The following is a 72,089-nucleotide window of genomic DNA, read 5'->3' as shown; positions in this document are numbered from 1 at the left end:
AAGATTTTGGAAAAATACTTGGGAGTCTCTTTATGAAGCACTAAATTTGCTTCATTGAAACTTTAATAGCCAAAATCAATATATTGTTTCCCTCACAATTTTTTATTTTTTACTTTTTATTTTCTATTTCTAGAACTAAATTTTGAAATAATGAAGAAATACTTATAGAGTGTGCATTTTGGCTTCGCAGTTTGCTGGAGGAAGGGGGCTCCATTTTCACTTTCGAGGGAACCCTCAGAAACAGTCCTCTGAAAACTGTTTTGAGAATTCATAATCCCCAATTTTACTGGAAGGTAATCAATCTATATTTAGGTTTGATATTGGCATCATCTAAGAGAGATCACATATGCTGGAAAAATTATGAATCTAAATCATATGGCGTGCAGTGTGTTACATAAGTTGAATTTAACAATCATATCATCGCAATGCATAGAGGCTGACATATATTGCTGTCAGGTTATGACAGAGGCTGATTTAGGCCTCGCAGATTCCTATATCAACGGTGATTTTTCTTTTGTTGATAAAGATGAAGGTCTTCTAAATTTCTTCCTGGTAAGATGATAGATTTGAATCTAAAACCAAACTGATTATTCAATTTCTACTTTCGGAGATTTTTCTTTGCTGATAAATGTATTTTAGATTGTGATTGCGAACAAAGATTTGAATTCTTCCACATCAAAATTGAAACAGAAGAGGTACTTGTGACTGGTGGAATGAGGGAATATGATATTACTAGTAGTTGTTTAATGAATATCATTTTACGTTAAAATATTCACGTCTGTTGGGTGTAGGGGTTGGTGGTCACCAATGTTCTTCACAGCTAGTATTGCATCTGCAAAATGTTTCTTTCGGCATATTTCAAGGAAAAATACTCTCACACAAGCTCGCAGGAACGTCTCTCGTCATTATGATCTGGTAAATTGATTTTGCCATCGTTTTCTCCAGGCAAGCCTAGAGAAATCTAGCAGAAAGGAAGCAAATTAATAAACATATACCTGCTGTCGGAATATTGTAGTTTTATATGTTAACGAGAATATTCATGTTTTTATAATGCAAGTATAAGTTTATATGCTTATATGAAAGCGAGATTAAATAATTAGATTTGTTTTTCAAGTTTAGAAGCGTCAGGTTCTGATAAATTTGAATAACACTTAAAAATTCAAGTGGACAGGGGCAAATAAAGCTGATAAAATTTTATAACAATTATCTATTCAGCTTCTCAAAACTGTTTTTCCAAATTCTGCATTACTTCTTGCCATATTCTTGCTATTTTGAAGGAAAACAGTGCTGAAATTCATTAATGAAGTTCTAAATTATATAAAATTGGTGTTTATACTTCATGAGACTATAGGGTAGTGTTAACAGGTTATAGGGAGCTAAGGTTGAGGCTGTAGAATTTCCGCTTTATTTTAACTACGTACTCAGATATAACAAAAGGGTCCTTATAACTCCTTTCCAATTCGTGTTGACAGAGCAATGAACATTTTTCTCTGTTCTTGGACAAGTCGATGACATACTCATGTGCGATATTTAAGGTTAAGATCCCATTCTTCACGCTTTTACTTCAAAAGCAGAAGTGATTTTCATTGGTGGCGTACTACAGCTTTAGTGTATTTTATGTTTTCACCTTCAAGGAAAAGTTGAAAATGTGTTGGATATTGATGCTTGCATCCATTTGTTTATAGAGCGAACATGAAGACTTGGAAGTTGGACAAATGAGAAAAATTTCTGTTCTGATTGAGAAAGTGAGTCTATTCAAATTCATTCAGAAATTTCAATGCAAGATGCTTATTCTTTCTTAATTTCTCTAGGCAAGAGTTAGCAAGGGGCAAGAAGTTCTTGATATTGGATGTGGGTGGGGAACCTTAGCCATTGAAATAGTCAAGCAAACTGGATGCAAGTATACAGGCATAACCTTGTCTAAGGAGCAACTGAAATATGCACAAATCAAAGTGAGAGAAGCAGGCCTCCAGGTAACTATTTTGAGGAATGCGATCTAAGTATTGAGATATAAAGAAGAATTAATCACTTGATACACAATACTAGTTAAAATTCATTGCTCAAATGACCACATTATTCATATTCGTAACTTCTTAACCATCTCTGCTATCAGGACCACATCAGATTCTATCTTTGTGATTATCGTCAACTGCCTAAAGCCAATAAATATGACAGAATTATTTCTTGGTAAGTTCTTTTACCACATCAAATTATGCATCTGACTACAATCTACATGCTGACATGACAAGCTTTTCTACGGTCTTTTGTAGCGAGATGATAGAACATGTTGGTCATGATTACATGGAGGAGTTTTTCGATTGCTGCGAGTCTCTCTTGGCTAAACATGGACTTCTTGTTCTACAGGTACTGGTGAAATAGGAGGGACAAATGAAGAAACTACAGCCTGTTGGCCAGTTTGATCAGAGTTTATTTTATTTTTTTGGGACATTTAATAAGTAGCTAGTAGTGAATTGTTGGTTGATTCTTGATCCTTTTCAGTTCACATCAGCACCAGATCAGAGTTACGATGAGTACAGGCTAAGTCCAGGTTTTTTGAATGAATATATTTTCCCTGGTGGATGCGTGCCTTCATTAAGTAGAGTAACAGCAGCCATGACTTCTTCATCCAGATTATGGTATAGTTATAGTTGAGTACAGGCTATAGTTGTCCATTGGTACAGTTTATCATTTGGTCTCATGTTTATGTTTCTACTAAATTATTCCACGAAATTAATTGATCTTCTGTTGAAACAGTGTGGAGCATGTGGAAAATATAGGAATCCATTATTACCAAACACTCAGATGTTGGAGAAAAAATTTCATGGAAAAACAAAGGTCATAAATTAAAATACTATAGTTGTCAGCGTGGTTAATTTGTATTGACTTGTAATATAGTTATTTCTAGCTACTTGAATATAGCGTTACCATTATTCTAAATCTTGATGTTATAAAATTCTTTCTTAGTGAAATTCTTGCTCTGGGATTCAATGAAAAGTTCATTCGGACATGGGAATATTACTTTGATTATTGTGCAGCCAGTTTCAAGTCTCGGATAATCGGAAATTATCAGGTAAGTTCTTGAAAAATTGCGTACAAATGCTTTTAGCTCTAAAGATTGCGTGGAATATTTTATGCTTCATTGGATTTAACCGTATTTGATTGAAAATTCTCGTAGATTGTATTTTCACGTCCCGGCGACGTCGCAGCATTCAGCAATCCATATGAAGGGCTTCCTTCAGCATATCAATATTGATCATGTTCTTTTAATTAATTCTGCTCAATTTATTCCTGCATCGTTTGTTGTAAGAGGACTTCAAATACTTTCTTCGCTGGTTCAGTTGTAATTAGATAATTCTCATAAAACATAATTTCATGCGGAAATTTCATGAAATAGTTAATAAATTTGGTGAAATTTACGTTGACAACCTCAAATCCCTAAAAAATGAAATGTTAATGACTAGAATGGAACCTTATAAACGTGCTGAAACCTCTGAATCTTCGAATTAACAAAATCTTTAATCTTTGTTTTGATCTCTGTTTGTATATCCTCCTTCTACTCTTCAAATTTGCTTGGAAATCTCATGACAGTGCTATTCTCTACAATCCAAATTTCACTTTTTCCTTTGTCCTGGCAGACACGTGAGATGAGTCTTAAATCATGACTGACCAGAACAATCCCTGCAGATGATTTTGTGCGAAAATTGGGAAATTTGGAATCCGTAGTCATAATCTTCTTACTCCAATTGCAAAATTATCTGGAGGCAAAAAGCTAGGGTCGTGTTTACTTCAATCTCCCAATCATCAGTTTCTGGCTCCTTCGCACTTCCCCAAATCACCAGCTAGACGCAGAGTAGATTTTCCAGTACCGTTGGGTCCAACAATCCCAACACGAGTCCCCATATCAATGCCCATACCAACTTTAGACAACCTGAAATCCTGACGATTAGGATAACCGAAGTTGACCTCTATTAGCTGCAGCAGTGGTTGTGTCAGCTCAATAGGTTCGGGGAAGTGGAACTCCACAGTGTAAATCCCACCACTTCTGTGGGGCCGCTGTCAGGGTCTCACCTCATGAAACTTTCCTTTAGCCTTCTTCTTCTTCGATGCTTCCTTGGCTGCCGCAATCTTAGCTCGATCTTTCACCTTCTCCAGCTGCACACTGTTCCCTGACCCCTTTGCAGCTTTGACTTGCTTCTCATGACTCTCGAACTTCTTCTCCATTTCTTTGCGACGGGGACATACCCACTTACAAAATCATCCAAATTCCGCAATAGTAATGGAGCTTCTGATGATGATAGTTTAGATGAATAATATCGGTGCATACAGTGTTGAGAACATACCGATCATGATAAACAACTACCAAAGTTTGCTTCTGCTAGCATCAGTACTTCTCCAGTCTGAGAACAACCCTAAGGTCAAGATTAACCAACAGTGAAAAGTAAATATTTATTACTATTCTGTCACTGTCGGTAATTGAAAAATAATTAGTCAGTTCATCAGCAGTGATTAGTACAAAAAATAACCAGCATGAAACAAGAGAATATGACTATAACACCCATTCCTTATTTGTTATTTCTTTTTGTGTATTAAATTATCTGGTATCCGAAGACCAGATTGGGCCCCGACTAATACAAACTTGAGTCGGGTAAGACCACTAAGGTGGCAAAGCTCTCCCAACAATATACCACATTGGGCCCCGACTAATACAGACTCGAGCCGGGTAAGATCACTAGGGCGGCAAAGCTCTCCCAACAAGTATTTAACGCAACTACATTCTCAAGTCTCGAACCGAGAACCTTGGTTAAACTAGACTAGTCCCATGCCAGCTGATCTACGTGCTTGTTTGTCTTGTTTGTTGTTTATGATTACCTATTTAATTGTTTGTCGTTTGTTTGTGTTAATCAATTTTAATTAGCATTAATTAAGAAAAAGGCATAATTCTCTTCATTTTTCTATTTTTTATTTATTTTTTTTCTAAAATAAAATATAAAGGATTACCATCTTTACCTTATAATATATATTTTTTTTAAAAAAAACAAGTGTTTTAATAAAACTTAAACTCTTCCTTTCTCCCTACGATTAAAATTCTTTAACCTCATCACCATATAAAAGTAAAGAATTCTAGTGTTTTCTTTTATGCACGTTTGAAACAAGTTTTGAGGTAATTATCTTTCTCTAATCTTATGTGTTTGATAATGAATGCATGCATTGTTTTCTTTATCATGAATGACTAGCTAGGCATTATTAGGCAAGAGTGTTGTGATTTTATTACTGTTTTTCTTTTATTTTTGATTCAATTTCTGCACGAGAGTTTCACAAAATTAAACTAGACATCCTAAGGTTTTCAATGATATATTTTGTGCAAAGCGATTACAAGTAATCAATTTGTTGTGAATTTTCGAATTTGGAACAGTGGTGCTGGAAATTTCCGATTTTCAGCAGCATGCATGATTTCGTGATTTTTCTGTCTATCCAAATGATCTCTGAAAATTATGTTGATTTTCCTGTTTAATCTTCATTATATATACTTACTGCATGTTTAATTTCATAATTTTTGGTTGAGTATAAAAATTATTAAAAATCATTATGTTGGGCTGCTGCAGTTCTGGAAACTGCTTTTGAGAATTGTGATTGCTGATGGTAAAATTAGTTTAGACGATTAAAAGACTTTAGAATGACCTATAAAAATTATATTGTATAAACTTGTGAATCTTCTAATGATTTAAAATTTATTTGACTATTTTCATTGAGTATTTGAGTGAGCATTTAGTTATGAATTTTTGAAGTGCTAAACACAAACATGAAAGTTTCTAGAAATTTGATATATTGTTTCTTGATGTTTCTATTGTTGTAAAGTTAAGTTTTTCTAATTTTTACGAGTTTTATTAAATATTTTACAAATTTTCTAATTAAGTGACCTCTGTTTTTATTACCGCTGAACAGTGTGGATATGTGTATGAAAAATTCTTTTTGCAATATGTTTCTGACCTTCATTCATTTTTTTTGAATTTTTATACGAAATGTACACATGTTTATGGATTGTTTTGTAATTGTTACAATTTTCTGACATATGATTATCTTGGTAAAAATTAGCTTATATAGGATAGTCAGGTTTAGACTAGCTTTCATAGTTTAGTACTTATAACTAGGCTTGATTATGTTGGATTTATATCAAGGTCAGAATGAGCAATAATATTGATGAGAATGTGTCTTGATGTTTTAGGACAAGAGTGAGCTTTTGATTGAGGTTATTGTTCTTTTTATTGCTGAGGATTGAGATAAGTAAATTCATGCATAGTACATGTATTTTACTATTAAATTACTTTTAATTCAAGGTATGTATTATGTTGAAAGAAAAGTATATGAAACTTATTTGTTTAGTCTATTACAATATTTTTTTAAGTAAAATTATTTTTTAAATGTTTTATAACAAAATTTTGTTTATTTAAAACTTGTTTCATAAATTGTCTTAAAAATGAAAACTTTTATTTAATTGTTTTAAGTCAAATACTTTGATAATTATTTAAATGTAATTTAAAGAAGCTTACAAATGATTAAAAGGGATGATTTTATATGTTTTGGCTCATTGTCTGTAGTAATGTTATGGAAGGCTAGACAAATTTTGTGCACATATGATGTTCATGTTAATGATTCCAGCGGGGTACAATATCCTGAATGATGTTACATGGTCGGGGCACTGGGTCTATAGGTGATACTATGTGACATGAGCTAGTTACGTTTTATGTGTTTAAAATGTTTTTGTTATGTTTAAAGGATTTAAATGGCTTTATGATGATGTGATTTATTTTTGTTAATGATGATTTACAAGGCAATTTCTCTTATTATTATGTATATCTAAGAAATTTTATAAAATTATATTTTAATAGTTTTTAGTATTGTGCATGAATTTACTTACCGAGTTGATGACTCACCTTTCGTTATCACATTTTTGCAGATAGGGTTAGATTATGTGAGCTCATGGTTTTAGGAGGAAGAATAAGAGCTCAGTTTCTTTTGGGGATTAATGTTACGTTGATAATCTAAGAATAATTTAGTTTCCTTTGTGATGATTTTTATCTGATGATATGTTATTCCAGAATTTATTTTCTTTTGGAGGTTTTGGAACATTTATCATTGGATATTATTTTGGTAGTTTTAGAAATGAGATTTATAAAATGCAATTTCACTTTAATTCCACCGTCGGCCTTGTTAGTGGAATTGGGGTGTTACAATAATAGTAAAGTCAGCTTCCAGTTTGGGAATCCCACACTTTATAAAGTCTAGGACAATTTACAACGTTATAAACTACTCTTTTTGATGATTTACAAAAGGGAGCGCCTAACTTACAATCAATGTATCTTACGGCTTTTGTTTTATTCTTCCTGGCTAATTTCATAAGGGTCCTTTCAATTATTTATAATTTCTATAATTGAGGAAGTATTTGTCTTCTTCCATCCCTTCCACATCTGTTCTTTATTCTTTCTAAAGTTTTATTTATTTCCTTAAATAATAACAAATGATTGTTAAATTCATATAAATCGATAAATTCAAAATAGACTTCTGGTCCTAGATTTATCAGTCCTACTCTTTCTTGTTCAAACAAATCTATTTTTTGGTTTATTAAATTTATATATGTATTTACTATATTTTCCCATCCTAGAATCATGTGATCTATACTGTCTGCTAATTCGTGTATTACATTAAATGCGTGTTGATTATGTTGATTCATAATGCTTTTGTTTTATACCAATATATTAAAAAATTTATTAGTTTATCAATAAATTTCATTTTCTTTTCTATTAAAATTTCACCTCCTGTTGTATCTATAAATCTTTCTCTTAGTTCTTCGGTTAACTCGAGTTCTAAGTTTCTTATATTATTTTTATCGGTTTTAATTGCTTTTATTAAATTTTTATTTCTTCTTTATTATATACTTTTAATGTATATAAGCTATTAACTATTGCCTGTATAGGATCCATTTTGTGGTTATGGCTCTGATACCATTTTTTGCCTGGGGCAATAAAATGATAACAAATAATAACAAAATTACAGAAATAACAAAATTACAGAAATAAATAAAATGATAATTGCATATTTTGGGCCTTTGCTTTATCAAACAGATAAAATAGAAAACAAAAATTACAGATAAAACTTACAAATAATTAAAACTAAAAAATTAAAACTTATCAATTCATATAATCACAAAATTAAATCTATATAAGACTTATGAGATTGATTGGTGTATATTTCAACATGTAAGAAATAAATATTTTTATTAGGAACAGAAAAGTACGTGGCGTTGTTCTACCAGAGTGATGAGATCCTTGGTAAGCCAAGATATTTAAATCTCCTTTGGACCAGTAGTCCGTACACCTTGGTTTCCAGCCTATATACTTTTAAATTTCTTAGATTATATTTCAAATTCTTCGTTATCAGAATTATAAATATATGAAGGTTCTGCTTTGTAAACTTTATGTTGTAAATAAGCTTTGGCTATTTCAATTCCTTCTTCTACTGTTAACATGATTATATTTTGTTTAAGATTATCTATTTCAATATATTTTATGATTTTTCGTTTTATTTCTTGGGGTAGATCTAATGAACATACAGCTAATAAATCTTCTGTTCTTATGAGCTCTTGTTTACTAAATAAATATGAGCTTTGTTTTAATGATCCTAAATTAAAGTCTATTATCATCATATAATCATTATATGTTATTTTAGTCGTTAGATTTATCATATACTCTTTATATTTTCCTAAGTAAAATATGTGATTCATATTATAAAGATTAATTAAAGAGTTGTTTCAGTTCTGGAATTTACTCTTCCTCCATAATCATTTCATCAACAACCATCAACAACCTCCACCAAGAGATAAAAGTTGAGTATTATTACCTAATTCACCTTTTCTTCTTTGCCTTCCGATCTTCTTCCAGTGACTTGCAGCCTGGTTGTCCTGTTCCCTTAACGGCCTCCTGCCTCAGCGGGATCTGTGGACTCATATGGCTTTACTGTATGGATTTTGATCGTTATGTTAAAGAAGTGTTTGATGAATTTAGGTTTCTCTTCTTCTTCTCTGATGGTTTTTGTTTTTTGGTTAATGATGATCTGATTTAGGATTTTGAGTAAGGAAGTATTTAAAGATTCATCGTTAGTTTTTAGAGAGTTCTTCCAAATGAATTTCTCCCAAAAAACCTCTTCTGAGGTCTCCTTCCTCTTTTTTCTTTTTTATATCTGGAAAAGGTTTACATTATTGCCTTGTATTTTGGGCTTTTACATTCTTGGCCTTCTACATTATTGGCCTTTTACATCATTGCTTACATCATTTTACATTATTACAAAATAGGATTTGCTCGTCATGTGTCTTCTTTTTCTTTTTCCATCTTCTTTTTGCTTTTGTCTATCATGAGCTTTTTATCTTGTTGGGCATCTTTTTTTTTTTTCTTGTCTGCCATGATTTTTCTTTTTATCTTCTCTGTCTCCTTTTCAATCTTGTTGTCTGCCACGATCCATTTATTTGTCGGGCGTCTTTATCTCCATCAGCTGATAAGCTTGTTGCCTGGTTTCACTGCTGGTGGGAAATCTCATGGTGCTGATTTCATTGATGAGTTCTAAAAGAATATTTGAAGGTGTATGGCTATCCTCTGAGGTGACAAGGATATAATTTTGGAATCGAATAATGGTTCTATAGTTTCTTTTGTAAAGATCTTTAGCAATACTCCATATCGCCTTTATCCCTCGGGCTCTGCGGGTTCTAATCCAAGCTTTGGTTATTTGAGGAACATTTGTATATTCGGTCCCTACTTCTACTTGGAAATTTTTTGTAAGGTGTCCCACAGAAATCATATAAAATGCTTGGTATTCTACATTTTGATGGTACTCTGGGCTTATGGTGTAAAACTTTAAATAAATAGGCCTTTTTTGGGCAAACCTAGAGACTTATTTAACTAATATTTCATCCAGACTGGCTATTTCTCTTAACTCTGTATTTGGATATACTAAGTCTAGGTACTCATATTTGGCTATTTTCCCATACTTGGAAATTTTTCGTAAGGTGTCCCACAAAAATCATATAAAATTATTGGTATTCTACATTTTGATGGTACTCTGGGCTTATAGTGTAAAACTTTAAATAAATAGGCCTGTTTTGGGCAAACCTAGAGACTTCTTTAACTAATATTTCATCAAGACTGGCTATTTCTCTTAACTCTGTATCTGGATATACTAAGTCTAGGTACCCATATTTGGCTATTTTCCCAACAAGGAGTGGGTCTGCTTCTTTTATGGCTATCATTCTGGGATACATATTTTTTTCTGGAGCTTTGAAAATTGTATTATTGTGGGAACAAGTAGAATATACCCACGTAGAAAACTGTTTATAGTCTTCTTCTTTTGGATTTAATGGAGAAAGTTGTTCTTCTTCTCCTGAGGGGGTATTGTTTATTTTTATGAACTTTTTTGAAGAGCTTGCTTTTGGTGATTCAATTTCTATGGATATGGTTCGGCTGACAATTGGGTCAGAGACTGGTTCCTTTTGTGGGTGTGGTCCACTACTGCTTTCTATATTTATTAGGCTAGTGTTTATTGAAAGCCCTTTTGTTAGGTCGTTTATGTATGACTCTAACAAATGTATTCCCTTCTCATGGGCCTCCATGGCCTCTTTCATGTAATTTATGGCATCGAGCATATCAGACGCCTCGACTTTAAGCCTTTGTATTTCTGTAGTCATTACAGATATAGTTTTATTGACTTCTGTATTCATTCTCTAAATTCTATGTTCCTGCTCAAGAAATCTGCAAGGAAATTGTTAGTTCCTTTTATATGTATAATTTTAAAATTATAATAGGATAGATAAGCTTGCCATCTATGTAATCTCCTATATTGGGGTTCATTTGGCAAATTTCTGCTTATGAGCGAACTTACCTGAGAATTATTTGTTTCTACAATAAATTGTTTTTTGAGTAAAAATAATGAGAATTTCTTTATTCCTTTATATATTCCGAGGAGTTCTTTTTCATGAACAAGGTAATTAACTTGTGCTTGGTTAAATGTTCCACTAGTATATCGATAAACTTCATTTATATCAGTTTTAAGTATTGCACCCCAATATAAATCAGATGCATCAGTTTGTATTACTAATTTATCGGTTTCTTCTGGTAATCTTAATGCTAGGAGATTTTTACATTATTCCTTTAGGCTCTTTACAGCTTCTGTATGTTCTTCATTCCATCCTCTGGTATTATTTTTTCTAAGCAATTTTTGAAGTATGCTTCTCTTTTTTGCTAAATCCTTTATAAATCCTTCTGCATAGTTTAAACATCCTAAAAATTTTTGTATTTGTTGTTTATTTTCTAGTTTGTTAGGGAATTCTACAATCTTTTTTCCTATATGACTTTGAAGTCTTATTCCCTTTTTGTCAAGTATCATTCCTAAAAATTCTATTTTCTTATGTTCTATAACAGCTTTTCTTTTTGATAGCACTATTCCTTCTCTTATACATACATTAACAAACTCTTTTAAATGGTTTCTATGGTCTTCTAATGTTTCTGATGCTATTAATATATCATCAACATAGACCATAATATATTTATAATCTTTGAATATTTTATCCATTTGCTTTGAAAATTTTTTGGGGCATTCTTTAATCCAAAAGGCATTACTAACCATTCGTAATGTCCTTGTAGAGTGCTAAAAGCTGTGTAAGGAATACTGTGTTCTTCCATTTTTATTTTCCAAAATCCTGATTTACAATCAAATTTTGAGTAGTATGTTTTGTTTTTTACAAGATTGATTAATACTTCTTTGTTTGGAAGAAAATATCCATCAAATTTGGTGTATTTATTTAATTCTTTATAATTTATTACCATTCGTGTTTTTTCTCTTACCTGTTCTGATCTTTTTCTAACCATAAAGGCTGGGCTATTATGTGGGCTATTGCTAGTTCTTATTAGTTTTAAATTTAATAATTCTTTTATTTGGATTTTAAATTCTTCTCTATCTTCTTCCGTATACATCATAGGTTTAAGTCTTATTATTCTATTTTCGGTTAATTCTATTTTTGCTCTAGGATGATCCGGTTTCCATAATGCTAATGGGTTTTCCTTATAGACTTGTTCAAGCTGTGATCTTATTATTTCTAGCTGTATACTGTAACTCTATCCTTTTTGTATTAAGTAATATTTTTCATAAATAAGCTTATCACCACGCTGGGCTGGCTGAACTCTGTAAGATTTAAATTCACGAGGAATACGAAGAATATGATTACAAGGGGTTTTTAAGGTTATCATATACGTAGTCTGTTGATAATATTGGAACTATTGTATAAAATCATTTCCTAAGAGTATGTCACAATCCATATTATTATATTGAAATATTTGATTAATACGTACTATCTTACTTCCTAATAAGATTTTAAAATTTATTAAGGATTGATTTACTTGTTGTTTATCTCTTGTTATTCCAATAATTTTTAACTTTCCATTTGATTTCCATTGGTTTGATAAGAATGATTTCATAATTGTTATTTCGCTGCCTGTATCTATTAAGGCACACGTATCTATATCTTGTTCTGTTATATTTATTTGTATATAGACAGACATCGGGTACTTCATATAAGCTTGCTTTAACATGTTTCACATATTATTCTTTGACCTTCTATTTGTAGAGTTATTTTATGTTTCTCTATCTTATAATATTCTAAATCATTTAAAAAACTATTTCCTAATACTATATGTTTTTCTAGGTCTGTAGTCATGAAAGAGTCTATATAACAAGATACTATGATTCTAATTCCTTCTATTATTAAAGAGACTTTGACTTCTTGTTTACAAACATGTTTATTACCATTGAAATCAGTATATTCATATGAAATTTCTCTTTCTTTTACTAAAAGTCCTTTATTTTTAGTATGATTCATATAATTATGACTTGTACCAGTGTCTACTAAGATAGGTATTTTTGTTGTATAGTCTATTCCATTAAAATATTGTCCAGGTATTTTTATTACGTTATTCGTTGGTATAGATTTAACTATTTGTTTATCAGTACTTAATCTCCTGGATGAACTTCCTCTTACTAAAGTCCTTCTTGCAAAACTTATAGGGATAATGGAATTTTCATTATTATTGTCTAAAAATTATTTTTTATCGTCTATGCTTAATTCATAATTTATTGGAATTTGGTAATCTTGGATTACAGGTTCTATAAATGTTGCTATGTCTTCACAATCTTTATTTATTTCTATGTAAGGTTTATTTCCATATATTTCACCATAATTAGAGTTACAAAAACTATATAATGCTGAATAATGTATTGTCATTAACCTATTTTCTTCTTTCATTAAGTTATTTTTTAATAGTTTAAAGTGTAAACTTAGTGTCTTATCTATATTTTTATCTTTTATGTGTACACAATATCTGGGGTGACATGTAAATAATAATTTAGTATAACACAAATTTCCTTCTATTGTTCCTAAATGTCCTATACTAGGGTCAGTAAATCTTTGATCATGTAATGATAAGACTATGAGGCTATCTGTACTTTCTTTAAAAAGAGATTTTATTAAGATTTGAATTTCTGCTAAATATACATACTGAATTTTTTCTTTTGTTGTTTCATTTTTTATTTTCCTTAATGCTAAATCTATGGATCTTTTATTAATTAGACTGAATCTAATATTTCCTTCATCTTGTGTAATTGTTACAGCTTTTCTTGCTCATAATATTCATGTAACACTATTCGTTTTCTTTTGAACATATCTCTAAGTCAATGTATTATTCCATATTCTAGTTTTTCCATATTTAGTTTCAAAAGTTTATTGTATTTTTCTTTATTAAAAGTGGCAACAAGATTATATCCACTTTTATTTTCTTCTTTTCTATCTCTTCAATTTCTTCTATTTTTTCATTTTCCATGAGTTCTTCTTTATTCTGACTCATCTTCTGATTCTATTGCCATATATACTTCTTTTCCTTCATAATCTGATATATCACTTATTTCTTCTAAGTCATTCTTTATATTTTCAAAATCTTCTTTTAGAAGTCTGACTTTCTTTTTGGTACAGTCTGTGCTAATATGTCTCATTTCTCCACAATTCCAACATTTACATTTGGATTTGTCTAATGTTTTTCTTTGGTTCTTATACTTTCTTTTATAATACTTTCTTTCTGGTTTTCTATATTTTCTTTTAAAATGATTGTATTTTTTATATCTTTTTTCTTTCTTATATGATTTTCTTTTTCGTTTATAAGGTGCATAACATCCCCATTGGGTTGGCATTTCTGTTTTATCACAACATATTTTCCCTATGTTTTTACTCTTTTTTATTAAACTTCCTTGAATGCATATTTCACTTAATCTTGTATTTAAAAATCTTATTCTAGATCCTAATGTATCAGGGAGTCTACTATTATTATTAGTGTTGTATTTTTCATATTCATTAATAAAATATCCATTCCAGGGGTATGGTAATTTAGAATAATACAAATTTTTATAAATATTTTGATCTTCATGACTCATAAATTGGGTATAATAATATTTACTAAATTCGCAAGTATATTCTTTCACAAAACACATATTACAAATTGTTAAGTTTATTAATTTCATTCTTGCAATATATTCAATTATTCTTTCAATTCCTAATCCTTTACTTCTGCCTAGTGCTATTTTAGTTGAATCTTTTATTAGATTTTGGGTATCTTCACTTAGTCCTTTCCACCAATTGAATACGTTTCCTGTGAAGCTTACTATTAGAATATCAGCAAATATATTTATATTTTCTTCTTCAGTTTCTACGTTCCAATCATCTCTAGAACCATTAAATATAAAAAATAATTTCATTTGCATTCCCTATTCTACTAAAGCTTTTCGGGGATCTATTTTACAGTCTAAATCTAAAAATGTTCCTGCATTACTTATTGGTGTTAAGTGATCATTATTAGGTTGATATTCTTTTTTCCAAGGAGTATTTTTAATGGGCGGATAGTATTCAAAAAATGGTCTATTTTTCTTTTTACTTGTTTCATATCTATGACTTGGTTCTCCTACATTAGGCTTCATTTCTGGACCTCCAGCAGTATTCATTTTTATGCAATATTCTTTTTCAAATTCTTCCAAATCACTAAGGTTTATGTCACTAAATTTTTCAGTTAATTCTTCTAGTGTATCTTCCATTAATCTGAATCACTGGATGTTGCTTCTTTTATTTCTAAGTTTTCTTTTTCTTTTTCTTTTTATTTTTTAATTATGTTTTTAGTTTTTCTGTTTCTTCTAATATTCTTGGGTATTGAGTTTTTATAAACCAATCATCATAACTTCCTAATTGGGGTTTTTGTATGGGTTTCTTGAAACTTGTTCCAATTATTCCTGATTTTAGTATTTCAAATTTTTCTACTTTTTTATTTTTCTTTTGACTCATCTGTATTACAGATAGTTCTATTTTTATTTTTCCTATTTCTTGCTTGACTTCTTTTATTTCCACTTTAAGATTTAAAAGTATTTCTTTTAATTCGATTAATGTAGTTTCCATTAAGTTTAGGGGTACTAGTAGATATTTTCACTTTTGAATGTATGTTACGTTACACATAACTTAGCGTTAGCCTTTACAAAATTTATAAACTGCCTTCTGTCTTTTCCATATTTCATAAGTTTACAATATTGTAATCAACCTCCTGAACTTTGTAACGTCTTCTCTTAGAGCGTATCATATACCGACTTATTTCTGGCCATAAAATTTCCAAACAAAACATAAAGAGCAAAGCACATAACTGATAATCGATCAAGTAACCAAACTCATGTATATATGATTACCGTCTTTAGTTTCCTTTCTTCTCTCCAATTCCTCCTTTTATATACATATTAATGCTAGCCGCGGCTACTTGCTAAATTCCTTAAAGCCAAGAAATTTTAGAGTATCTCTAAGGTGCCATTTTTGTCTTTCTAAGTAAACTATAATCTATATTTTATACTTTCTGCATAAAAGATTTTTTTTTCCTTAATATTCACTAGTTTTTTCATCGGTAAAAATTAATTTCTTAATATTCATTAAATTTCATGGCTGAAAAAATTTGGTGAAGTTCATTTTTGAATGATGGGCTTTGGATACTTTTAGTTTAGGGTAGCTATAATGAAATGAAACCAATTATTTATAGTTCGTGGGTTAAAGAAAATATATGAAGCAATTGAGAATGAAAAGAGAAAAAATAGTTATTAAGTAATTTTATAATAAAAATAATTTTACTAATAGAATTCTTAATTAAAAAGAGAGTGTAGAGAAGAAATTGATGGGTTCAAAAAACTTAATTGAACAGAGAGTGACAGTTTCGTCCCTCATACATCTAATTATTACCATTTACATGCTTAGTAGATTTTTAATTATTCATTTCATCCCTACAGTTAAAAGTTAACCAAAACAATAGTTTAAACTTGACCTGCTGTTCATCTTCTCTTAGCACAATTTCTTCACATACTCTTGAAATGCTTTGTCACTCATGAAACGCTCTTTCATAGCCTAAATTGGACCCAAAAATCACACACTTATTTCATAACTATTAACCATCCATACATTCTGCGGTTGGAGATTTTTGTTCGGTGTTCAGCACAACATTTTGATTGATCGAAATCGGTTTAGAGGCAATGGACATGCCTCTAAATTCTTCAAGGTTATTTTTCTTTGATTTATCGATATTTTCTATTTAAAATTTTATGGGTTTTGTATTTTTTGGACAAACGTTGGAGAAGGAATTAAATCTGAAAGTTAAAACTATTGGAGAATTAATAAATAAAACACAAAAAAACACACTATTTTATTTCTTCAACAACACTCTTCACTAATTACAACTCTTATTTTTCACTCTCTACACCTTAGAGATTTTGTTACTTCACTTGATGCTTAAACCAAAGGGGAGAAGGGGTATTTATACATGAAACAAATTAATCACAACCATTCATTTATTCAACTAATACATAAATCCTCATTATCCATTAAAATCTACCACTCACCTACTTCACCAACCACACCTACCACACCTAACACAAATAATTCAAACCTTACCAACCATGCCTACTCATGGAACCTTCCATGAGTTGGGCTTGAATTTATTTATCTTGGATCAAGTTTATGATCCAACACCCCCCCTTAAACTTGATCCTGTGACATCAAGCAAACTTCTGAATTTTACGAAGTCTTCTTGCTTGAGTGGCTTAATGAAGATATCAGCTGCTTGATCTTGTGATTTTACATACTTGATTTGCACTTCTTTTCTTGCAATACACTCTCTTATGAAATGATAGTGAGTGTCTACGTGTTTGTTTCGATCATGAAAGACTGGATTCTTGGATACGGCAATTGCTGATTTGTTATCAACACAAATCTCGGTTAGCTCTTCTTGTGGAAAACTCTACTCCTTCAGTAAATTTCTGAGCCAAATTGCATGACAAACACTTGATGTGGCAGCTACATACTCAGCTTCACAAGTGGATAGCGTGACAATTGGTTGCTTCTTTGACATCCATGTGAAAACAGTATCTCCCATGAAGAACACAAATCATGTGGTGCTCTTTCGATCATTTACATCTCCACCCCAATCGCTATCGCTATATCCAACAAGCTTGTAGTCATTAGAAAATGAGTATAACAAGCCAAAATTAATTGTACCTTTGATGTAGCGAAGGATTCTTTTTGCAGCTTTAAAATGGGTGGTCTTTGGATTCTCCATGTATCGACTCACAAGTCCAACAGCATAAAGGATATCTAGTCTCGTGCATGTCAAATAACGTAGGCTTCCGACTAAACTTTTAAAAAATGTTGAATCTATATCTTCACCTTCAGCATGTTTGGATAACTTGACTCCGCATTCCACTGGCGTGCTTATAGGCTTACAATTATTCATCTTGAACTTCTTGAGAATCTCTTTTGCATAGTTTTCTTGGGAGATAAATATGTTTTCTTCCTTTTGTTTGACTTCAATGCCAAGATAATATGCCATCAGTCTGATGTCAGTCATCTCGAACTCTTTGATCATCACTCTCTTGAACTCTTCAAACAAGCTTGAATTACTTCCAGTGAAGATGAGATCATCCACATACAGGCACACAATCAAAATATCTCCATCTTTTTCTTTGACGTAGAGAGCATGTTTATATGGGCATTTGGTGAAGCCTTTCTCTTGAAAATACTTGTCAATTCTGCTATTTCATGCCCTTGGTGCTTGCTTTAACTCGTAAAGAGCTTTTTTCAATCTCAAAACTTTGTCTTCATGTCCTTTCACTACATAGCCCAATGGTTGTTCGATGTAAACTTCTTCTTCAAGGAATCCATTCAAGAAAGCAGACTTGACATCCATTTGAAAAATCTTTCATTTGTTCTGAGCAGCCAAAGAAATAATAGTTTCAAGTCGAGCTACAGGAGCAAATACCTCGTCGTAGTCTATGCCAGCCTTTTGACTATAGCCTTTTGCAATTAGCCTCGTCTTGTGCCTTTCAATTTCTCCCTTTGCATTTCTTTTTATTTTGTACACCCATTTGACACCGATTGCCTTATGCCCTTTGGGAAGAGTAGTAAGCTCCCAAGTATCATTCTTCACAATGGCTTTGATTTATTCATCCATTGTAATTCTCCACTTCTTATCTAGTGCAGCTTCTTGGAAGTTAACTGGCTCACAATTAGCAAAGAGGCAAAAGAGAGTGAGATTATCATGTCTCTCAGTTACCTCATAGAGATCTTGAAGACTCCTTGTACGTTCTTCGATTCTTTCATTTAAGAAAAATGGCGATGAATCTCCACATGTGGTTTATGTTGGTGAGATAGGTGGAGTAGCTAGCTCTTATTGTTCTTCTACTTGTTTTATCTGTGTATGATCATCTTCTTCAATGGGAAAGAAGTTGAAGTCATCCACACCAGAGCCAAAATCTCAATCTCCTTCTTCATAAAAAACTACATCTTGACTGATCACGATCTTTTCGTTGTTTGGATTGTAAAGCTTGTATCTTTTGGAGTTGTTGTCATAGCCGATGAAGATGAACTTCTTACTTTTGTCATCCAACTTGGCTCTGCTTTTGTCTGGTACATGTACATGGGCAATACTTTCAAAAATTCTTAGATAGGTGATGTCGGGCTTTCTTCCACTCCAAGCTTCTTGTGGTGTCTTGCCCTACACACTTCTTGTTGGAGATCGATTGGATAAGTAGACTACACATGCAACAGTTTCAACCCAAAATTCTTTACGTAGCCTCGTACTCTTGAGCATGCTTCTTGCCATGTCGATGATGGTTTTGTTCTTTCTTTCTGCAACACCATTTTATTGGGAAGATCTTGGAACTGTCAAAGGTCGTCGAATTCCATTTGTTTCACAAAACTCTACGAACTCTTTGGAAATGAACTCTCTACCTCGATAAGATCTCATGGCTTTAATATGGTATCCACTTTCTTTTTCCACTGCAGCTTTAAACTTTTTGAAAGCTTTAAAGACTTTCTGATTTTTGCTTCAAAAAATACACCCAAGTTTTTCTTAAAAAAATCATCTATGAAGAGAATGAAATAGTTACTTTTATCAAGAGAGCTTGGCTTGAATGGACCGCACACATCAGTGTGAATGAGCTTGAGTGGCTTCTGAGCTCTTGAGTTTGACTCCTTTGGAAAGCTCTTTTTGAACTGCTTGCCAAGTAAACATCTTTTACAAAGTTGATCAGGGTGATTGATGTATGGAAAGCCTTTCACCATGTTCTTCTTGAATAGTAGCTCCAATCCTCCAAAGTTAAGATGCCCATATCGAAGATGCCAAGTCCATGATGGATTTTTGTGACAAGCTTTGAGATATTTTGCAACATCAATTTGAATATTTAAAGGAAACATTCTATTCTTTGACATTTTCACCTTTGTTATTAGATTTTCTTTGTCATCTCTTAGGAAAAGACTACAATCTTTTAAGTGAATATCATATCCTTTTTCTAAAAATTGACTCAAACTAAGGATGTTGCTTTTTATATTGGGCACATAGTAAACATTCGAAATTATTTAGTGGCTACCATCTTTTGTACGAAAAAGAATGTTACCTCTACCCTTCACTGGTACTTCTGAATCATCTCCAAAAGCGACACTGCCATTCACAGATTCACTTAGTTGCACGAACATGCTTTTGTTTACACTCATATGATTGCTAGCACCTGTGTCAAGATACCATGTATTTTCTTGACCTCCACTTGTGTCATTGCGTGCTAGTAAAAGTGTGTCATCTTCACTATTTTTCTCTTCAGTATAATTCACTATTTCCTCAATTTTGGTGCTTGGAGCTCTGCATTCTGAAGCATAATGCCCAAACTTTTGACAATTATAGCACTGTACTTGGGATTTGTCATACCTCGATCTTGGATTGCCTCTGCCTCGTCCTCTGTTTGAGCTTTCTCCTTTGGCATAATTGGAGTTGTTGTTGTTGAAATTTCAACCTCGTCCATGACCACGACCTCTACTTCGTCATCGTCCTCTACCTCAGATATAGTGCCTTCTCTTGTTGTCGGAGCTTTCTTCTTTTTTCTTTGGATTGACCTCCATATTGAGAAGTTGTTCTTCGATTCCTTACTTCTTTTTTAGTTTTTCTTCATAGGCTTGCAACATTCCTTGAAGTTGCTCGATCGTCATATCCTCTAGATCTCTTGTTTCTTCAATTGTCACAACAATAAAGTCAAACTTCGAGTCTACTAATTGAAGTATCTTTTCAATGATCCTTACCTCTTTTAACTCCTCACAATTTCTTTTTAATTCATTAAAAACGGTCACAACCTAAGTAAAGTAGTCAGAAATTGACTCTGACGCCTTCATGTGTAAGGACTCAAATTATCCTCGTAATGTTTAGAGACGAACCTTCTTAACTTGCTCCGCTCCTTTGTAAGAGGTCTCTAGTTTCTCCCATGCTTCTTTTGAGAAGGTTGTACCAGCAATCTTTTCAAAAGCATCTTCATCTAATGATTGAAAGATGAGATACTTTGCTTTATTCTCCTTCTTCTTCAAGTCTTTTAAATTCTCCTTCTGTGCCGCAGTTAAAGTGGCTTCATTTTCTGGCACAATAAAGTTTTTTCCACGACATCCTATACGTCATGTGCACCCAATAGAGCCTTTATTTTAATACTCCAATTGTCAAACTTACTTCCCTTTAATTGTGGAATTTGAAATGACATCATACCACCATTTGCCATAACTCACAAATTAAGTGAGAATTTGGAGATTCTGAAAGCACAGATGGATCCGGCACGTCGAAAAACCTTGGGAAGGACTTGAGTCAACTTTCGGTCAACGGTCAATGCCGGTCAACGGTCAGCGTTGGCTTAGTAGTCTTGGTTCGGCTCGAGTTGGCTCAGTTCAACTTGATTCGGTTCAGCTCGGCTCGGCTTGGTTCGGTTCGTCTCAGCTTGATTCAACTCGGTGAGTCGACTCAGCTTCAGGACAGAAAGCTTCCGGCGGCAAGTGTGGCCGTGTTCGGTCTCGGATCGGGATGTTTTTGCCACGTCACATTCCTCTCTTCGAGATCTTCGATTTGATATGCTATAGCATTAAGCACTAGCTCTGATACCACTTTGTTGGAGAATTAACAAATAAAACACACAAAAAACACACTATTTTATTTCTTCAACAACACTCCTTACCAATTATAACTCTTATTTTTCACTCTCTACACCTTAGAGATTTTGTTACTTCACTTGATACTTAAACCAAAGGGGAGATGGGGTATTTATACATGAAGCAAACTAATCACAACCATTCATTTATTCAACTAATACACAAATCCTCACCATCCATTAAAACGTACCACTCAGCTACTTCACGAACCACACCTACCACACTTAACACAAATAATTCAAAATTCACCAACCATACCTACTCATAGAACCTTCCATGAGTTGGGCTTGAATTTATTCATCTTGGATCAAGTTTATGATCCAACAAAAACTACATGAATTCTAAATGTTTGTTTATATATAAAATAAAGTTGAAAGCTTTATTGTTTAAGGCCATAGAGATTCTGCAGAATGAAATGGTCAAATGGAAATTGCCATAGACTTGATTTTTTTTTTTTGGAAATATCCACCGTCCACCTGTTTTTTCCAACTTTTTCAAAAATACACAATTCTTTTTTTTTTTTTGCTAGAATCCACCTAAAGTTACATTTTGTTTCACTTTTCTACTTCCATTTGGAATCCGTTAAGAAATCTAAAAACTTTAAAAAATGACTATTTTACCCCCAAAACGAAAATTTCAATTTCACCTTAAAAAATACTAAAAATAATCAGATTTAATGATAATTTTACTTTTTTTATTAACCGATGGGGAAAATGTTTAGATTTAATTTGATTATTTTTGGTAATTTTTAGGGTGAAATTGTTATTTTCTTTTTGGGGGGTAAAATGGTCATTTTTAAAAGTTTCTGTTAGTTTTCTTAACGGATTCCAAACGGAAGTGGAAAAGTGAAATAAAATGTAACTTTAGGTGGATTTCAGCCCAAAAAAAAAAGAATTGTGTATTTTTGGAAAAGTTGGAAAAAACGAGTGGACGGTGGATATTTTCCCTTTTTTTTTAATCAAACTAGAATGGGTTTAATTTAGAAGAAATTCGATAACTTGTTTCACATCATTCTATCAAGCGGTTACAATAGTAATTGAACAAAAAAATTTTGCTTTTCCTATTAAATTTAATGGCAGTGATCAAGCATATAATTGCAAATCTAGTAAAGATGTAACTGGTAAAAGATATATCTAAGAGGGATGAAACCACTTTTCTTCCAATAATTAAATTCTGATTATATGCTTTATTATAGCAAAAATTTATACCAAATGCATGTTTTGGGTGGTGATTATATTTGGGGTAAGTTTGGAAATACTTTTGACAATTCATAGTATTTATCTTTCGTGTGGACTAAAATTTATTGTCGATATGATTTTTGCGTAAATTGTGATTAATAATTATTTCATAAAAATACATTTTTGCTTTGCTAAAGGTGTAGATGATAAAAAAGTAGATATTACAGCGAGAATTTATATGGTTCAATATTAACCTACATCCACAGGAGAAATAAAAAAGTAATTACACTATTTTGAGACAAAAAAGCAAGGCCTCTTTGCTTGTTTATTTTGTGTACATGTGCTAGCTATATCTTTTAGTTAGTAAAGATACTCTGCTTATAGTATCTTATGACAAGAAACTTTGGACTCTCCTTGATCATCTACATCATGTAGGATTTGGATAGAATTATAAGTATTATCTCATTCTATCTCATCTATAAAAGAATTGGCCAAAATTCGAGCTTGGGTTGGTCTTAAAGCCTGAATTTATGTGTTACGTTTTTTAGAAAATTTTTTTAATTATATTTTACAAATTTATAGTATGTAAACTTTAATTTTAGTAAATTAGGCTTTAAAAATAAGGCTAAACTATAAATTCACGAAAAGATATTTTAGGCTATTGTTTGAAAAATATGGAAGAATTGACTATTGTAGCAAATGTCAAGAGTGAAAACAGTCTTTTTTCTTCCAATTTTAAATATATGTTATGTATTAAAAGGTACATTTTAATTAAAATAAAATATTTTTTTATTTTTAAACATTTAGCAGACTTTTGGGCTATACTTGGGCTTTAAAATGAAGTTCGGGTGTTTAAATGTGAGGCCCAATTAGGTCATGTCCAACCCAAAACACCGAAATTCGGACCGAGCCGACTTTTTCCACCACCCTTACATGCAGATAGTTTGCTTCTACTATTTTCTCCCTCGGCCTACTCAAATCGTCGAATGTGCTTTCAGTAGAGTTTCATGAGCCTTCTTCCTAAGATGCATCGGCTTCCAGCGGTCTTGGTTAGATCACATTATCACAATTACATTAGGTCACACAATATCATAAAAAATTTATCTTGAGAACGAAACTGAGTAACCTACGTACATGTGTCCGGATTCTGGTGTCAAATATCTGATAGAGGAATTAGGATTTTGATCAAGTCATCAAAGGGAACAAAATGAGGAAACAGTAAATATAAAATAAAATAGTGTAAAAGCGAGGAAACAAATGTAAATTGCAGATCAAAGTGGCTAAATTTCATATAAGTCCTCCATCTTTTCTAAAAATAATTTCTACCTAATATTCCAACATTTATTAGTTGATATAAAACTTCATGGTATTTTATGAATTTCAATAGTTAGTTTTCTTTGATTTCTTAAGTGTTTATCCTAGTTTAGACATCCGAATCCAATAATAAGTGTTTATCCTTTAAAAAAGAAAGAAAGAAAGAAAGAAAGAAAGCCTACATATTTGTTAGGAATTTCAAAACATTTTAATATTTAAGAGTAATTAACAATGTGATCCCTGTAGTGTTGGTTTGCGAGAATGTAGTCTCTTCAGTTAAGGTAATTGACAAATAAATTATTAGTTGCCAAAGCGTCTTGGTTACATCCTTTAGTTGGATGCCGATGGCTGCTTCTACCATGTACTTCTTGTATCAGGAGGCCTATTTAGAAGCTCAGCCATTTATTACTAAACCAATTCTCTCCAGAAACCCAGCATACTTAAAGGTCAATTTTTAAATAAAGCAATTAGTAAAATCTAGGTCCAACGGATCTGGCCGAATGATTTTCATGCCGCTTTCTCTTTTTGATCATCAGATTTCGAATCATGGAGAGGTAGGAGGCTTAAAAATTAAATACTTTGCCCTTACATTGATGTTCGCAACGTCCCCTTTAAATTTTTAGGCCCTTAGACTTATCCTTGCACTCAAGCTTTGTGAGCTCAATGGTAAAACTGACATGCTCGAGTACTCTTTTTTAAAAAAAAAAAAAACCACCAGAAGGTGGAGGGTTAGGCAGGACCCCTATTAGTAATATAAATCAGAAACTGAAATGTATACATAAGGAGGGGGACATAGACCAAGACCTCCATAGTAAATGAAAAAAAAAATAGGAATAACCAAGAATAAATGAAATAGAAAGTTAAATTACTAGCGCCTAACATGAGGAACAGTCTAAGCATCCAAATAGAGAATACCAAATAAGCCAACGGAAAGATCATGAGAAGAGGAAAATGTCTATTGATACGTTGAGAACACGCCCAATTGACCAAAAAATTAGCAGTAGAGGTGGTCTCGTGTAGCACATGTCTGACCAAAATAGATGAAGATGATATGTAAGAGCACACACGACACAACAAGTAAGTGTACTCCCAACGAACAGGACCTCGAGAATGGATCCAAGAAACAATTGTAGCCAAATCCGATTCCACCTCAAGTGTGAGATAACCAAGTTGAGCTGCAAACTCCAACCCTCGTACACAGCCATGAGCTCAGCATAAAGAATCGAATGACAGCCAAGAAAGGTGCCAAAAGTGGCTAAAACCACACTTCGATGATCTCGTAAAACACCCCTCAAAGCAGCCATCCCAGGATTACCCTTAGAACATCCATCCACAGTCAACTTTACCACTCCAAGAGGCGGCCTCATCCAGGAAACCAAACGAATCGGCCTCCTAGGAAGAACCAAGACACGCAAACCCTCTGCAATACGAGAACCAAAGACCCCCCTCAGTTGGGAAAGCTTAAAACCAAACGCAAGGCTAGCTAACCTGTGATATGAATCCACCTGAAAAATGACCGCCTCAATAGAAAAAGATTGCGAATAAAACTGGAAAGCATTACGGGCCTTCCAAACTTACCACAAAATGAAGCAAGGCAAAAGGACTTGAATATAATACCGAGAAGGGGCACACCGCCTCCAATGTTGAAGTAAAGCACGGGGAGTTAGAAATTTAATATCTCGCATTCCTAAGACTCGCTGGAAATGAACCTAAATCTGGCGAACCCGAGGGCAATCAAAAAATAAATGTCGAGAAGTCTCTGCAGCCTGACCACAAACACACTGAGAGACCATGCAGAAACCCCTCGAACACAAGGCATCATCAGTAGCTAAAGAACCGTGCACAAGCAGCCAAAGGAAAAAAGAAACTCGAGAAGGAATGTGCTGCTGCCAAATGATCGAAAACACCTTATCCTTCGGTCTAGAACAACGCACAAACTCCCAAGTAGATTGCAAATGAAACATGCCATCGCACGCAAGGTCCCAACGGATCAAATTAGCCTCCTCACTAGAGATAGACACCAATAAAATCTACTTAACGATAGAAAGAGGCAAAACATCTTCCAACTTGTCTCTGTCCCAAACTATACCCTGCCAGAAAAAGGAAACCTACACAGAAGAGGCTGCTGTAGGATTATAAATAACCAAAGGACACGAACTCAATCAACAATCATACCAGAAACTACAATCCCTGCACTCGATTAACCAACGCACATAAGGCAAAGCAATGCACTGAATGAAGTAAAGACATCTCCAAAGAGGAGAGGCAAGATAGTAAAACTGTATAAGGCTCGGATGCGTAGAGTTGCAATACTTAGACTTCACAAAAAAAAGCCCTTAAAGAACTCTGCTCTCGAAAATGCTACCAAAGCTTGAGCTCAAAAGTCTTAGCCATATCATCAAATGACCGAATACCAAGACCACCCTGCTCAATCGGATAACAAACCTCTGGCCATTTGCACCAGTGAATTCGACGCTTCCCCTCAAAATCGCCCCATAAATACCGGGTGAATAAATGCTATAAGCGCTGAACTACAGCCACAAGAGGGCGAAGGACATGAAATAAATGCAAAGGCAAAGAGGATAACGCTCCATTCATAAGTACAACCCTGTTAGGACACATATGATAAGTACAGCGCGAATCCAATATCTATTCATCTGAGTGACATGTCAGCGTCATGCCAACAAGACTAAAGTCTAACTCCTCATCATGCTCTGCAACACATGCATCAAAAGAAACCTTATCCTTTTGTAACTTAGGACAATTCTTTTTCTAATGCTCTTTCTCGCTACAAAAAGCACATTTGTCTTTGGCAGATCTCCATTTAGACTTACTCTTTTTTTCTAAGTTTGCGGCTGTGTGAACGACCCCGCGCTATCAATGCTTCTGCAACTGTATCTCTGTGATCCTTTCTGTCTTTGTTTCTGGTCTTAGAGTTGTACAACGCACTGCATACAACATCAAATGTGACATTATCCTTCCCATTAAGCAAAGTGGTAGTGAGATGATCATATTCATCAGGAAGGGAATTTAACTGACACTACTCGCCCCGACTTACATGTTGGATTTGAAGCGAATCGTGCGGACTAATAACTAAAACTTGTGGCACAAATTTAATTCATGAAAATATGTATATAATATGACCTTTCCTATAAATACATAATAATCTTTGTGCCTTTTTTGAAACTATAAATGAATTCAAAACTTGCATAGCTCATGTCTCATTGTACATACTGACATTACAAGTATTTTTACATATAAAACATAAGCAACATAAACGTGCTCAAAATGCAAGACATGCAGCAATGCGTCTCGTGGCCCAACCTCAATTAATTAGAACTAATATGCACGAAATCCTGGGAGGAAAGAGGTAAATAGGAAAATAGTGAGCTTGCGGCTCAATGAGTGAATGTAATTATATATATATATTAAAAATAATAATAATAATAATTATTATTATTATAATAAAGTATGTGTACTAGTGCTTATACATAATCATATAACATAACTTCATACTGAATATCCTACATCAGCAAACATGGAATTCAAACATACATACACAAAAAAACTGCACCAAATAGTACCCAAGGTGAATAACTCTCAATACTCGTCGGGAACATCATCGCACGAGTAGAGCGGGGAAAAGCCTCTCAATACCCGGCGTAATTAAACTATCCCGCATGGGTAGAGTAACCTAACTCTCAATACGCATGCGCAGATGGTACATATATGGTGACTGGCAATCACATCACATGACTCAATTAAAGATATAATATGAGCACATGTAATCATAGCATGATATTAAATCATAATATCAAACATCAATACTTCACGGAATACATAATAGCAATAATAGTATCTACTCACATATCATGTTTCACTCTGGGGTTTGTTGGGGCTGTTGTGGGTCTCTGGACTCGTAGATTTCTCCTAGAATATGTGATTAAAAAATTAATAGTTAGAACTGATATAAACACTTGTACACATAACGTGAATTAAATTGTAAGTACTTAGATTTCGTAAATCTATTACCCATTAACTCACTTAATATAAATCTAACTGTCCAGTTCTAATTTCCGTAATATTTCCTCTTAATTCCACTTCATCTCCCACACTCGGCTTCTTCCTATTTCTTTTCTTCTTTTCTTTTCTTTTTCCTTCTCTTTTTTCTCGATTTTTCTTCATTTCTTCTCTCGATTTTGCTTTCACTTTGAAAATGAAAGCACGAATGAGAGCTGCTTCCAATTATTTCAAATTATATATACGTGGCCACCGACTCACGAGTGAAGCATGCAGGTGAAATATGCATGTGGCAAGCAAGGAGTGAAGTTGGCATGTGGAGAAGTGGTGAAGCAGGCAACTAGTTGTTGCGTTTGAAATCAGCCACATTTGGCTCTTTTTTTTTTTTCAAGCAGTGCATGACATTAACAGCAACAATGCATTGTCTTCATCTTCAAATTTCTCATCTAGATTTAACAAATCTGCTAATATGTTGTTGAATGAGTTTACATGGTCATTCATCGACATGTCAAGCGCATACGTGAATCGATAGAGTTTTTTTCTTCATATAAATCCTAGTTTCAAGGTTTTTCTTCATGTACTTTTCTTTCAGTGCCTCCCACAATTTCTTTGCTGATGTCTCCCTCATGACAGAGTATTTATGATCTTTAGCCAGACATAGGCGAATAGGACCACATGCCTATCTATTGATCTTTATTCACTCTTTGTCATCCATCATGTCAGACTTTTCTTCAAGAGCAACGTCCAACTCTTGCTGACATAAGACATCCAACACCTCACAATGCCACATAATAAAATTATTGGTACAATCAAATTTCTCCACTTCAAACTTTGCATTAGTCACAGTAGTTCTCGCTGATGAAGACGACGACGATGCCTCTGCTATCATTTTTATCTCAAATGATCAGTTTCTTCAACAACTATTTACACTTGAAAAACAACCTCTATGATGTTTATTTTGCGCAAATAAATGCACCAGAAAAGTTTCTAGGAGAATGGAGGGATCACAACGGTCCTACTTACAATAGACTCCTTAGGCTCTTATCGCCTTGTTGACAGAACTTTCCTAGACATGAAAAAATACACACTACTTACAATAGACCAAGTATAAATGGTCGTCTCCACTGCATCAATGAATAGTACCGTATATGTGAACGATGTCGTATCTGTGAATAGTTCATATACGTGAACATTACTGTAGCCATGAACAGTGTCGTATGCCCCAAACACAAACCTTCGGCTCTGATATCAATTGTTGTGGAAGCGCGAGTTGAGCAATTACTAATATTCTGGTAACTGCGACTTCTGGAGAAATATAAATGTGACAAATAAACAAATGTAAAGAAAATAGAACACAATAATTTACTTGGTTCGGCGTAATGCCTACGTCTACAGGCAATGACTGAAAGATAATTTTACTAATAATGAAAATTTACAAAAGTGGAAAAAACTCTCAACACTAAAACCCCATATACACCCAAATGGAATCTCACTAGAACACTCAAGTGGAAGCTCTCTCAAATTTCTTAAATTGCTTCACTTGCAATGGCTCTCTACTTCTCTCAAATTGGGATGCACTATTAAATCAAGAATTGTCTTCTATTTATAGGGAAAAATGGGGTGCACTATTGCACCAACCTTAACAATTTTGTCAACAAAAATTAGGTGCCTACCTTAGGAATTTGTCTTCAAATTTGCCTCTCCAATGTTGAATGCATGCAAATTGATCAATTGATGCATTAGCCAAATTTGAATGCATGTATTTGAATTCCAATTTTGAATTTTTCAACATTCTAAACCTTATTATGGTAAGATGACATACTCTTGTTTTGTCAATATCTACTTTGGGATATTTTTCATTACTGACATATATTCCAGATCCTGATTACAAACAGAGATTTAGATGCTTTAGTCTCAAAAGTGAACCAAAAGAGGTATTTTGTGATTGGTGGCTGTCAAAGTCATGGTTGGCACCACTCTTCTAGATGGGCAGTGCCAAACCATCAACAATTTGAACACAACCCGCCATTTTTTGTGGTGCCGAAATGCTTGAAAAAGAAAAAAAAAAAAGAACATGTTTGAAGAAGAAAAATGGAGGCACACAGTTTTGACAAAAAAAAAAAAAATTATATTTTGATAGCCAATTTTGGCTATAAAAGGAGAGCTCCCCATTTTATTTTGGGCATCCAATTTTGTGAGAAAGAAAAAAAGGAGAGAGCTTGAGTAATTTTTAAGAACTTAAAATTATAAAGTTCTTGTGAGTCTAGTGAGTGAGAGATTGGGTGTATTGGGGTTATGGGTAGTGAGTTAAAATATTACAATACTTGTAATCTTCATATCACTAGTGAAATATTTTCCTTGTATTTTCGCCCGTGGACGTAGGCTAAAAGCCGAACCACGTAATTTCCTAGTGTCCTCTTTTGTGTTTGTTCTTTATTTTCTTGCAATTTCATTTTAGCTGTGGCTCCTCTTCATCCATCAATTTCCCAACAGTGGCCACTTGGAAATCTGACATTACTAGTGGTTTCTTGAATCATATTACATTAAGCACTTTCCACAATCGGCTTTAGGGGTTGGTGAAAACCATTGTTATTCATTTCTGGGATTGCATCTGCAAGTTATTTCCTTCGACATATTTCAAGGAAAAATTCTCTGGCACAAGCTCATAGGAACATCTCTTATCACTATGATTTGGTAAATTTGCTTCAGTCTCCACGTCAACCTAGAAAGAAATCACAAACATGAATCTGACAAATATAAATAATTTAACTATATGGCAGTGTTAATAAGTTGAACTAATCCTAGGTTGAACCAATAGGTTTTCTAACTTATTTGATCTTTCGGTTTCTTTTTCTTTCAACTACTCACTAATACCTGGAGGAAAATTGATAGTTTTTGGTTTGTGTTTCCAGAGCAATGAACTTTTTGCTCTGTTCATGGAAGAATCAATGACGTACTCATGTCCGATATTTAACGTCAGATGATTATATCATGATCTGCTTGGGTAGTATACAATAGCTAAATTTGTTGCATACAAGTTCAAACTGACCAAATGTTCTATTTTGTCGTCTGTCAAAATGTTTTATAGGATGAAGATGAAGACTTGAAAGTTGCACAGATGAGAAAACATTCTCTTCTAATCGAGAAAGTGAGTCCAATATTCAGATTCATTATTTCCTAAGAAATTTTGATGTACTTAATGCTTTATGACCTTATTACTTTCAACTCATGTAGGCAAGAGTTAGTAAAGAGCATGAAGTTCTTGAGATTGGATGTGGGTGGGGAACCTTTGCTATTGAAGTAGTCAGACAAACTGGATGCAACTACACTGGCATAACTCTCTCCGCAGAGCAAATGAAATATGCGGAAATGAAAGTGAATGAAGCTGGCCTTCAGGTAACTAATTAACTATCTCGAGGAATGAATTTCAAGTACTAAGATTTGAAGAACAGTCAAATCATTTGATAAACCAAAACTAGTATAAATTGATTACTCATGTAATCACATTATCCATGACCATCTGTGCTATCAGGACCATATCCGATTATATCTCTGCGATTATCGTCAACTGCCTAAAGCCAAGAAATATGACAGAATTATTTCTTGGTAAGTTCGTTTACCACATCAAGATATGCATACGACCACGATGTTCACGGTGACATGACAAGCTAGTTTTTCTATGGCTATATTTAGCGAGATGATGGAAGCTGTTGGTCATGAGTACATGGAGGAGTATTTTGGCTGCTGTGAGTCTTTGCTGGCTAAAGATGGACTTCTAGTGCTTCAGGTAATGTACATTGCTTGAATACAGTGCATATTTTACATTTGGCCAAAGAGTCTTAATTTTGTCTGACATTTCACAATTGCCAAAGGCATGAATTGGTGGTTGATCTTTAATTTTCAGTTCTCATCAACACCGGATGCGCGTTATAATGAGTACAGGCTAAGTTCAGATTTTATAAAGGAATATATTTTCCCTGGAGCATGATTGCCTTCATTAAGTAGGATAACATCGGCCATGGCTGCTGCATCTAGTCTCAGGTATTAACATCTGGCCTTGTATGTTTCCTTTTCCCAAGAAATACCTCAACTTTATTAATCCTGCAGTGTGGAGCAAGTGGAAAATATAGGAATGCATTACTACAAAACGCTTAGATGTTGGAGAAAGAATTTCATGGAGAATCAGAGGTACTACAAATAATATATATGTGTGTGTATGTGTGCGCGCGCTTATGTAGCTGTATTTGGCTTGTAGAAAGTTTAAAATTCTATATCTTGATGTTATAGCAAAATTCTTGCTCTCGGATTCAATGAAAAGTTCATTTGGACATGGGAGTATTATTTTGATTATAGTGCTGCTGGTTTCAAGCCTCGTACTCTTGGAAATTATCAGGTAATCTCCTACTCTGCGGACATTGATTTGCTGTATATAATTAATTGTGTTTAAAATCTTTGCTATTTAGTGGTGTGCCAATCGCCTGCATCTAATTAAGCTACGATTTTCATCCGAAGATAAAAAATTAATAAAATTCTCACATAATTATATTGTAGATTGTACTTTCACGTCCTGGCAACGTCTCTGTATTCAGCAATCCATACAAAGGCTTTCCTTCAGCATATCATCAAATATTGATTCTGCTCTCTTTCAATTAATTCTGCTAAATTTGTTGTTTTATCGTTTGTTGTAATTGCGGACTTCAAATACGTTTTCTGCTTGTTCACTTGTAATTAGATAATGAATGATATTTGTTATTTGACAATTAAAAAGGCCCCTGAAAAATGAGGATATATATGTTTAGATTTATAAGCTCTTATTTAATTAAAGGTGGGAATATTTCCACCCAATAATTTGCATAAACTCTCTCAATTTCAAAATTAAACTTTTTATTTTCAACATGAGAGATTTTACTATTTCAACTAAATGACATTTACGAATTAAAATTTAAATATCAGGTATCTTTAAAATTATTAAGATAGGTATATCTCATTATAATAAAAATTTATCCTTAAAATATGAAAAATGGTACTATCCAGTTTAAACTAAGTACTCCTTTTATAATTCAGTTTAATTTTTTTAACATAATAATGAACCATAATAACCCGCTTAATTAATTTTTTAAGCTAAAACAAATTATTATTTCTTAATTCAGTGTTTCACACATCCTTTTAGGTTATTCAGTTTTGTTTCTAAACATATGGTTAATGCTTCTTTCGTCATTACTTTATTTTTTAAAGTTGTTTATTTTATGTGTTTCATATTTTTAACCAAGATTTCATTACTCTATACAAAATTGAAGTCTATCTTAACCTGGGTTCCATCTTTTTAATTTTCAGTCGCTTCCGCTAGCAAATTGGCTTATTAAATTAGCTCCTGATATCGAATTTCCAACCACTCCAACCCTCATAATTAATTTGTAAGCAAGGGGTATCCTGTCAATTTCGTTAGTAGTCTGCCGGCAAATTGTTAACTGCAAAAGTCTAACTTGAAGACTTTATCGTACCCGTCATTGCGGACATGTACATGGTTAAGATAATATTGAGTCCTCAATGTCTAAATTCATAACACTTATAAATATAAATAAGGTATCTTTGTAATTTCGGCAAATTGGGAAAACAACAATTAATTTCATTCCAAATTTTGAATTAAAAAATATAAACTTTTGTATTATTGTACACCTCATCAATATCATATATAGAGTCAATATATTGACTTCACGATTCTGTTAATAGTCTAATTGGCGAATTGAGCAAACAACAATTATCTTTTAGTTTTATATTTTAAATGCAATAATATAAATTAATAAACTTTATTGAACAAGTCACTGATGAAATGTCAATGGCCCAGTGGACTTGATGAAATGGAAATGTTAAGATTAAAAAGATTGAGAAACGTAAGTTTCTAAATTGTGTGAAATTTTATTAATGAAATGTCTGAATCACAAAACTAGGATGTTGGACACCATTTTATACTAATCCTAAATATTATCAATTTATTAAAATAGGCAGACCTAAAATATCATTACATAATAAAATTCTTCTAACTGAAATAAGAAAACAAGACAAACAATATTTAAATTTGATATCTAAAAAATAAAAATAAAAATCTTGAAAGCAATAGGAAAATTTTTTAAAAAATCTAAAATCTTATAAAATGACTGTGAAAGAAAGGCAATTTCCAGCTGCCACGAGACAATATAGTTAAAGGAAGTTTCATCTCATTGCAAGTTTCGAAATGGTATATTATGTGCCTCAAACGAACACTCATAACTCAAGTTATACTATCATAAAGGTATCCTACTCATCCTACATAACCATTCTACAACAAAACTCCCTTATGTCAAAATTCACCTTATAACTAAGGAGTCTTCATAATTTTGTTAACATCCTATAGATAAATTGGCAAACAATAATATTTTTCAATTTTAAATGCCAAAATATAAATTTATGCACTTCATTATATATGTCGTCAATGACATGTCCGCGATCAATTTATAGTGTACCCAATGTCAAAACTACAACCCTTAAAAATAAGGGTATATTCATAATTTCGTTAATACTATATGAGCAATTTGGGCAAACAGTAATAATTTTCCAAATTCAAATTTTAGATGCTAAAATATGAATTTTGTAGACTACTATATAGGAATGGCAATGGGTAGATATGGGTTGGATCTACTCTACTCTAGATCTAGATCTATAATAAAAATTGAGATTCGTATCTACTTCAGATCCATCATGAATCCATTTTTTTCACTTTATTTTTGGATAAAAACTATTAAAGATCTATATCTACTTCAAATTCAAAAATAAAGAATAAAAAATCCAAATTTGCTTTAGATCCATTATAAATTTTAAAGCTCAATAATAAAAGAGCAATAAATTTTTAGAAAAAAAATTAAAGACTAAAATGTATTGATAACAATTAAATTATATAATTTATCTAAAAAATCTAATAAATATTGTAGCTTATGCCTTTACACCGGAACGAACAAATAAGAAAAATAATCAAATATCCATTAAAAGTAATTACAGAAGTAAGATCAGTGTAATAATCTAATGTCTCCTTCATCATCATAATATCTATGGCACACCCGTCATCATTCTTATAACATTAAATAACGACATATAAGTTAACTATGATTTATATTTAGTGCTTTATTATTTTTATTATGACCATATTTAACTAAATATATGAATAACATAGTTATTTTATGGTAGATACCCACTATTGATTAGTGATTACACAACATGAATAAGGTTATGAGAAAATAACAGAAAAGGAAATTGAAGTCTAGAGATTTACTTGGCAATTAAAGGATTGATTCAAGCATTCAAACAGAGTGAAGAAGCAAGAATAGACTGAAGAGAAAGAAAGAGGCTAAACTGAAGAGTAAAAGACTTAAAAAAAATTAGGGCTAGCTGCCCTCGTTTTACTTTACACTAATTATGTTTGTCTTATTATCATTTAAATTTACAAAACTTAGCTTTAAGTTTTAAGATTTTTAAATACACACTAATTACCACTAATATGCTATGAATAAAATTTATTATTCTTTAAAATTACACAATTGTTAGGAAATCTTTTAAATAAATTAAAAAAGAAAATGGATATGGATTTAAATTTAAATATTAAGATAGATCTAGACCTATTGCAAATTCGCCTTAGATCCATGCATCACTATCGAAATTCATTTTAAACCGACTCAAATCTGATTTGATTGGATTTGGATCACGTGTATCTTGAGTCAGATATGACCCTTTACCATCCCTACTATTGTACACTTCATTGATGACATGTCCAAAGAAAATAATACGTTGGCTTCTATGTGACAGAGACATGATCGTAACTATAAATTAAACATAAATATTTTGTTAAAATTAAAAAAAAAAAAAAAAACAGATCATGAATCTCTTAAGAATCTAGACATTCAAATCTGTCTTTCTCAATTTTTTTTGTAATCCTTTTTCCAACACTTGATATAAGCTTATTAAATATGTTTGCCTTTTATAGTCGTTATCTAGTCATTTTCCAAAATCTAGTCACTTTAAAGTGTTGGATTGAACCATTTAGTTAGAGTTTGTTTGGCGTTGACTTTAAAGTGTTCAAGGTCACCTAAACTTGTACATATACGTATACTGTTTAGTGGCTGCTTGTTGATATAATTCCGGCGGGAAAAAGTGGTTACCCCTGAAATACCGAAATAAATGTTTTAAAATTAGAAAAAAATCGATCAGTTTATATGAGAAAAAATCATAAAATATAAAGAAATTTATAATTTAAAACTATAAAAATAAAACCGAACCAAGAACCGAATTATAATTTGTAAAAAAAAAAAGATTCAATTTGACTCAGAACTACCGAACTGTGCCAACCCTTAGATGTAATAGTTTACAAATTTATAGTGTCAATTTCTTTTCAGTATTAGATTATTGCTAAAAATTTTGTGGTTTGTATTATATAATTTATATTTTTAGGTTTGATCAAATGTCCTTATTTAACTTTGATAGTGTACAAAACTTTGACAAAAATCCATAATTATTGACCTCATCAAATCTAATGGTAGAAAAAGTGAATGAGTTGGCAGCACTTAATGTTACTTTTTTTTTTAATCTCTACTTCACATGTCATATATTTATTAATTAGTTGTATTACTTTTAAAGTATTCTAAAATTTCTTCGACTATTAAGTTTAGGATTTTGACACGCTCAAAAGTGTATTACTCCTAAGTATAAGAGTGTCTAATTATAATATAACCCGGTGAGTCCGGGGTCGAACCACAGAGAATTTTAAATCTAATAGTCAATTTGAAACTAAGAAAATTAATTGTGGGGAAAAGAAATTATTTGAAATCAATTTAAAAATATGCTAAGATTCGGGATCCACTCTCTATTTTCAAACTATAATTTTAATACTCTCTCATTTATATTTTTCCTCACTTTTACCAATTAATTATTATATCATTTAATTCTATGTGTGTGGATAAATATGGAATAAAGTACCTAATGTGTCACACTATATTAATGTGCCGACATTGTGTCAAAATACCATACAGATCCTAAAGAAATTTATAAATTAACATGACATAAAAAATAACTTGAAAAGAATAAAACAAACTTTAAAACTCATTTGAGAAAATAATAAATTTAATAGTTTGAAACATTAAGCTTCACCATTCACCTCAGCTTAATAAAATTAGCCACTCATATTGAAAGAAAACACAACACTTCATTTATTTAATAAACTTTTGAAATACGTTACAAGAAAGTTGATTACACAACAAAAGAAGAAAAAAAAGAAGAAAAAGACGCAATTCCTCAGCTGCACTCTATTCTCTTTCGGCTTAAGCTCTCTCTACTCAGCTCTCTAACTTCTCCCTTCCTCGCTCCCTGCATTTCCTTGCCTATAATACACAAGGAATGCATTATCTTTATTTATTTATTTATTTATTTATTTATTATTATTATTATTATTATATATGTACATTGAAATGTGTAATGGTCAGGAGGCCACTATGCCTCCTGACCATCACGAGCAACCAAAGTGGTTGACTTTTGTTCTTTTGTTCTTTTTTATTTTTATTTATTTTTTAATTACATGTCCTTAATAATGCTTCCAAATTGCTCCAATAGTCCTTCTTTATTCCCGCTTTCAATTCAAATTCCATCTTTATTCTTGAAAAATATTTACAAGATAAAAATTAACATATTGCGAATTAATTTAACATAAAAATATATTTGGGGAGTAGTAAGATAATTTAGAAATAATGAGGACATTAATCAACACAATAAGTGTAAAACTAATAATTTTATCTTTATTACACGTACACTTTTAAGTGTTAATCAAATTTAAATTCGCTTTTAATATAATCTCTCCAAAACTTTGCATGAAATTATGAAAGATGTCATTTAATTTTTTCTAAGAGTATGATTTAATTTACTTTGAGCTTATTAAACACCAAAATACATCGTTTTATAAGTGGCTAACTAAAATTTTAAAACTAACAAAGGTTAGCTCATAAGAAAACTATTTCTTCTCCCTTTTCTGTCATCGGCATGATTTGTTCAATTATTTTTATCCTTTTTTAATCGCCTTTTCTCATGTTTATTGTTCACACGCATAAACTTTGATATAAACTTCGATATTATTAAAAGTTGTCACACATCGATTATTCATTATACATATAATGTACCTTGACGTATTCAACATTCAATTATCAAGCTAGCTTAAAGATATTAATTGAAAAATAATAGAGTTAAATTAAAATAAACTACGTAAATTTCGAATTATCTATTTAAGACAATGCCAGACCCAGATATTGTTTGAGGTATTCTGTCATGTGGATCTCTCTCTTCTTTCTTCCATTTTTGTGGTGAAAGCCTGACTATAAGATTCTGAAGCTTTTTGCTTCTAAATTAATTAGTGTGAACAAACAAATATTAATTGATCAATATATCGAGCAAAATGAGAATAGCAGTGATCGGTGGGGGAATGAGTGGGCTTGTTTCAGCTTATGTTCTTGCAAAAGCAGGAGTTGAAGTCGTGTTATACGAGAAGGAGGATTCCCTCGGCGGCCATGCAAAAACTGTCACCATCGATGGTGTTGATTTAGACATTGGTTTCATGCTTTTCAATCATGTAAGTGTTACTCTAACTTCCTTAATTTGCCTCTCTTTACATTGATGTTATTGGTAGAATCAAAAGTTTGAATCTATAGACAACCATTAATTCAATAATTAATGTGATGCATTTTTCTACCATGTAAAGTGTAACTAGTGTAAGCTCTAAAGCTCTCGTATATACACTCTTGTGAATAATATATTTTCTCTTATATTGCTCTCTCTAACTTTCTGCAAGCATTTTAGCTTAGTTAGTAAAGAAGTTTAAGGCTTACTTAGTAGCTTTCGGGTATGAGTTATTTAAGTGCTGCACGGGGTCTGCTACGTAAAATATTCATCCCGTGACACTATGATTAGTTAAGTGGTTTTGAAAATATCTTTTAGTTATCTCCCCTTATTTCATCCCAAATATGGTTGCGGATCTAGAAAAACGATTCAACATGTGCTAAATTTTAAACTGACAAGACGTAAAAACTAAAATTTTAGGGGCTAACAAATTTATAGAAGTTATTTTAATATATTTAATGGGGGCTAAAAATTAAATAATAACAATAAAATCAAACATATGCTTTACTATGAGTTTTTTTTTTTTAATTAAAGTGCGTGTTTTTATAATTTTCAAAGTTAAAATTTAAATTTTGTGAGTCTATGAAGTTATTTTTATCAATTTAACTTAGGCTAATTAGTAACTCAATTAATTTTCTCTTTATTTTTTCAAAATTATTTTCTTTAGTGGAGCTTAAGCCCCCACACTAATCATGAACTTGATCTGTCTTTGTCTTAATGGAAAGTGGAGATGAAAAAAAAAATAATAATTTAGACTTTATCCACCTCTTTTTTTTTTTTTTTTCAAGTTGAGTTGTTGAATTAAGATTCCGTGTGATATGACAGGTAGAGTATCCAAATATGATGGAGTTTCTAGAGAGTTTAGGAGTTGATATGGGGATATCGGATATGTCATTTTCAGTGAGCTTAGACAAAGGCCAAGGCTATGAATGGGGTACAAGAAATGGTTTGTCCAGTTTGTTTGCACAGAAGAAGAATGTGCTCAATCCTTACTTTTGGCAAATGCTTAGGGAAATGATCAAGTTCAAAGATGATGTACTCAGGTCAGCTCTTCTCCTTTTTTATTTCGATTGTTTATTTATTTATTTACTCTGTCTAAGCTCTAAATTTGACTTATTTTAAGATACTCATAGATTTTATGGATTTTTTTAAATACTACTTATTTTAAGGTATTCCATCTTATAAAAAGAAGTGATTTTTTTTATTATAATTTAAAGTTTAAAGTTATATTTTTTATCTGTGATATTCTCATTTTGTTAAAATGAAGATTTATTCATTAAAAAAAAATTATGTGTGTGTATATATAAAATATAATTTTCAGGTATATATATAAAATATAATTTTTAAGTATAAATATCCTTATTTTTTTAATACAGATATACTATTAAATTATGGAATTTAATAAATTTATTTTTTAATGAACTATAAAACTGTGCAGTTTAAAAAAATATAAATTTTAACTATTAAATCTTATTATTTGAGAATGTGTATGTGTGAAAAAAGAAAAATGAGTGCATCACACTAGAGAAAACTATATATATACACATACGGACACAACTTTTAACCGTGAGATTTAATAAAATTAATATTTATATTCTTTTAAACCATTGGGTTTGAGTGCGTATTCCCATTAAAAATAATTACAGGATTCTGAACCTGAATAATAAGAGGAAGAAGAAGAACCGCAAAATTATTGCCTTTGACAGCCCTAGGGTTGGAGGTGTGGGTGTTTTGTTTACTCTGACGCAATAATTCTTTCTGCCCAACGCACCCTCTGAAAATTGACAGTACGGCTCCTGTTGTTTTGTGAAAAATACTATTAGTTGCCAAAACGTCTCAATTAGGTCCACTCTGTTTCATGAAATGAACTTCACAAAACGTACATCGTATCTCTTCAGTGGGGTGCCAATTGCAAACGCCTTCCATATGGTTCCTTGTATCAGCAGGAGGCTCATATACAAGCGCAGCCATCTCCAGTAAATTTACCGAACATGCTTGAGGTCAATTTACAGCAAAACCGATTTGACAAATTCCGTCCACTCACATGATGTTCGCTACATGCTCGATAAAATGCCTCACCCGGACAAGATTTCTTCGACCACAGTGATTCTAAGGCCATGGACTCCACTGAAGCTTTGGCAAAGTTTTGCTGAATGTGGATTGAGCCTCAAAATGAACATGGACACCTTTATGCTTAGCCTTGCAATCAAAGCTTGTGTGCTGAATGTGTGACTGTTAATTAAGGAGAATCATTACACTGATATACAGTCAAAACCGCTCTTGTGGTTGTGGGTACTACTGCCCTTTAAGTTCCGATGAAACAATAATAAGCATGTTGACATGATTGTTTAACTACTGCAGTGTTTATATTTATCTCTAATACTTGGATAAATGCGTAATGGCAATTCATTTCTGAAACTTGACTTTCCTAGGAGCTACTTACCATCTTCTTTTTTGCATTACAGTTATGTTGAAGAGCTTGAAAACAGCCCAGACATTGATCGCAATGAGACCTTGGGGCATTTTATAAAGTCACGCGGCTACTCCGAACTATTTCTAAAGGCTTATCTTGTAGGTTGCTAAAGCATTATATATTGTCATTTAATTGAGCTTTTTACACTCCATCGTGGAGATCATTCCCTTAGTTTCTTCCTTACTAGCAGAAATCATAATGTTGTTTGTAGATTCCAATTTGTAGTTCAGTATGGTCCTGCCCTTCAGATGGAGCTATGAGATTTTCTGCATTCTCTGTTCTGTTGTTTTGCCGTCTGTTTCAGGTATATTTTCTTTGAAAGGAGATAAGTGTTGGATATAATAACTGTTTTCCTGATTTTGGCTTGATTGTCTCTGCAGCTCTTTGGCCACCCACAATGTGTTACTGTTAGAAGGCACTCTCATTCTCAGATCGATAAGGTTTCTTTTTATTTTTGGCACCACAAATTATCTACCTTATGTGAATGCAAGTTAAACTACGTGTTTCTGGGAATTTTTTTAACTTTTTTTTCAAAATATTAATTTTAAAAAAAGGTCAGCGAACAACTTAAGAGCTGGGGCATTCAAATAAGAACGAGTTGTGAGGTGTATTCTGTTTTTCCAGCTGATGAAGGTTAGCAGTTAAATTTTTTATTTAGATTTATAATAATGAAGTTAAGACAATACTGAACTAAAATTTGTGGCAGTCTGATATATAAGTATTGGCTGCTAATAGGCGAGCCTATCACAAGATATAGAGGCTTTAGTATTTTGAAAGCTTGAAAGCTTCTTTATGACTGAAATTTCTAGCCATGGAATGCTAGATATTAAAGTTGCAGAAGAAGAAATTTAAATCATTGAAGGCATTGTTAATAAATTCTTGCAGGTTGCTCTATAGTCTGTGTGAATGGTTCCCAAGAATTTTACAATGGCTGTGTAATGGCTGTTCATGCCCCAGATGCTTTAAGAATACTAGGGAACCAAGCAACATTTGATGAAACGAGAATACTTGGCGCTTTCCGCTATGTGTACAGGTAATGTCTTCTACTACCATCCGTCATTGTTCATCGATTAGGTGCTATTCAATTAAAGAATGATTTTCTCTTACAACTGGATCTATGATTCTCAAAGATATTGTAAAAATGTCTCAAGTTCCAAGTATTTCGAAAACAATCAATTTTGACAGTGGGCTGGTGCTCATGATCTACCAAGTATTGTCAACTCTTGGTTCACCATTAACTTCTTAACTTGAATGAATGATGGAATTTTGTCATCTATTATACTAAAATGCTCAATCATTATTAATTTGCTATTGGCAGAGATGTTTTCCTTCATCGTGACAAAAATTTCATGCCCCAAAACCCAGCAGCATGGAGTGCTTGGAACTTCGTGGGGAGTACAAATGGTAAAATATGTTTGACATATTGCCTCAATGTGCTTCAGGTATGTAACATGTTTAGTTTGGGTAAAGCGAATTTGTTGCTCTAGTTAAAGTGAACTCGTATTAACGACTTGATACTGTTTCAGAATATGTGGATGTTGTTCTCTCCCGATTTAGCCTCTGCTTTAGTTGATCAAACAAGAAACTTACCAAGGGCCTAGCCGAGTAGGCTTCAAGTAGTTTTAGCGGGTCCAACCCTCCACTTTTTCAAAAATAATTAAAGAAATAAATGAAAAAACAAGAAAATTATTGATTTTTGTTTACAATGGCAGCAATAAATCATTCCTGAAACAAATAATGAAATCTATTATCATACATCATTTCTCAAATGAACAATGAAATACAATATCTGCTTTTGCAATGTTGCCAATAAATGAGCTGACTCTGGGGAAATGATTTATTCTTCTGCTGTTCACTTTCTCAAAATAGCCATTGGAATGCTTGACATTGCAGAATATTGGTGAAACGAGTATGCCTTTTCTTGCAACACTTAATCCAGATCGTACTCCTCAAAATACCTTGCTCAAATGGTCAACTGGCCATTCAGTCCCTTCTGTTGCTGCATCAAAAGCTTCACTTGAGCTTCATCTTATTCAAGGGAAGAGAGGAATTTGGTATAGTGGAGTCGATCAGGGTGAGCATTTACTTCATGGAAGCAGATGAAGAGTACGAAAATTTCTAAAGCAGATGTTGTGGTTCAATATGTTAAATTGCAACATAAGTTTACTGGTCATTTTTCGGAGTTCTTATGTCCTGGAATAATCAGATTGGATTCACAGTTACAGATTATCATTATCTACAGCAGATGTTGTGGTTGAATATGTTAAATTGCAACATCAGTTTACTTGTCATTGTTCAGAGCTCTTAGGTCTTAGAATAATCAGATTAGATTCATAGTTACAGATCATCTCAGTAATTTCATTTTTCTTCCTAATATTTCAGGTTATGGCTTCCCTGAGGATGGACTAAAGGTACCTATTAGTTTCCTCTTAAATTTATTATTCATACGCGAGATATTTTCTGACATTTCTGACAAATTTATTTTATATAAAAATGCATTGAAGCTTTACACTTTACTTAACCATCATAACAATCAAAACAATAGTTTCTTTTTAAAAAGGTTTTTTCAAATTTTTAGTTAAAATGTTCTCTCTGTCGTGGTCCATAATTTGCTTGCACAATCTATAATTTAGGTGTAAGATGGTCCTTATTTTCTTAAAAGTGTAAACATGCTTCTTTGCAGGTAGGCATGATTGCCGCACATGGTGTGCTTGGAAAAAGTTGTGCTATTTTGGGCAACCCAAAGCAAATGGTACCATCATTGATGGAAAAAGGGGCGCGGCTTTTTGTTGCTAGATTTCTTAGACAATTTATTTCTACCGGCTGCTTCATGTGAGTGCATTCTTATTTCCATATCATTCGGCCTGTTTTTTTCTTCTGCACATATATTTGCTTTTAATTTTATTCTTCCAGTATCAGACAATTCCATATTTATGCTCGGACTCTCAGTTGGAACTTGGTAATTTGCCTTAATGGGATTAAAACCGAAAGAGCGTTCCAGGCTTGAGAGTTTGGAATGCTTGTTTTAAACTGAAAACTTTTGGAAAAATGCTCAGACTGTCTTTGTGGAACACTGAATATGCAAACTTATGCTTTAAGAACCAAAATCAATTTATTGTTTCTGTTACCTTATATATATATATATATTACCAGATCTAATTTTTATTTAATAAATACAGAGATATCTATACAGTGTGCTTTTTGGCTTTATAGTTTGCTGGAGGAAGGAGGCAAGACTTTTACTTTTGAGGGACCCCGGACAAACTGCCCGCTGAAAAGTGCTTTGAGAATTCAGAATCCACAGTTTTACTGGAAGGTAATTAATCTTTTTTTACGTTTGACTGCGGGATCATTTGAGAGGGATCACATGCAGGAAAATTATGAATTTAAATCATATAGCATGCAGTATATTATAAGTGGAATTTTACAATCATGTCATTTATTCTAATGCTCAAAATTCTAATGACTGATGAGCCCTAGTTATTGTTGTCAGGTTATGACACAGGCTGATTTAGGCCTTGCTAATTCTTATATAAATGGAGATTTTTCTTTCATTGATAAAGATGAAGGACTTCTAAATCTCTTCCTGGTAGGATGATAGATTTGAATTTAAAAGCAAACTGATTATTCAATATCTACTTGGAGATTTCTCTTTGCTGATATATATTTCAGATTGTGATTGCCAACCAAGGTTTGGATTCTTCCACCTCAAAATTGAACCTGAGGAGGTATTGTGACTGGTGGACTCTGGGATTATGATATAACTAGTATTTGGTTCCTCAAATCATTTTACATTTAAATATTTTCACCACTGTTGGCTTTAGGGGTTGGTGGTCACCAATGTTCTACACAGCTAGTATTGCATCTGCAAAATATTACTTTCGGCATATTTCAAGGAAAAATACTCTGGCACAAGCTCGCAGGAATATCTCTCATCATTATGATGTGGTAATTTCTTATACTATCAATTTCTCTTGCAAGCCTTGATAAATTTCACAGAAAGGAAGAAAATAAAGATAACCTGCTGTTAGAATATGTAGTTTTTCTGTTAATGAGAATATTCATGTTTTCTTAATGCAAGTATAAGTTTATATGCAGACATGAAAGCATCATGTTCTATTCAGCTTTCCAAACTGTTTTAAGAAATTCTGCATCACTTGCTATATTTGAAGGAAATTAGCACTGAAATTCATTAATGGAGTTGTATAAAATTGGTGTTTATACTTCATGACACCTATTGTAGGGTAGTGCTAATACAGTATAGTGAGCTAAGGTTGAGGCCATAGGGGGTTTCTGCTGTATGGACTTTTAAGTTTTTTATTTTAACTACTCATATAACAAAAGAGTCCTTATAGTTCCTTTCCGTTTTGTGTTGACAGAGCAATGAACTTTTTTCTCTGTTCTTGGGCAAGTCAATGATGTACTCATGTGCAATATTTAAGGTTAGGATCCAACTTTACTTCAAAAACAGAAGTGATCTTCTTTGGTTGTGTACTACAGCTTTAATTCATTTTATGTTTTCACTTTCAAGGGAAAATTGACAATGTTTTGAATATTGATTCTTGCATCCATTTGTTTACAGAGTGAATATGAAGACTTGGATGTTGCACAAATGAGAAAAGTTTCTCTTCTGATTGAGAAAGTGAGTATATACAAATTCATTGAAAAATATCGATGGAAGATGCTTTATTCGTTCTTTACTTTTAACTACTGCAGGCAAGAGTTAATAAGGGGCTTGATGTTCTTGAGATTGGATGTGGGTGGGGAACCTTAGCTATTGAAATAGTCAAGCAAACTGGATGTAAGTACACAGGCATAACCTTGTCTGAGGAGCAACTGAAATATACAGAAACAAAAGTGAAGGAAGCTGGCCTTCAGGTAACTATTTGAGGAATGAGATCAAAGTATTGAAAAACAGAGCAGTTAACCATTTGATAAACCAAAAACTAGTTGAAATAATTATTATTCATAACCTTATCTGTGCTGTCAGGACCACATCAGATTGTATCTTTGTGATTATCGTCAAATGCCTGAAGTGAAAAAATATGACAGAATTATTTCTTGGTAGGTTCTTTTAACACAGCTAATAATGCATATGACCCCAATGTACCTACCGGCATGACAAGCTTTTGTATTGTCTTTTTTAGCGAGATGATAGAAAATGTTGGTCATGAATACATCGAGGAGTTTTTTGGTTGCTGCGAATCTCTACTGGCTGAACATGGACTTCTTCTTCTACAGGTATATGTAAAACAGGAAGGAGAAATGTAGAAACTCTAGCTTTTTGGCCGTTTGATCATCAGAACTTTGTGGTTAAAATTGTAAGGCTCAAGTGCCTAATAGTTTGGCATTTGGCTGAGCTGATTTCTATTTTGGTTTAACATTTCTCAAGTTACTAATGGTGAATTTCTGCTTGATACTTGATTCTTTTCAGTTCTCATCAGTACCGGATCAGTGTTATGATGGGCACAGGCTAAGTCCTGGTTTTATAACAGAATATGTTTTCCCTGGAGGATGCTTGCCATCGTTAAATAGAATAACATCGGCCATGACTTCTTCATCCAGATTATGGTAGAGGCTGTAGTTAGCAGTTAGCACAGTTTAAGATTTGGTCTTATGTTTCTTTTTTCTACTAAATTATTCCACTTAATTAATTGAACTTCTGTTGAAACAGTGTGGAGCATCTGGAAAATATAGGAATTCATTTCTACCAAACACTTAGATGTTGGAGAACAAACTTAATGGAAAAACAGAGGTAATAAAAATATGATAGTTGTATTTGTCGTTGTTTCTAGATATTTGTGTTTTTCGGAATAAATAATTTTGTAGAACTTAATATAATTAAATCTACATCTTAATGTTACAAATTTCTTTCTTAGTGAAATTCTTGCTCTGGGATTCAACGAAAAGTTCATTCGGACATGGGAGTATTATTTTGATTATTGTGCTGCCGGATTCAAGTCTCGTACACTCGGAAATTATCAGGTGAGTTCTTATGCTCTAGACTTGGTTTATATAATTGGTTTAATCTTTATATTCTTTAAGCTCTTTCAAATATACCATTAAAAATTTAGAAGAGTTGTGGAGTTTTTTCCTGCAGTTAAATTTATGATTTTCAGGTAATACACGGAATTATAACTAAAGAAAAAAATTTTCCACGTACTGCAGATTGTATTTTCACGTCCCAGCATCGTTGCTGCATTCAGCAATCCACACGAAAGCTTTCCTTCAGCATAGCAATGCTGCGGCATTATATATATATATATATAAATATATGTTATAAGAAGACTTTAAAGTACTTTCTTCACGGGCAAACTGGTAATTTCATAATAATATTTGTTATTTGCCAAATAAAAAGAGGGATGTTTCGTCTTTAGTTATTAAGCAAAACTCTTGTAAGTTGTTACCTTCAGTGCAAGCCAAGCAACTTTTAGCTTCTTCTTTGGCAATGACAGATGAGATTTTTTTTTTTTTTAACTGTTTTCTAGTATTTTATGAGCTGCTTTAATTTTGAAGTATTGTGAGAATGGAGCTTGACCTTCTGAATCAATAATGTTATGTATCTAAGATACACTGTTTCCCAAGTGATATATATATATATATATATATATATGTTATGTATCTAATTTTTGCCCTGTATTCATTGACTTTATTTTCATCATTAAAGTGATTATGTTAATATCATCACATTACTTGGGATACAATGCAAATCCTAATTGTTTGACTTGAGTACCTTATTATATTCCATGCGCTAAGCAAGCAATTAGATTTTTATAATCTCTCCGATTCGGTAAGTCGCCAAGATATCATTATTCAATTCATAAGATTTGTAATTATTATTCGTGTATTTGACTTCCAATCATATATAGGTCCATTTTTGGCATATGAAGGCACTTTCATTGTAAATACTTAGTATATTCAACGTGTTAGCAAGCAATAAGATTTCTATAATCTCTATGAGCTGTAAATCCCAAACCGGCCCTATGATATGATTCCATAATCCGCAAGGTTTTATTCCGCAATCCTCTAAGATATGCAAACATAATCGTATTTATTATTTGTATATTTTTTTATAACTTGTACAAAAATTTCTAAATATATATTATTCTAGAAAAATCTATATAAAAAGTATCCGCTGCTGTATGGCCCGCTCGAAGAATGTGAAAATAATGAAAATGCATGAACGAATTAAAGACAAAATAATTCACCAATAAATTCTCAAAGGCCACCGCGGCCAATCACAGTAGTTGACAATTTTTATTACGAATTCAATAGTTGATGCCGATCTATTTATTACGTTAACCTAAATCAATGGGGTATGGCTATTTAATCCCATTAACATACATTTTAGAACTACATTTTTTATACAAACAGCCCTAGCCAATACTCAATATTAGGCCTTTAAATATTTTATTCTTGTTAATTAGCACTTATTTTACGATGTTTTTGTGTAATTTTCTTTTCAAAGAAAATAATGTATTTCCTTTGTCTAAATGTAAAAGTGAGACTTTAGGTTTATATGAAGCTTGAATGTGTGTGAGTAGATTTACCAGTATGTGCTCAACAGATGACACGTCGTCAAGTTATTTTTGGTGAACTTCCATCGTGTCATAATTTTATCGAAACTATAACACAACATTTGAGAGAATTTGTTGTTGTTGTTGTTGTGTGTTATGGGGTACATTCGCTATTTGAAGTAAGAAGGTGCATGGCGTTTTGGTCGGAAAACACTAACTGCAATAAGAGTCGTAACTGGTAACAAATAAACTTCCATTTAATTCTTGAATTAAAATCAAAGTGTAACTGCTGCCCCTTTAATTACATATTAAATTTTGAGCTACATACTCAGAATAAATTTTGAATTTCATTAGCCATTATTAAAATAAATACTGGAATTAATTACATAATTAATTCAAAAAAATAGTCATTTTGATATTCGTTTGTTCAGTGTAGTCGCCGGGTGTACTTTGAATGTCTATTTCTCATTTATCCGATCATCATTTTGAATATATAAATATATTATTTCGAAATATTCATAGATGAGAACTTGAATATGTCTCACTCAAGATAATATACCTCATGATAACAATTCACCGTCTTATTTTCCGACAATTTGAATGTGTGTCAACGGGTTTGTCAAATGGTTTTTTTTTTTTTGTCTGAACCACGAGGTGGTCCTGGATGGGCCCCAACTGTGGGAGGCACCTTTAAACCCGTACCACAACTCAAATTAATCTCCGCTCGCACCAAGTCGGCCCGTAAGGAGTAAAGTGTTGGCCAAAGTGGTGACTTCATACGAGAACGAAACTTGAACCACTGACCTCTCTTAAGGAGTAAGAGTACCGAACCACTCAGACTAACCAAATGGGTTTTGTTTTAGAAGAAATTTCCTCCATATTGATCATTCAATTACTGAGCTTACTTTGACTTTCAAAAAAAGACCCAACTAATGGCGTCATATGATTTTGTCTAAGAGAGCGGGATGAGGGGTAGCGTGGGGTTCGGGTTGGATTAATTGTCTTGGAGTGGAATTTCTTTTCTTGAATTTTCAAAAAGAAGATTTTGTAAGTTTTTTCTTTTCCCCAAATCGATCGCAAAGACCACGGCTTTTGAAAAGATGAAACATAAATAAATTTTAATTACATATTAATTTTGAAGTTCCTGCTATTTTTAATTTATTAATATTTAATTACATAATACATTACAATTTTACTGATATTAAAATAATAATAATAATAATAATAATAATAATCAGGACTCGCCATGTTTATTTCGAAATTCTACTTTTAAAGAAAGAAAAAGTCTACCTTCACAATACAACATCAATGCAAATTAACTCTTACTCTAGAGTCACAAACACTTGACAAGTAGTATTTATGTACAAATTGGTGCAAGATATCATTGGTTGATTAAAATTATAAAAATTAAATATAAATTATATATTTGGGTCCTGTAATTTTTAATTCAGTCAATAATATAATTAAATAAGTCAGTATGTATAATTTTTTTTATGCAAAACTATATCATTACTCAAAAAAAAAAAAAATTATAGAAGACAAAAAGGTAATCACCGTCGGCATTGGCGAAGCCTTTAGTGACAAGTTGGGGCAGCTGCCCCAAGCAAGTCAAAAATTCCTGAAGACGTTCTCCTTCTAACTTATTTAATTATAAATTTGCCCCCATTTAAACTAATTAAATACATTAAATTTAGGTTCAAAACGTATTAAAAAAATTCAGGCTTAAATTTTATTTTGAAGATCGCACAAGGATTTACTTATATATATTATAGTAAAATTTTGATATTTATAATTTTTCTCCCATTGGTTTGATTTCTTGGCCACGCGAACAGGGCGAAAAGTAATCGCCCAAACCTACTTTTGAATTGAGGATGGCGGGGACGGCGGCTGGACTACTTCAGACACGTACAATTCAAGATTCTATAAAATACATATTTTCATCAATTTGCATGAATTTGGAACGTTATATTATCAGCTTTTGGATGGAAATTGTACCAGCGACTAGCGTTATAAGATTTTTCCATAAGAAGAAATGTTTTCTGCATTTGACCTCTTTTTCAATATAATTAAAATCGATTTGTGATACAGCACTAGCTAATAATCATTTAATTTTTTAATTTCGTCTGTCTTGTATGTATAAATAATGACCATTAATTCAAAGTTCAGAACTACTGAATCCTAATTCTTGAATTAGTAAGGAACCAAATCGATATCGAAAACAATGAACGTACGTACAATCAGCTAATGTTGTTGCAAAAGCAGAAGTTGAGGTTATAATTCATTCTAGTCTTATTCAATAAAACAATATCACACTATATATATATATATAGAGTAAATTTTCATATAATTATTTATTTGAATGTTACGTTACTTAAGATATACTATTTTAATATATTACGGTTTCAAACTCACATTCGCACACGCATGTTCGTGTCAGACGCACAACCCTCAAGAAATTAATATTAAAAATTTTTCAAACTTTGCACTGTACGCATTCCGCGTTCCATTAATTTATTACTTCTTGCTAGGTAGCTTAATTTAAGACAATGCCAGACCCAGTTGCTGTTTGCTAGCTCTCTATTTATAGGCATGTACTTCGTCGTTACTTCCATTCTTGTGGTGAGAGGGCCTGATAAATATTGGATACGTTATAATTAAGATTCTGAAGCTTAATTTAAGATCATTCTGAATTAAGAAAAAAAATGAGAGCAGCAGTGATTGGGGGTGGGATCAGTGGACTTGTTTCCGCTTATGTTCTTGCAAAAGCAGGAGTTGAGGTTGTGTTATACGAGAAGGAGGATTCCCTGGGCGGCCATGCAAAGACTGTCACCATCGACGGTGTTGATTTAGACCTTTGTTTCATGGTCTTCAATCGTGTAAGTGTTATAAAGAATATCATTTTTAAGTAGTTTTCTTTAACTAACTAACGTAACCACTCGTGTTCGGGTCATAAGTAAAATAGGTCATTAAAAATTAATTAGGGAACATCAAATTGCGATTTGAGTTAATTTGAAATATATCCAAGCGTCTATATTTTTGAGTTTTTAGAATAAAAAAGTCTTAAGTGTTCTTAGAGTACTACTCATTTCTTGTCATGTATATACTTCAACTAATTATAATAATATGCATACTTAGGTGACAAGCCTTGAATGAATAAAAAGTAATACTCCAAGAGCGTAAAAAATTCTCATTCAGAATAGAGCACAATTTTTCAATTTTAACCAAACCTAATATATATATATATATATATATATATATATATATATATATTATCATGAGTATTTTATTAGTGTTTTATCTTTTTATCATTTTTACTCCTTAATGAATTAGGATCTGTTGGTATCATTTTGTAGCAACTATTTTTATTTTTATTTCCTTAATTCAAGTGTGATACATGTTCGGTGGTCATTTTTCCTCGAACAGATTAAAGAATAAATTATGAAACACGTAGATTAGAAGCCATATTATAGTAATAAATAAGAGAACAACTTAAATGGCTATTCTACAAAAACAAACTATAAAATACATTATAACACAAAATAAATGGTCTTTTATGTTATCTCGCTTATATTTCCTTCCTCATTTATCAGCATAGATTCTCCTTCATCTTTCCAATATTGATCTGTAGCTACTTTCTTCATCTTTCATAACCAATTTTTTTTTTTTTATCTAAACATTTCCTGTCACCTCCCATCTTTATTTTTTTAATCTTAAACAAAAAAGTTTCGAAATCACTGCATGCAGATATATATACATAAATATTTATTGATTTTAACATATTTTATTCCCTTAAATTCTCTCCACCATCGCTTGTCCATCCCTATATATTCTTAGTATTTTTTTCCCCCTTAAAAGCATGTGGATGAGAGTTGGGGGCCGGGGTTCTTGCATTTGAGAGTATGGCTGGCCATATTGTGTTGCTGCACTTGTTTTTAAATAATAGAAAATATATGAATTACAAGCAAATGAAATTTTAATATATGAATTGCAAGAAAATAAAATTTTAATTTACTTTTATTTGCTTGTTATGGAGAAGACATAACAAGAAAATAATTGGAGAAGATAGAGTATGCTTATGGTGATATTATCCATTTTAAAATTTCATTTCTAATTTATTTATGGTAAATTTATATTTGTTTACTGTTTATTTTTTAAATACAAAATATAAAAAATTATTCCAAACATGTAGTCAATTTCAAAATACAACAACCTCGAAACATCATTTTCATTCTTACCTTTGTATTATGAAAATATCAAGTGAAAAATAATACAGAAAGGGCTCTAAATTTTTTGTAGTACAATTTTATGCCTCACATAAGATGTGTATTTTCCCTTGTTCTTCATTATATTCAATTACCCCATGCCCAGCATGCCAGCCTTGTTATTGTTGCCAAGCTTGCAAAATCTTCATTTGTTTCTGGAATTTCGGTACATGATAATTGATCGATTGATTCATTGATTGATTAACTAATGTGGCGGTGGTTATCTTTGATGGTTTATTAATTGTCCGAAATTTAATTAAAATTTATAGATTTTGAAGGAGAAAAATTTTAAACAAACCATGCCGCAAGCAAAATGATCTTCATGATGAACTAAGAATGGCAATTGGTTTCTCCAATTTTGGGTTTTCTTGTGTGCTTGGCTTCCTTTTATACTTAGAAAGATGCCTGAAGACATCAAACAAAATAAAGAAAATAACTACTGGAAGGATAATATATATTGGTAATAAGCGAGGTTTATTTACAAAATAATATAATTTTAAGAATTTATATGAATGTTATTATACAAAAAATGGGGGAAATATAGCCACCCAAAAAACTAATATTACGATCAAATAAACGCCCATGAACTACCATAACCATAAATCAAGCTCAAAATGCTACAAATTAAACTAAAAATTTGAAAATTAAAAGAAAAATATTGCCGGAAAAATTATTACTTAATTTTCCAACTATTAAGAATTTACATCTATTCTAACCAGTGTAATAGATATTGTTCATGAGTTACTATTCTTGAGTCACTATTTATAGTTAGTACTCATCATTACTATTCTTAGCATGTTTCCATTACTTTTCATTCTCATTAAATCCATCAAATATGCTAGAAATAGTAAACTGTAGAAAGTAAAGCACACAAAAGATTTTTACATGGTTTGGATTCACAATCCTATATCCACGAGACCACGCCCAAACATTAAGCAATTTACTAAGTAAAGAAAATATTACAACCTATTGAAATCTTAAATACTCTGAGACTCCTTCTTACTCTTACCACCACCTTGTATAATCTAACTTAGTTGACCTTACTTAACGAGCACCACTTGTTTTTAATTGTGTTTCTTGTTTTCTTGAGATCTCCCGAACACAACAAACAACACCTTCATCCCGAATAGACCAAAGTAATCATCAAAGAAAGTCTAATGAAAGACTTGATAGGAAGAAGACTCAAAAACTAAAACTCCATAGAGATATGAAACACCATATGCAGCCAAATAAGCCTTATTCTCTACATTAGTTGCTTCTGTGATATAAAATACAAGATGTCTTCAATCTCTTCTATGTGTGAAATACTTTTTTTTATATAGGTATAATATTTCACCCAAGTTCTAGTAGAAGAGTACTATGATATACTTCTTTAAGAGTGTAAAATATTCCAAAAATACTTGATATACTTATCAATGTAGTAATTACCTTTATTTAGAACTCTTTGATAAATAATCCGATATATACGCCAATTTACTTCTTTATGCCTCTAAAACATTCTTCAATATTCCACGTAATCTAATCTAATAAATACCCAAGACTGGACAGGTTACTAATACAAAGATTAAATAAATGACAATATTACAACAATTAAAACACTAACACCAACTTATTAAAATGTATCCAACGCCATCTAAGTTTCTGGAATTATCACCTAGTTATTTTTTTGTTTAGCAACTCATAAAATAATCAAAGGTAATAATGTGACAAAAGACATTAATTGTCACCGAACTATACAAATGGGTTTATCTTTTTCAGCTTAGTTATAGAATTACAATTTTTTAAGGGTGATGCGGCGGATTGTTACCATGGAACGGACCACTGAGCAAATAATATGAACATATTTCATAATCTGAAAGACTGTTCTTCAACATCTGTCTTGATGAACAAGGGCTTATCTTTCTTGCATATGTTTAGTAAGAGCAACATGCTATTTTTTCGTTCTTGTATATAATTGTTGCAAGAGTAATAATTAATAAGTTCTTGACATATAACCCACTTGGCACTACCACAAAATCCATATTATCGATTGGATACTTCTGAGGGCTGTATATAGCTTCAGCAATAAGCACTTTTGATAAAGACATGAAAGAGCTGTCGGAAAATCTTTAAAAATATGATAAGTTTTTTCGAGGGTATTTGTCCTTGGTATTAAATAATGTGTCTTAGGAAATTTAAAACTCAGGTAAACTGTTGGATGATTTGACAGGTAACATATCCAAACATGATGGAGTTCTTTGAGAGTCTTGGGGTTGATATGGAGATATCCGATATGTCATTCTCAGTGAGCTTAGACAAAGGTCAAGGCTGTGAATGGAGCAGCAGAAATGGCATGTCTGGTTTGTTTGCACAGAAGAAGAATCTGCTCAATCCTTACTTTTGGCAAATGCTTCGAGAAATTATCAAGTTCAATGATGATGTCCTCAGGCAAGCTCTTTCCTCTTTTTACCTTCAATAAATTTTGCTTCTGTAATAACAAGTGTCCATTGGTAGCATGCTTGTAACCGTCGTGCTTCTGCTTAATTCTGAAAGAAAAATAGCTGATAAAAATAGACCCACTTGTGTTTGTTTATTTTTAGTCCACCATACCACTGAGGTATCTAGACTTTCTGACAATTAATTTGGCTCCATTTTTCGAATTGCAGTTATCTTGAAGACCTTGAAAACAACGCAGATATTGATCGCAATGAAACATTGGGACAGTTCGTAGAGACACGGGGTTACTCCGAATTATTTCAGAAGGCTTATCTTGTGAGGCTGCTGCTGGAGCATTAAATTTAGTCATATCCTTTAGCTTTTACCCTTCATACTGAAGATCATTCTTTCTGTTACTTACTACCAGTAATAACTATTTGATTCTATAGGTTCCAGTGTGTGGTTCAATATGGTCCTGTTCTTCAGAAAAAGTTATGAGCTGTTCTGCTTTCTCTGTGCTGTCATTTTGCCGCAACCATCATGCGCTTCAGGTACATTTCTTAGCAAGAAGAAAAGTGTTGATCAAGTGTGCTCTAATAAAGTATTGTTAATTTTTTTGGCATGATTGCCTGCGCAGATATTTGGCCGCCCACAATGGCTTACTGTTAGAAGTCGTTCTCGTTCTTATGTCGATAAGGTAGCTTTTATTTTTTATTATTATTTTTTTTAAGGCATGGCTGTTTAAATAATGTTTTAAGGTTCCATGAACTAAGTTAAGTTACGTTTCATGTTATTTTTATTTGGATTCAATTGAAATCAGGTCATAGAACTACTTGAAAGCTTGGGTTGTCAAATAAAAACTGGTTGCGAGGTGCGTTCTGTTCTGCAATATGGTGAAGGTAATTATGATATGGTCCAAACTATTGCAAACTCCCTCATTTATTCCTCCACATGTTTGTATTTATGTTAGTATCTGCATTTCTGTTTTTTGGCGTATGGGCATGTGAAATGTAACAGTCTTAGTTGAGCCTGAATGGTATTTGCTGGCCCTTTACCTATAAGCTCAAATTCCATAATTTATGTATTACATAGCTAGCTGGTGTTTTTAATGATCAGACTCCTTGATGAATGAAACTCCTGGAAAGCCAAGAAATGCCAGTTGGATGAATAACTACTGAAAATACATGAACAACTGAAACAAGCAATGTTAATGTACTGTTGCAGGTCGTATTGAAATCCGTGGAGATGATTTCCAAAGAGTTTATGATGGCTGCATAATGGCTGTTCATGCCCCGGATGCTCTAAGAATGCTAGGAAATCAAGCAACATTTGAGGAAAAGAGGGTACTTGGTGCTTTTCAGTATGTCTATAGGTATTGTCCTCCATTATCATCATAGTTAATTGATTTAGGCTCTACTTGGGATTGAAATTAGGCAGTTATAGCATAAAAGCTAGAGTTTTTAAAATGTTTGGTAAATACTAACTGTTGTAGTTTGGAAGATCTGATTTTTACACTTGTATGATGAAAAATCTATTATATCTTTAATAATTTTATCTAAATTACTATTTAAAAATTATATTTACTACATATTATTAACTTTTATTTCATAGATACATTTTTTTTTTCACGACAACCGTAACTTAAAAGTTATAGCACCTCAATACCAAATAGAACATTAGGCATTAAGCATCTCTACTCTGCCCCATGGTTCATCAGTTCTGTCGGTTAAATAAAGGAAGTTGATATCATATTTTCTCGACTAGTTTCTTCAATGTAAATGCACAGTCAATCACTAACATTCTATTGGCAGTGACATTTTTCTTCACCGTGACAAAAACTTTATGCCTCGCAACCCAGCAGCATGGAGTGCGTGGAACTTTCTAGGAAGTACAGGTGGTAAAGTCTGTCTGACATACTGGCTCAATGTGGTTCAGGTTTGTAACATATTTCCTTTGAGTGATATGGTTCTCACACTCCGCTATTTATTTACCATCGCTTTTAGTAGAGTCCTCCTATTCATTTCTAATGCGTAGAACTTGCAATTTAAAAATCAGAAATAAGACTGTATGTTTAAAAACTACACTATCATAATATAAAAACTACACTATCATAATATCATTACACATGACACTGCAATAAGAAAAAGAATTTAGTGACAGCTTGCGCTGTGTATGCTGAAATTTTAACTATTGTTAGCTTTTGTAACGTTCTAAATGAATAGGCAGTCTTCTGTAATTTTCTGCAATTACCCTTTTGTTGAATGTGGCAATGCGCTAGTTATTCACTGGAATGCTTGACCTTGCAGAATATCGAGGAAACGAGATTACCTTTTCTTGTAACACTCAATCCAGATCATACACCAGAGCATACCTTGTTCAAGTGGTCAACTAGCCATCCAGTCCCATCTGTTGCCGCATCAAAAGCTTCACTTGAGCTTGACCATATCCAAGGCAAGAGAGGAATTTGGTTTTGTGGAGCCTATCAGGGTGAGCAATTTAGTTCATGGAAGAAGAAGAAGAAGAATTTGCTTCCAGCTCAATTTTTTTTGGATAATTTTTATATAGCAGAATTTGTGTTTCAGTATGTTAAATTGCAACATCTGTTTACTCTTCAATGTTCAGAGCTCTTATGTCTTGGAATAATCAGATTAGATTCAAAGTTAATAACGTCAGCATTTTTATTTTTCTTCCTAATATTTCAGGTTATGGCTTCCATGAGGATGGACTAAAGGTACCAGTTAGTTCCTCTTAAATTTATTACTCAGATATAGTTTCTTCAGTGAAGTCTAACACTTTACATTGAACATCATAATAACAATAATTTCTTTGTATGTAAGGTGGTATTTCAAACTTTTAATTAAAATATTCTCTCTGCTGTGGTCCATAACTTGCTTGCACAATCTACAATGTAGGTGTAAGATGGTCCTTATTTGCTTACTAGTGTAACTCTGCCCCTTTGCAGGCGGGCATGATTGCTGCGCATGGTATGCTTGGAAAAAGTTGTGCTATTTTGGCCAATCCGAAGCACATGGAACCGTCTCTGATGGAAAAAGGGGCACGGATTTTCGTTGCTAGATTTCTTAGACAATTTATCTCTACCGGCTGTTTAATGTGAGTGATTTCCATATCATTTAGCCTATTCTTTCTTCCACACATACATATGCGTTCATTAGCTTTCCAGCCTATTCTTTCTTCCACACATACATATGCTTTCATTAGCTTTCCAGCCTACTAGGGTATCGTAGGTGCTCCCGAGAGTAGTCTTTCAGCCCCTTGCCCCCTTCTTCTTGGTAGATTACTGCTTCATCCGTGGGAATGACTTCGCTATCAAGGATTGGAAAAGCTTTTTTGTGCAAACCTCGCATTACCTTATAATAGAATAGTTGCTATGACTTGCCATTTCTATTTTCTATCTAAGAAAGCAGTCTACTCAGTAACACTCAACTCCATATTTATATGCTTTAGGGGCTTTCTGGGTTGGATAGTAGGTAGTATGCCTTAAGGATTAAAACTGAAAGAGAATCAAGGCTTCAGTGTCTGGAATATCTGTTAAGTAAATAGTGAAATAATGCAGAGATGTTTACAGAATGTGCATTTTGGCTTCACAGTTTCCTGGAGGAAGGTGGCACAATTTTTACTTTTGAGGGAGCCCAGAAAAACTGCCCTCTGAAAACTGTTTTGAGAATTCACAATCCCCAGTTTTACTGGAAGGTAATTCATCTTTATTTACATTTGACATTGGCATAATTTAATACTGGCAGTATGTTATAAGTGGAATTTCTACAATCAGATCATTCATTTTAATGCACAAAATGCTCACTTCTGATGAGCCTTAGTCATTGTTGTCAGGTTATGACAGAGGCTGATTTAGGCCTTGCAGATTCCTATATCAATGGTGATTTTTCTTTTGTTGATAAAGATGAAGGTCTTCTGAATCTCTTCCTGGTAAGATGATAGATTTGAATTAAAAACCAAACTGATTATGAGCTAATTAGATCTCTGTTGGCTGATATATACATTTCAGATTGTGCTTGCGAACCAAGATTTGGATTCTTCCACTTCAAAATTGAAACAGAAGAGGTATTTGTGAATCGTGGTTTCGGGGAATACGATATTAGTAGCAGTTTTTTCCTGAATCATTTTACATTTAAATATTCACGCCTGTTGGCTTTAGGGGTTGGTGGTCGCCAATGTTCTTCACAGCAAGTATTGCATCTGCAAAATATTTCTTTCGGCATATTTCAAGGAAAAATACTCTCACACAAGCTCGTAGGAATATCTCTCGTCATTATGATCTGGTAAATTTCTTTTACTATCAATTTCACCTGGCAACGCTGGAAATCTATCGCAGAAAGGAAGCAAATAAACGTATACCTGCTGACAGATTATGTAGCGTTGTGTTAGTTTTTCATAATGCAAGTATAACTTTATATGCAGATATGAAAGCTTGGTGAAATTGGTAGATTCTGTCTTCAAGTTTCATCCTCCTTAATAGTATGTAGAAGCATGAGGTTCTGATAAATTTGAATAACACTTGAGAAATTCCAAGTGGACGGGCAAACAAAGCTGATAAAATTTATTCAGCTTTTCAAAATTGTTTTTCCTAATTCTGCATTACTTGCTATTTTTGAAGGAAAACGTGCTAAAATTCATCAATGGAGTTCTCATAATATAAAATTGGTGTTTATACTTCATGAGACTTATAACTCCTTTCTGTTTTGTGTTGACAGAGCAATGAACTTTTTTCTCTGTTCTTAGACAAGTCAATGCTGTACTCGTGTGCGATATTTAAGGTTAGGATCCCTTTCTTTCATGATTATACATCAAATTTTACATCAAAAACGGAAGTGATCTTCTTTGGTGGTGTACCGCAAGCTTTATTTATTTTATGTTCTCACTTTCAAAGAGAAATTGACAGCGTATTGAATACTGATGCTTGCATTCATTTGTTAATAGAGCGAACATGAAGACTTGGAAGTTGCACAAATGAGAAAAGTTTCTCTTCTGATTCAGAAAGTGAGTCTATTTAAATTCATTCAGAAATTTCAATGCGAGATGCTTGATCCTCTCTTTACTTTTTACTCCTCTAGGCGAGAGTCAGTAAGGGGCATGAAGTTCTTGAGATTGGATGTGGGTGGGGAACCCTAGCTATTGAAATAGTTAAGCAAACTGGATGCAAGTACACAGGCATAACCTTGTCTGAGGAGCAACTGAAATATGCAGAAATGAAAGTGAAGGAAGCCGGCCTTCAGGTAACAATCATCTGATACAGCAAAACTAGTTGAAATTGATTACTCATGTAATCAAATCATTCATAACACCTTAACCACCTCTGCTATCAGGACCACATAAGATTATATCTTTGTGATTACCGTCAACTGCCTAAAGCCAACAAATATGATAGAATTATTTCTTGGTAAGTTCTTTTACCACCCCAAATTGTGCATTTGATATAACCACAATGTACATTCTCACATGACAAGCTTCTCTACGGCCTTTCTTAGTGAAATGATAGAAGCCGTTGGTCATGATTACATGGAGGAATTTTTTGGCTGCTGCGAATCTCTACTGGCTGAACATGGACTTCTTCTTCTACAGGTATGTGCAAACCAGAAATGAGAAATTTAGAAACTGTAGGCTTTTGGCCACTTTGTTAAGCATTTGGCCGAGATGACTCATATTGTAGTTTAACATTTCACAAGTTACTAATGGTGAAATTGGTGGTTGATTCTTTTCAGTTCATATCAGTACCAGATCAGTGTTACGATGAGCACAGGCTGAGTCCAGGTTTTATAAAGGAATATATTTTCCCTGGAGGATGCTTGCCGTCATTAAATAGAATAACATCGGCCATGACTTCTTCATCCAGATTATGGTATAAGCTATAGTTAGCAGTTTGCACAGTTTAAGATTTGGTCTCATATTTCTTTTATACTAAACTGTTCTACGAAACTAATTGAACTTTGTTTGAAACAGTGTGGAGGATCTGGAAAATATAGGAATTCATTACTACCAAACACTTAGATGTTGGAGAAAAAATTTCTTGGAAAAACAGAGGTAATGAAAAAAAAATACTATAGTTGTACTTGACTTGTTGAGCTTTTTGCAGTAAATAACTTTGGAGGACGTAATATAATTAACTATAAAGACACAGCTAGCAATATAAAAATCCTCGACTTTATTAAAATTTGGGAAAAGTCTATAATATTGAAAGTTACCTTTTCTATTATTTACGACATTATAAACTCATTCCGCACTTTATTACAATCGGAAATTACGGGATTGAAAATTTTTCAATTGACTCTATAATCTAATGTTACAAAAATTCTTTCTTAGCAAAATCCTTGCTCTGGGGTTCAGCGAAAAGTTCATTCGGACATGGGAGTACTATTTTGATTACTGTGCTGCCGGTTTCAAGTCTCGTACACTTGGAGATTATCAGGTAAGTTTTAATATGTACTCTAGACTGGGTGTATATAATTGGTTTATGATTTTCAGCTAATAAACTAAATTCTAGCTCAAGAAAAAAAAATAAAAGTTCCTCTTAATGCAGATTGTATTTTCACGTCCCAGCAACGTTGCTGCGTTCAGGAACCAACACGAAAGCTTTCCTTCAGCATAGCGATGTTGCTGCATCATTTGACTTTAAAATACTTTCTTTGCGGATGAACTTGTAGGTTCATAACAATATTTGTTATTTGAAAATAAAAAAAATGCCCTGGAAAATCAGATTAAAAAGAAAAACAAATAAAGGGATATGTTTATATTTAGTCGGTTTTATACAGCTTTAGCCGACCTCTATTTCTCTTCTTCCTCAATCATCTGCACATTTTTTCATATTATTTTGAATTATAACCCAAAAAAGACAGGGACACTCTCCTCCCCATACCCATCCTTAATATTTTGTATATGTTGTTGTCCCCTCTTCGTCCTTGTCAAAATTGTTTAAAAGGAGGGGATGAGGATCCTCCAATAACATTAAGGGATCCCAAGGGTCTCTAATCCTCAAATAACTAAACTAGCTAACAACGCAATGATCTAGGTTGTTCGGCCATCGACGATGCAACATGCTACTTAGTGCCTGTTTGGTATGGCTTATTTAAGAGTCATAAGTGCTTATTTAATCGCATAAGCACTTTTTAAAAATTTTTATGGTGTTTGGTTATTTTTTTAGTAGAGTTTTTTTAGCTTAAATAAGCTAATTTACCTCTACTAGCAAAAGCCCAAAATAACTCATCGAACGTCTCTTTCTTTCATATAATCAGTTTCAAATCCCATTTTCACTTGAACCCTTTTTTAATAACTCAAAACTCAAAGTTTTCAGTGGTGAATGCAATGAAATATTTGTAGAATCCGAATCATCACATTCTATGACTCCAAAATTTCAATTAGAGTCCGTTAAATTATCTGGTTCTGGTATCCATGCCACATTTCCCAAATTCCTTTACAATCAGCATGACTTGGAGTATGTTGATTTCTCTGACAGTAACTTGAAGGGAGAATTTCCAAATTGGTTGTTAGAAAACAACACAAATTTGAACACTCTTGTTCTACGCAATAATTCTCTGTCAGGACCTTTTCGGATGCCAATTCAACCGCATTGGCATTTAGATACATTACATGTCTCCAAAAACTTCTTCCAAGGAAACATTCCATTGGAAATTGGAGTATATTTCCCAAGGCTGGTGTATTTAAATTTGTCTAGAAATGATTTTAACGGTAGCATTCCCTCTTCGATTGGGGATATGAACTCCTTAAAATTTCTGGACTTATCTCACAACCAATTGACTGGTGAAATCCCCGAGCACTTGGTCATAGGTTGCTTCAATTTGGAATATCTTGTGTTGTCAGAAAATAGTCTGCACGGTCAGTTATTTTATAAAAAAATTTATTTGAGAAAGTTGGCAAGGTTACACTTGGACGCCAATTACTGCACCGGAGAGATCCCAAAAAGTTTGTCTAATTGCTCCCCGTTAGAAGGGTTGTATATGAGTGATAACAATCTCTATGGTAACATTCCAGCATGGTTGGGTAATCTTTCATCATTAAATGATATTATGATGGCGATCAATCATCTTCAAGGTCCAATTCCATTAGAGTTTTGTCAGCTTAATTATCTTGAAATTTTGGACCTTTCAGAGAACAATATATCTGGGACTTTACCATCTTGTTCTAGTCATTCCACTATCCAGCAAGTTCACCTGTCCAAAAACATGTTATATGGACCACTAAAATATGGTACATTCTTCAATAGATCTTCTATTGTGACATTAGATCTTAGCTATAATAGCTTTAGTGGTAACATTCCATATTGGATTGAAAGGCTTACTCGTTTGAGGTACCTTATCTTGGCTAATAATAATCTTGAAGGTGAAGTGCCAAATCAATTGTGCCGGTTGAAGCAGCTGCGGTTGATAGATCTTTCTAATAACAATCTTTTTGGTCAAATTCCTGGTTGCTTAGATAACACTTCGCTTCATAATAACGGCGATAATGATGGTTCATCAGCTCCAACGTTTAATCCTAATCGTACAACTACTTATTTTGTTGGGCCTTCAATACTGGAAAAGGAGGAAAGTATAATGTTCACAACCAAGGAGATACAAGGGAAAACCTCTTAACAAAATGTATGGGGTTGATCTTTCTTGCAATAAATTGACAGGTGAGATTCCTCCTCAAATTGGCAAATTGACCAGCATCCGTGCACTAAACTTTTCCCACAATAATTTGACGGGAGTAATCCCAGTGAGTTTTTCAAACTTGAAACAAGTTGAAAGCTTGGATGTTTCGTACAACAACTTGAATGGGAAAATCCCTCCTCAGCTAGTTGAGTTAAATGTATTGGCTGTTTTCAGTGTGGCTCACAATAACTTATCAGGCAAGATCCCCGAGTGGACTGCACAATTTACAACCTTTAAAGAGGATAGCTATGAAGGGAATCCTCTTCTTTGCGGGAAACCATTGCCTGATTGTGATGTTGCAGCAGTGCCAGAAGCTTCAAATGAAGAAGATGGTAATAGTTTAATTGACATGGGCAGTTTCTATATCACTTTTACATCATCTTACGTAATTGTGATCTTGGCAATCATTGGAGTCTTGTATGTGAATCCTTACTGGCGTCGTAGATGGTTTTATCTTATTGAAAACTGGATGACGTCTTGTTTCTATTTTATTGTCGACAATCTTATTCCCACAAGATTCTATCGTGCATGTATGTAGTTGCATTATTACCTTGTTTGAAATTTTTAAGTGCTTTTTTTTTTTCATATGATGTATAAGATCAATAATGTATTAATTTAATGCTAATTGTTCAGCAATATTCAATTCTACACGTAATTGATTTGTACTGTATTGGATTTTGGGTTTCTACTTCTACAAACTAATCATGTGTTTACTCAATGCTCGGAAATTATGAAATCAGAGATTGCACATGATCCAAGAAAGCCAACTATCCGGAAACAGCCTCAAGTGAAAATAGTCAGTGAATCGTGTAACGTATCCACGGAAATGGTAGCTAAAATTGATGGGTATGGAAGCTCAAACCCTAAACAAAAGCAACAATTATTTCCTCTGATAAAAAGTAGAAGATTGACCACTATATTAAAGGTTGTCAATTAACCTCTCCTCAACCAGAGCCAGCAATATTGATAAGTATGAATCATACTTCATAGTTAATATGGACTCAACATAAACATTAAAAAAAAAACTCACAAATGCTCATGCATCAAATATGGAAAGAACAGGGCAAATCCCTAGAAAAATTTTTCTTCCAAGTTAAATTATTAGTCTTCTTTTTTATTTCTTTCAACTTGTCACAATTTACAAGTATATTACAATTTTATAAATTGACTTTTGTAGTATAACTAGGGAGAAATCTGTACCTAATCTATATTTTTATAATAGAAGATAAAAATAAATCTCGTAGGACTCAAACTCATGTCCTCAAATTTAATTATTAATTTTACTAATCTTAATCATAAAAAAATAATAATATAATACTCACGGATACCCCCTGCCACCTGCCTGCATATATACATATCAAATTCGCAACGAAAAATGTCGAAAATTTCTTGATAATAATGAGGCTTCAATTGGAAAAGGGTAAAATTGTAAATACATGTCACTGGACCAAAGAAAAAAATTGAAAAAAAGGACACGTATTCAAGATTACATCATGGAGGCTATAATTGGAAAATGGTAAAATTGTAATTTGAAAAACACATTTTAATGGGCTTTAAGACCTGGGCATGCCTTACATATAGCCCACATTTTGGAGTGGACGCATTTGAAAAAAAGAAAAAATAAGCAAACTCCCTCTCAAATTTTTAAATAAAAATTCTCTCAATTATTCTTATTATTTGCCCACGATTTTCTTTATAGCCAAACAGCATGAAACTTATACTATTAATAAAATAAAACCAAAAAAAAAGCATGAAGCATGATAGATTCACTGGCATAAAAGAGAACCAAACATGAAATTTGATGGATTCACTATGATGAAACATGCATATTTCTCTATATTTATTAACGTCTTCAATCACTAAGCATTTTCTTTCATCCGGAGGTTCTTTGCTTCATCTGCTTATTTGAGTACTTAGATGGAGATTTGAAAACTTTTTACCAAGAATAAACTTTAATTTAATTTAATTATATATGTATCAATATCATGTCAATATGCACTTAAAAAAATGATTATATCCTTTTGGAGCCCATCTCTGATCGGCGAGATTATGTGTTTATTTGTAATTCCAAATTAGTCTGATTAATGAGCTATTATCCCGACAAAAAAATTAAAGTAAATACAGAATATTAACAAATATTTTATAAATTGAAATTGGTCAACAATAAATAAATCCTAATGGAAGATTAGTTGATTTCTTATTATCATTTGAAAAATTCATAGCAACCTTCAAACAGCAATTTGTGTAGGGAACTAGGGATTGGTTCAGTACACCTCCTTTACACAAAATTATAAATGAAATCTGAGCATTTGAGTCTTTTCTTAACAATGAGATTAATCAACAATGAGATTAATGAATGAGATTGCTAATTTGGGATTGCAATGGCTAATTAAATAAATTACTTTATTGTGTGAATAAAATAAGTTATTGATTACAAAAGCAGCTTGGTGTTAGATTAACACAATGAGATTGACAAGTAGAGTACATGTATTTAGTAAACTTGATTACGAAAGTATTTTTTTTTATTACATAACGAGTAAAATAGACATAAGTTTAACTTGTCTTCTATTTTTTAGAATATGATTAATAAATTGTTTAGAAATGCCTTTTTTTAACACGTAAAATTACATACGGTCATGATTATCTTTCATGTGAAATTAGTCATAGTTCAAAAAAAATTTACATAATCCTATGCAAGTCTTAATTATTCTAATAATAGAAAATAAAAGGGAAATACAAAATATTTGAACTTACTGAATTAAAATTTTAATACAAAAGAGAACATACATTAGTTATTATAGTAATATGATATGTAATAGTTTATATTTATTAGGATTTATGAAAATATAAGACATAATTTTTTTTTTTAAATATTAAGGTTATAATATGAACTTTAGAAATGTAAGATGACTTATTTAATGAACTGCTTATAGGTCTAAAAGGTGCTGTCAAAATATAAAAAATTATGAAATAAGTAGGTTTTACAAAATTTATCAAATGTTATTTTTTAATTAAAAATTTATAAAATAAACTCATTGAATTTCAACTTTAATTCTAAACAAAGGCCCGCAATATACTATAATTATATTTTCTTCCTCTCTCCTTCTATTTTTTTGTCGAATAAAAAATTCTTTTGATTATACATTTTCTCTCCGATAATTAAACCCAGGGAATAATATTCAGAAGTCGGTGATTGAACCAAGTTACATAACTTACATTTCTTTCAAAGGAAGCGTGTAAATAATATTCAGAAGAAGTCAGTGATTGAAGCAAGTTAAATGTGCAAAAAAAAAAAAAAGGAGGATGAATAATAATTGATTTGATTCTTTAACTACTTGATAACCCACCAATTTATGCAATATTCAAGGCATTAAAGTTTTATTTTGACACGAAAATAGAAGGGCATTAACATTAAAGCTACCTAAGAGAAATTGTCTTGTTGCGCTAATGAATGTCGTTACAAGTACGAATTTGTAGCTTGCAAGTCTCCGAGAAAATAAAAAACATAATAATTATTGGATAGTACAGAACTACATTGGAGGGAGAGAAAGAGAAAATGATAATAATAGAAGAGCAAATTCACAGCCTCGATAGAGATACCACAGTGAAGGGGTGGGCATTTCAATCGAGAAATTGAACCGACAGTTCGATTTGATTAAAAATTAATAGAAAATTAACTAAACGGTTTAATTGAATAAATAGAAATTAAATTGAAAATTCAAATAATCAGATATAATTACGATTTTAAAAGTAAAAAAACTAAAAAGTTGAACAAAACCATACATTATTCTATTAAAATTTTATTTAGTTAATTCAGTTCGATTAAAAAATTGAATCGAACCAAGCCGTACCCACCATAATATTGACAGAAAATCAGAAATAATGTCTTCAAACTATCGTTTTACTTATTATTTTATTTTTATTTAAAAAAAAACGACAATAGAAACGGCAGCGTAAATACACCAATCTATTGTTTCTGTTGCCGTAGTGTCTCGCCATGATAGCCAAATATCAGTGCTTATTATATTAATTATTTACAAAAACATTTACAAGGAGTCCAAATAGTAAAACAGTAAAAACTATTATTAAGAGGAATAGGGTATCATTCTCCTTACATTTTATCGGACACTTCAACACAACTATACCATTTTTTTTTAATTATATGAGACTATTGCTTAAGAGTACAACTCATATTACATGAGATTACAACTGATGTTTACAAATCAGACTATTACCGAGACTAGTTTACATCGACTCTTATGAAGCATGCTCAAATTTTTACCCTATCTAATATTCGAGGAACGTCTACTCTACTCACATTTCAAAAGGGAGAAGAGTGTCTTCACTCAAATTGAGGAAGGAAATTAAACTCCCACAATGCGTAACACAACTATACCATTTAAATTGCCATATTAAGAATATGTTACTCAATTACGAGTAAATTTTTTTTTTTGGGTACATAAAGGCTCCTCAAAAAGAGCTGAGTAAAATCTCTTTGATTATATTAATATTTGAGATTTCTAATTATTAACTAAAACTAAGAAACTGCAATAACTATTTCATTTAAAATGTTTACATACCCAGATTTGCATTCTTGTCTAGAAGATATTGCATTAATGTTTGACTCATATCATGCTATAAATTCATCTTCTTGTGCTAATATAACAAATCAATCAAAATTAGTTTCTCATAAATCCTTAAGAATATAGAGATTATTAAAAGATGGCGAAGCTCACTGTTGTTTGCATCTTGTTTGTCCTCCTTCTCCTTGTCTCTGGTATGTTTTTCATCCTTTTTCATAGAATGCAAATATATGCGTTCATTTCAAGTGTATAAATATAATGAAATTTTCACAAGATGCCCGTATATTAACTAGTATGTTATGCTTGACAAACAGAAGGGAACATTATGCATGTGGCAGCAGCAGAACGTAATCCTGGCCCTTATTGCCTAAAAACTTGGCCCTGCAACGGGGATGATCAATGCAGAATCGACTGCTCAACTATGTACAATGGAGAAGGACACTGCAAATATGTTACGGCAATCTATGCGCCTCATACATGCATTTGTAAATACAAGTGCTGATTTCATTTTCGCATCTCTCCTGCTATGTACTCAGGCTTGAAATAAATTAAATGTTGGCCATTCATGCTTGAAATATATTTCTCATAAAAGAGAGGTGCAATAAAATAACAATCTAGAAATTTTAATAGAACTTATTTATTCATTATTTATTTGACCACACATACTTTATCCTTATTCATAAAGTATATGATTAATATATTGGGCATATGATGTCCAAACAAAAGGATATATATCATAAATTCTTCATGAATAAAAGATATCCACAGTCATAAATGAAGGATACATCTTATTATGTATGGATCTAGCATACTACTTTAACAATTGAAGTGAAGACTTTGAGTAGAAACCTTAGTATATATGTATATGTACGTGATAGTTGACATTTATTTGGCTATAATATTGTGAATTAATCTTTTAGCTCCTACTTTCCCTGCTTTGAAAACGACTAGATAGCTAGTTAAATAAAACCAACTACTTGAATGAAACGAGGGTAACATAATTTTTTTATTTTGAAATATTTTCAACATGTATTGTCAAGTATATGATCAGATCATAAGAGAATCTAGTCAATTGACAAAAACCTAGTAATGCATGGGTCATGTGATCCCCCGACTTTCTTTATTAATTGATTTACATATTGGATAGAAATAGTTCGATTGAATATAGTAAAAATTCTGAGTCTTTTGTTGTTCTATGCTAGCCCCACCATATCTTTGATTTGTGCTTTGCAATTGAACCTGGATGTGAAAGCTAATAAATTGAAAAATTTGCATGTCAACTATGAATATTTTATAAAGGAATCTCCAAAAGAGATTGCTAAAAGAACTTCGATTAAGGTAATGCCTTAAAATACTTTCTTTTCCCCCTATTTAATCAATGCTAAGGTTAGTTGGTTGCCATAAGCACCCCCGTATTTAATCAATGCTAAGGTTAGTTGGTTGCCATAAGCACCTTGGTCATACCATTAAGACATGTTACATGGCCAATCTAGGGCTCCGACCTCAGCGGCCCAGTGGGAATTGGCAGACTATAGTAAATAATAAGAAGTCAGAAGTTCTGTCGTCTAATACTCCACAACCCTTGGATACTCCACAACCTGAGCCTTCCATCACTAAGCAGATTGCAGATGCAGGATCTCCAATTTTAAATATGGAGAACTGAGCCAATCGGTTCCTACTCCCATTTAGGAACCGATTGGCTAGGATGTCACGACTCATGATTCTAGGATTCAAGAACCTGGTGAGTATAATCTACATCTTCATCGAGCATCTAAGACATATTTTAGGCATTACAATTCTCATCCTGATAATGATGATAGTTCTGACGAACACGTGGTGAATAATGACCACTTTCTGTTTGCACCTGAGAATTTTGAGATAATTGACTGTAGCCCTGATTTTAGCGTTGTCGGTCATTTGAAAAAAGGCATTAAATTACTTGTTGACCGCAAGCATCGTAAGAGATATTATCATCATCTGCATTAGTCTTTTTCTTTTCATGTTAGGCTATGCCTAAATAACTTCTTTTACTGTTATATTTATTTCTCTTGATTGGACGTTTTGGTTTATGTCCCCCTCCATATGTAATTTTCATTATCTGTTCTAAGTGACAGGTAGGGGTCCCGCCTAACCTCCCACCAATAGAGTGGTACTCGCATAAAAAAAAAGTATCATATATTTTTCTATCTTATATATCCATGGATTTTGGATTTTATATCTATTAAATAATCTTTTATTTGATTTGAATGTTGGGTATATAGTTGTTACAAAAATAAATGTTATTTCACTTTTGAAATATACCAATTATTGACATTAATTTGAAATACAATATCAAATATTTACCAATACACGTGGTGATTGGGGATGACAAAATAACTCAACTCGGCCCAGACTCTTACAAACCCAGATAATTTGTGTGTAGTTCAACCTATGTTAGAGTTAGATTAAATGCAGATTAGGATTCAATTTCATGAACTTGAATATATCTAGTTTAGATTTCAATAAACTTAAATATCCAAAACTCGAACCGGATATCTTTATTTTTATATTGCTTTTTAAGTAATTTTAAAAATAAATAGAAAAGGGGAAAAAGAAAAAGAAGCCCTAGCACAGCCGACGCTAATTTGCAATCACATTTTCCTCTTTTAAAATCTCACAGTTGAAAGGCGCCAACCATTTCCTCTTCTTTTCATCAAATTAAATCATTGTCTTCATCATTTCAGCCACTTCCTCTTCTCTATGTTCATAATCATCATAATCAACTATTGTATTCCTCTTCTTTTTGCTACCGCGATCTCCATCATTCTCAGTTGTTCATCTTTAATTGCTGCAAAGTTGAGTGGACTAGCTTCCACCTCTAAGCCCACCACTGCTTCTCCTTTGTCATCTCTTCACAAACTCTCTCTATTTCTTTCTTTCTCTACCTTTCCTACGGAGCTGGGCGGGGGCCTGTCTTTGATGCCATTGCATGGTAGAGCTAGGTGGGCTGTTGTCCTTGACGCCATTACGATTCAAAATTAATTGTAATTTTTGTGCATCGATTTCCTATAACAAATTATTTTATTCTTAATTTTGTTGGCAGCATTTGCATCACCTCTATACCAACTCCAGAATATGTTTCATTGGTTTTAGGTTGTGATTGAATGTAATGTCCAACTTCATAAAGATTAAAGAGAAAGTTACTATTTGTTTTTTTCATTTTTTTTTCATAATTTATAAAGCAATCCAGGTTAAAAAACCACAATCTTGGAACCCAAAGTTTTACGAGTTGAACCAAGTCCAGACTCGGAGTCAAAGAAATTAGGTTAATATTCGATCTAGAACAATAAATTAGTATTCAAGTTTAGGATTGGGAA

The 72,089-nt window shown here is 32.6% G+C and overlaps 4 protein-coding genes, 1 long non-coding RNA gene and 1 pseudogene across 14 annotated transcripts in view; all 6 read left to right on the top strand.

Moving 5' to 3' along the window:
• The window catches only part of LOC102612222 (uncharacterized), a 13,774-nt gene extending 10,349 nt beyond the window's left edge, over positions 1-3,425 (top strand). The window contains exons 12-24 of one of the 3 annotated variants that reach the window (XM_052436432.1): positions 191-293; positions 457-552; positions 640-695; positions 792-915; positions 1,473-1,535; positions 1,686-1,745; positions 1,812-1,973; positions 2,114-2,187; positions 2,271-2,364; positions 2,500-2,636; positions 2,755-2,835; positions 2,965-3,070; positions 3,176-3,425. In XM_052436432.1, the coding sequence (XP_052292392.1) occupies positions 191-293; positions 457-552; positions 640-695; positions 792-915; positions 1,473-1,535; positions 1,686-1,745; positions 1,812-1,973; positions 2,114-2,187; positions 2,271-2,364; positions 2,500-2,636; positions 2,755-2,835; positions 2,965-3,070; positions 3,176-3,253 (1,234 nt within the window). In that variant the 3' untranslated portion in view covers positions 3,254-3,425. Of the gene's footprint in view, positions 1-190; positions 294-456; positions 553-639; positions 696-791; positions 916-1,472; positions 1,536-1,685; positions 1,746-1,811; positions 1,974-2,113; positions 2,188-2,270; positions 2,648-2,754; positions 2,836-2,964; positions 3,071-3,175 lie in introns of those variants that run through there. The other 2 variants (XR_008052851.1, XM_052436437.1) reach the window with 2 other exon arrangements.
• A 27,274-nt stretch (positions 3,426-30,699) lies between these two features.
• Positions 30,700-32,920, top strand: LOC102615858 (uncharacterized; annotated as a pseudogene).
• Positions 32,921-40,414: 7,494 nt separating this feature from the next.
• On the top strand, positions 40,415-47,883 carry LOC102615557 (uncharacterized). Of its 8 annotated transcripts, none has more exons than XM_052436442.1 (23): positions 40,415-41,090; positions 41,268-41,373; positions 41,487-41,579; positions 41,656-41,715; positions 41,830-41,908; positions 42,161-42,308; positions 42,594-42,717; positions 43,169-43,349; positions 43,658-43,686; positions 43,959-44,107; positions 44,489-44,591; positions 44,769-44,864; positions 44,948-45,003; positions 45,100-45,223; positions 45,655-45,717; positions 45,858-45,917; positions 45,992-46,153; positions 46,266-46,339; positions 46,423-46,516; positions 46,710-46,846; positions 46,950-47,030; positions 47,155-47,260; positions 47,395-47,883. In XM_052436442.1, exons 3-23 carry the CDS (start codon positions 41,532-41,534, stop codon positions 47,650-47,652), a joined length of 2,232 nt encoding a protein of 743 aa, XP_052292402.1. In that variant the 5' UTR covers positions 40,415-41,090; positions 41,268-41,373; positions 41,487-41,531; the 3' UTR covers positions 47,653-47,883. The 8 variants fall into 8 exon arrangements, with proteins under 8 accessions (XP_052292402.1, XP_052292406.1, XP_052292399.1 ...); XM_052436446.1 differs by having other exon boundaries at positions 41,268-41,377; XM_052436439.1 differs by having other exon boundaries at positions 40,415-41,094.
• A 3,513-nt stretch (positions 47,884-51,396) lies between these two features.
• On the top strand, positions 51,397-62,353 carry LOC102611924 (uncharacterized). Its single transcript, XM_006489598.4, has 24 exons — positions 51,397-51,668; positions 55,264-55,481; positions 55,700-55,805; positions 55,919-56,020; positions 56,107-56,166; positions 56,290-56,368; positions 56,694-56,841; positions 57,281-57,404; positions 57,776-57,956; positions 58,172-58,200; positions 58,432-58,580; positions 59,078-59,180; positions 59,319-59,414; positions 59,494-59,549; positions 59,644-59,767; positions 60,200-60,262; positions 60,426-60,485; positions 60,560-60,721; positions 60,812-60,885; positions 60,974-61,067; positions 61,208-61,344; positions 61,446-61,526; positions 61,806-61,911; positions 62,023-62,353. The coding sequence occupies exons 1-24, from the start codon at positions 51,495-51,497 to the stop codon at positions 62,089-62,091; spliced, it is 2,595 nt and encodes an 864-aa protein (XP_006489661.2). The 5' UTR covers positions 51,397-51,494; the 3' UTR covers positions 62,092-62,353.
• Positions 62,354-62,839: 486 nt separating this feature from the next.
• Positions 62,840-64,090, top strand: LOC127903671 (receptor-like protein 15). The gene has a single exon (XM_052444051.1). The coding sequence runs from the start codon at positions 62,840-62,842 to the stop codon at positions 64,088-64,090; it is 1,251 nt and encodes a 416-aa protein (XP_052300011.1).
• Positions 64,091-68,839: 4,749 nt separating this feature from the next.
• On the top strand, positions 68,840-69,380 carry LOC127903795 (uncharacterized). The gene is made up of 2 exons (XR_008056625.1): positions 68,840-68,927; positions 69,048-69,380. It is a non-coding gene; the product is annotated as an uncharacterized LOC127903795 (long non-coding RNA).
• The last annotated feature ends 2,709 nt before the right edge of the window (positions 69,381-72,089 follow it).

The sequence above is a fragment of the Citrus sinensis genome, chromosome 1, assembly GCF_022201045.2.
Source record: "Citrus sinensis cultivar Valencia sweet orange chromosome 1, DVS_A1.0, whole genome shotgun sequence".
NCBI lineage: Eukaryota > Viridiplantae > Streptophyta > Magnoliopsida > Sapindales > Rutaceae > Citrus > Citrus sinensis.
This window is presented reverse-complemented; position numbering and strand designations above follow the sequence as displayed.

Bases quoted from the DNA above. Each gene is read 5' to 3' on its own strand.
- LOC102615557 (XM_052436442.1), top strand. From the start codon at position 41,532: ATGAGATTTTCTGCATTCTCTGTTCTGTTGTTTTGCCGTCTGTTTCAG. The intron at 45,004-45,099 runs GTATTGTGACTG...TGTTGGCTTTAG, and splicing joins TCAAAATTGAACCTGAGGAG to GGGTTGGTGGTCACCAATGT. The intron at 47,261-47,394 runs GTGAGTTCTTAT...TATGATTTTCAG, and splicing joins GTACACTCGGAAATTATCAG to GTAATACACGGAATTATAAC.
- LOC102611924 (XM_006489598.4), top strand. From the start codon at position 51,495: ATGAGAGCAGCAGTGATTGGGGGTGGGATCAGTGGACTTGTTTCCGCT. The intron at 55,482-55,699 runs GCAAGCTCTTTC...TTCGAATTGCAG, and splicing joins TTCAATGATGATGTCCTCAG to TTATCTTGAAGACCTTGAAA. The intron at 56,021-56,106 runs GTACATTTCTTA...TTGCCTGCGCAG, and splicing joins GCAACCATCATGCGCTTCAG to ATATTTGGCCGCCCACAATG.
- LOC127903671 (XM_052444051.1), top strand. From the start codon at position 62,840: ATGACTCCAAAATTTCAATTAGAGTCCGTTAAATTATCTGGTTCTGGT.